Below are 60948 nucleotides of genomic sequence, written 5' to 3' on the forward strand. Positions count from 1 at the left end.
TTGTGCGCGTCGCCATTTTGTGAGATTTTTACTCCGCCTCACGTCGGGGGGAGGGAGATAGCTGACGTATACCTCCGAGGCAAAGTGAGGGACAACGGGCGGAGAGCTGTCACTCAAGAGATTGCGCCAATACATTTTAACCTCCGATAAAATAAAAACTAGCGTGGTCCAAAAAAATTCACCCCCCTCAGTGTTATTGAGATATGACCTAAACATACAGACTAAAATGGTTTTGTGGACCAGGCTGTAAATAGGTTTAATAAGACTTTGAAAACGGCCTGTCTAACAAGTGAGTCAAAGAAAAACTGCTCGGTCTTGGTACCACCCCCCAGTGGCACTTCCGGGTTACTACAGTTGTGGTCACTTCCTTATTGGATGCTGGTAAAAATCGCTGAGGTTGGGGCTTGGTAGCAGCACGGGTCGTTTTCCACTGCAAATAGTACTTCCTGAACGTGGGCGGGGTCGTCATACAAAGGGGCAAAAAGCCGACTCCGGAGCCAAATAGCAAAGCAGAAATTACGAGCAGTTGTTGTTGTACTATTAACTGAACCAACATCCAAAAATATGGATGGAAAATGTTCAAGAAATACCCCCCTTTTAAGTGTTTGCTAAAAGAAGCAGAAGAATATTGCGATGGGCCATTAAAAGGGAGGATTGGTGTCCCGATGTGTGACTCGGCCACTCAGTCAGCTGTAGGGAATCCGGGATGCGTCACGTACATCCCTATGCACATAAATACGAGCGTCATAAAATTGTCTGTTTTGTGCTTGTTTCAGGATACGTGTTTGAAAATGCAAGCCGTGTCTCAGCCTGAATATTTTATTGAAGTAATCACTGAAATGTAATGTAATCGCTCGCACACAACACAACTGGGTGAGTTTAAAGAATATATGGACATTTCAATACGTTTTTTCGGATCTGTGATGCAAATCAAATGAAAGAGAGCCAGAGAAGGCTGCACGCCGCGAGACAAAATACACTCGAAAAGTCCGGAGAGTTTGGGAGTAAATACAACAGAATGAAGCCAGTAGTCTCTGGCCAATCAGTGGCCGGCAGTCGGCCGAGGTCACCTTTTAGCATTGGCTTAGTCTGGCATGACCACTTCCGCCAGCGTCTATTCGCTTGCGTCGAAAAGCAACGCAGCCCTGACGCAGCCCCCTCCTTTTCCGGTTGCTGGCTTTCCCCTATTGTGATCCCCCTCAAATTCGGAAACAATTCGCTCACAGTCAACCCGTGTGCTTATGTGCAGCGCTCTCTCTCACACACACACACACACACACACACACACACAGGGTGTGAGAAGTCACATTACTGTAGACAGAAATAAAGTGTGGCTATACTTCGGGATAATAATATTGGCGGCGGCGGTCCGGGACGCAGCCTAGCTTAGCCTAGCCTAGCTGTCCAACTTCATTGTACAACTACCCCCGGGCAGAAATACCCTCATAAACTCTGGAAAATGAAGCGTGGGGGTTTGAATTGAGCACCGGACCTTATAACCAGCTAGATTAAGATCCGCCGTTCCCTTTCTTTGGTGAGGGACTAAGCAGCGGTGTTTTAGCGACGGGGAAAGATTCCAACGGCTTCCACTATCACCTAGCAACTCTTACGGCTACTTGCTGCAGTTGGTGTAGCGCTCACAACGTCAAAACCCTGTTCTGCCTGTAAACAGACGGACTACGGCTCTGACTACAGCGATAGGAGGTGGTGACATAAGTTCTCGAATGCTAAAAATTCTACTCGACCGCCGTAGCCGTCCTCTCAACCGCCGATGATAATGTTACCAGAGATAACACTACGTGGCTAGTTAACTCCGGTTAAGTTATCCCGTGAGCTCCTCGGGGGCTAAAGTGTATGGTGTCTTGACATGCTGGTTAGAAAGCAACACACTATGTATATTCCTTTTGTCTTTAATAGTTTTTGTGTGGCGTTTGCGGGTTTAGCCATTTCTCTGACAGTCTCTGGACGTGAAGACATTCCATCAAAATAAGTCCCCCCCCGGCACTATTTTGCAGGACACCGCTGCTGCTTCCCGGGGTTAGCCCCGGCCTAGATGATTGTGATTGGTTTAAACAAATACAAACAGGCTAGTCCAGTTTCCCCCGGTTTCCCCACCCGAATAGACGGCTCTAAACAGAGTGCTTCCAGACCATACTACGTGCTGTGTAGTTTGGTCTGGCTTTGCGAGACTAGCATTGGCTTAGCTCGCTTGGAAGCTAGAGCGAGGTGATACCAAAAAAAACAGCCGCTAGCAGGTACCATGATATTGCGGTGGAAATGCCTAAAATGCGAGTTGAGTCGAGCTGATACAATGCAGTGAAAAAAAACCCATAATTCAGTTGAGCGATTTTCCCTGTTGATAGTCAGCAACCACAAGCAGGGAGAAGCAACACCCTACCCAGTTGCTATCAGCCCCACCTTTGCAGCCTGAGGCTCTGGAGCCTAAGAGTTGTCAGGTGGCTCCTTGGTTTGCCTCAGAGCACTGGAACGAGAAGTTACTTGTAATAAAGGTGCTTTGTTGGTGCCTGACTGATTGCAAATGTATACAGTCATTATTCTGTGACGTTAAATGCAGCATTGCTGGCTGTGAAGATCATGGCGGCGCGGTAACGACCCACGCTCCTTGGCACCATTTAATATCCATGGAAAAGAAAGAAAAAAATAATATATCAATGCGATAATGATTCAATCGACCTTATTGACACCACAGCTATGCAAGCCTTGTCAGCACAAAATGCATGACAACATATCGAACTGCATTACAACAAATCAAACATTACGTTTCATTACGACTTCAATTGATTCAGTTTCATTGTGTCACGAGAGCATACTGTCAATAATAGCTTTATAAGCAGCAATTACATGAACTCCCTGAGCAGGCACCAGAGCCAATGAACTGAAACAAAGAAAGAAATCAAGAAGGAGAGAGCAGATACTGGACAAACTTGTATTTCATTGTGTTGCACTCGTATTTTCTGGTGTCCAATGGTAACCTGCAGTAAACCAAGCTGCGTGGTAGAAGCAGCATTATTTTTGCTTAAACCACACAACTGCCAAGAGAACAGAGGTCCAGTTTTCGATCTACCATTCCTTAGCCAGGATGCATTCAGCCAAACCATAGCTCATAAACGATAATGAACTCAAATGTATTACGACATACTCTTGCATAAGTGTTAATGCCTAACAGCAACACGCTTGTTTTTGATCAAGCGACGTTAGGCCTAATTGATTGCATATGTTGTTTGCTCCTTCAAGACAGGAACACGGATGACTTGTTTACATCGCGTCTACACAAAGTTACTTTGCATTTCTGTAGCAAGTTTCAAACAGACGAGCTCCAAACAGAGAAACTTTTAGCAAAAGATCAAAAGAACATGGCGGACATAATAGGGAGGAGCAAGACAGGGAAAAAAGACTTTCTTTCTATCTTTCTTGTCTCGTTTCTCGTCTCCCTTTGCAGCTGAAACCAGTGCTTTACAATTGAGCTACTTCCGCTGCAGAATTTCCTGGTATCACACATGCTTACCCACATATGCAAACACAATCGACCACTGAGCTGTAGTGGAAAGTTTGTTTTGCTGTTGTTACCATGAGAGAGGCATAGAGTAAACAGCACACAGCAGCAGCCTGTTTTCCTAAAACTGAGAGCACTGCTATAGACACAGCAGGGTTACTTTTCCTCACAAAAAAGTAGATTTTTAAAGTGAAACCACACTTCAGATAGTACACGTTTTCTTAAGGGGTTGTACTTCCAGTGGCTGTTTGAAGTGTCCTAAAAATATATATCCATTATGAATACTAACATTTTTTATATTTTCCATCTGTTTTTTTGCGCTTGGTACAGTTAATTGCATAACAACTCCTCGTAACTTCTGCTTTGCTGCCTGGCTCTGCTCGAAAGCAACAGAGAAGAGCCCGCTTCATGCCTCATGTATTTGCACATATGTTCGATGACGTTGCACAGAAACCTGTCTATAATGTTAAGCATTTTCACCATCTACTGTAAGTTTAGCAAGTTAGCAATCTAGCAGGATGTTTATCATGATTAAACACAAAGCACAGCCGAGGCTTATGTATTATTTGCCTGCCAGTCATCTTTCATATATTACACTACTGTACAAATGTATTCTATGGAAGTTAACATCAGCCATGGGCATAACTTTTTATTTCATTTTTCAAATATGCTTTTAAACTGCTGTTTTAAATTCATTTGGAGAGGAAACCAAAATAACATGCTCTACATATCCCCACTAGTGCAGTTGAATAGCATAAAATTATTCACTTTGTAGATTTACGTGTATAAAATTAATAGTCAAGCCACAATTTAACTGTACTTAAGGTGGAGTCAGCGATTCTGGACGATGATTATTGGCAAAATAAGTGAATATCTCCTCACGATCCGCTACCTGACCTAAGTTTGTGCTCACTGACAAAAATAAATCTGGTGTTTATACACAGCCTAGGCTCTGTAAACGGGCATATTGCTATCTAGGGTACGCCACCTTTGTTTACATACCCCAGACAAAGACATAGACAATTAATGAAACCATTCCGCCTTTATCTCTCCCCCCTTTAAACTTATTTTACAACCAATGGCAGCAGTACATAACAACTTGTGCTGCGATGTAGTGTCGGCTCTGTTTGCCATTCAAAACCGACTGTAATGGTACAGTTACGAAACAGTTTGGCTTGGAATTGTGCAATAATAGGCTTAGTAAATGTTTGAGACCCTGCTCTTTGAATTAACTTGATACAACACAATGACTCAGCCACAACCATGTGATGCTTCACCACGGGAACTCCCAACACGACATCTGTGTATCACTTTACAATGCAGTCTGATGACACGGCCCATAAATCTTGGTATAAATCCTAACTGGGAAGGGGTAAATTATCACAATAGTTCAGAAAACAATTGCAACATATTTTTATGGCTGGTGTACTGAGCAGATATTATTTCAGTAGATGTTTTGCTGTTTGTCAAGGGAGGACAGACTATCATCTACAGGGAATGGTTTGTTTAAACAACATTTGCTGTCCACAAACATTCTTTGACAGTGAGTCACGGTGTCCCTATACCACGCCTATCCCGTTTTTTTTATGTCCTCTTTTTACTTAATGCACTGGTGTATCTGTGTCTCATACCAACTCTGCAGAAAAAAACTGCTCTACCCAACTCTGGTATTTAACAGCACTTTTTATTGGCTGTCACATGACATGACATGCAAACAAAGTGGAATGGGAAGAAGAATTTGCATAGCCTTGAAATATTTTACTCAGAAAGTATCAAGCCCTTTCATTTTAAAATATCAATCGTATAATAATTATCTGTTATCTCTTTGTGGTGCTTAAATTATACACATGCTGCATCTGTGCTACATCTGGCTGATGTATTTCTATTGGTGAAAGTTTAATACAAGGCACCGAATCATTTCTTTTGGCGTCCTCATGTGTTTGGCAGTAAAATATTTTACCTGCAAAGTAAAAGCTGTGAGTAAAAAGCAAGAAAGGAGGCTGTTGAATGGGTGGACTGTATAAGGCTAATGGGTTAGAGCAGAGTGTCTTCCTGGGGTGTCGGTAAGAACACACAGTAGATGGTAGGATGCAGTCATGGGCTTTAATAGCAGACTTTGGTGGTTTACAGCACAGCACAGCAATGCACAGGTTAATTAACTTAGGCTTTGTGGGGTTAGGTCTGTATAAGTAACAGAATGTGTGTGTGGGGTGTTTTGGTCAATAACGCACACAAACAGACACTACTCCTCCGCTGAACTCTCTGCCCCTCTGTGCGCATGGAATGTCCAAAAGTAATATAAGCGCGGGCACGGCGAGTGCGGGTGCATGAGGGAAGCGGCCTTTCCAACAAAGCCGCCCCCAAATTTGTGTTGAAATTTGCACCATGGAAAGGCCGACCTAAGGTCCATCCTGGCCGTCAGGATTGCCCTCTCCGTCCGGTAACTCAGGTAGCATCTCCGTCTTCCTAGCAGCTCAGACTCTGGATACACGATCTGGGGGAGGGAATCGGCTGGCCGCCCCATCAAAAGGCTGTTGGGTGTCACAGGATCTGGATCTGCTAGGTCTGCCTTCAGGAGTCGATAATCTTCAGGAAAGCTCTCCAACTGGTCCCTACTTAGAGCTTGATCCCTTGCATCTTGAAAGGTACTGGTTGGAGGAAGACCTGCCGCCCCATTGAGGTTCTCAACCCCTGCCTTTCCCAGTTCCTGCCGGCTGCTGTATTTGGCCCTGTCTGTTTCGGGTGGTAGTGGGGTGATAAACCCACGGAAAGTGGTCTCTGAGGTAAGATCAGTTACAGCGCTGGTAACGTGCTTCTCCACTTCTGCAGTGCAAACTGCTGTCTTGTCAGGGTCTTTCACAAGGCGTCTCTCCATGCTCATGAGGCAGGTCATCACAGCTTCCTTGGGGGCCTGGAGGCATGGCGAGTCTTTCTTGCGTAGTAGTGGTGTGGCGTAACTGAGGTCACCGTTCACCTCCACTCTGGTCGTCTTGGTTTTCAGGAGGTTGGAGGCTTCCTGATCCTCCCTAGATCTTGTTACTTGCTTCTCAAAGCGATAAGGTAAGACATCGAGCTGCCGCAACCTTTCTACATCTCTCTTCAGCTTGAGCTCTGCAGGGGTGAGGGAGAGGAAGAGGCACTGCTGCGGCTGAAGCTGTGTCTGGAGGTATCGTGCTGGTCCCTGTAGCGCCCATCCAAGCCGTGTCTTGATGGCAGTTGGCCCGTCTGGTGGGCCAGAGCGAACAGGTGCAGTTGGAGTGATCAAGTGAGTGTGATCAGCGCCGATGAGGAGTAAGGGCTGCACATGTTCAAAGGGCTGCAGTGGGATATCTTTGAGGTGCTTATACCTTTGCAGGATGGCAGCAGGGTAGGAGTGGTCAGCCAGTTCAAGGTGTTTGGCTGTGAAGGCTGCTGTGATCTCAAAGATCTTCTGAGGATGGGTTGCAGGCGAGATCTGAAAGGAGACTGAGGAACCATTAATGGTTTGGACATCTTGGCGGATCGTTCTCAGGGGTAAACTCTCATCTGTGCCTTGTAAACCAAGCTTGTGGGCAGCAGGAGAGAGAAGGATAGTACGTTGCGATCCATCGTCCAGTACTGCATAAGTGTTGAGGGTCTTACCTTGATAGCGAAGCAAGACTCTGATGACCTTAAGGAGGACTCGCTTGCAATCTGTGGGGTTGTCCAGATAGAAGGATTGAGTAATTGAACTCACCAGGGGGGGCCTTTCACTCGCGCCTTTGGAGTTGACTTCATGGAGGATCTGGAGGTGTTTGCCATTACATATGCTGCATGGCTTCTTCAGGGTACACTGAGCGGCCATGTGTGTACGTCCACAGCGCCAACATCTGTGATTGGTCTTGATCCAGTCGGTAATCTGATCTTTACTGAATGCCTTGAAGGTAGCACACTGGCTGAGATAATGATCGTCCTTTCCACAGTAAGGACAGAAGGTCTTCTGAGTTTGCTTGGACGGGGCTGGCTCAGAAGTCTGTTCCTCTTCAACCTCAGCGGCTCCATGCAGTACGGTAGTTGAACAGATGAATGATTTAACCTCTCTCTTGGGATCCGGTCTCTGCCCTTGTTTAGGTCCCTTGCTGCTGGTATGGCAATCGAAGCTCTGGCACCAAGCCTCATACTGGAGCCACTCTGACAGGTCATGGAGAGTGTACACTGGCCCAGGGCGACGGCCCATATGACGTCGGAACTCTGACCTCATCTCTGCTGGTAACTTACTCAGGAGTCGCTCTGCATGAGACCCGCATCTCAGCTCTGCTTCACCTTCAGGGCCTAGAGTGTTCAGCATGCCCACAAGGGCCCTTATCTGTAAGGCAAATCTCTGAAATGCTTCTGTGTCTCCCCTCTGGACGTCAGGTGAATCCATCACATTGGCAATCTTCTTAAGAGCCAGCTTATGAGGCTGTCCATATCTCTCAGTTAGAGCAGCCATTGTGTCTGAATAGGGGGATGGGGAGTTAAGAAAGGCGTCCGCCACCAGGCGAGCATCTTCAAACTTCAAATGATCCATCAAGATTTGATACTTAAATAACTCGGTGGCGTCGCGAGGCAACAGGTTGTCAAGGGCTATCCTTAAACGAGTGAACTCGCTAGGGTCGTTAGTGACAAAGTTTGGTATTGTTGGCTTGGGACCCCGGTAGATCTGTTCCTGGACTGCTGAGTATGCGTGAGGTGTCATTGGGGCACCTGAGTGAGGTCTCTGCGGAGTGGGGTAAGGTTGCTGAGAAGGCACCTGTGGTGGGTGAGCATGGAAGGATCCAGGTGGCTCTACCTTGGGCTGTTGATACCAAGCATGAGCAGGCTGAGCTGCGTAGGCAGCAGGTTGTGACTGAACAGGAGGCTGGTGCAGGTAGCTATAGAGCATCGCTGTAGGCTGCACCCGAGAGGCATCATAGTACGGCATGTAGGCAGCTTGTGGTAACGCATCTGGTTGGGGCTGACTAGGAGTCACAGAGGCTAATTTATCTTTGACGACTTGCAGCTCGTGTAGCATGCTCCCTAAGAGATCATATAAGCCCTGGTCCTTGGCTGAACCATCCATCTTGGTAGGGGGTAGGCTGGGTGGATGAGGATAAGGCTGGTGACCAGTCAACTGACTCGAGGGGTGAGGATAGCTATAGCTGGGCTGTGGAGGATACTGTGGAAGATACTGCGCCGTCGAAGCTCCAAGGTTGTGACTCATCTGGGGTGGTTGCGTAGTCGCAGGCAAAGACTGAGGAAATGTCAGTGTTGCAGTACTTTGTGCTGGGTTGACAGCGTACGGCTGGTACATACTCACTGGAGGTTGAGGTAACCCGGGCGGGCCAGGTGGCACGTGTGGTAACTGCTGGAGGCTCATTTCCCATGGCCGGTGGTAAGGGAGGGGCTGTGGAGCGGGGATAGGCTGTAGGAGGGGACCATGAGGTCTGGAAGCATGATGTCGCGGATCCATGCTTTGCTTACTTGAAGGTGGAAGTCCCTCCTCGAAGGCTGAAGTCAGTGCATCCATGGGGCCTGACTGGCTTAAGGGGCTGGATGCTCCAGAAGAGCCTGGAGATGCTATCGCTCCATCCTCGGTGCCATGTGCATGCTGTGCTGTGTTAAGGGATAAAGGGGGTTGACTAGTAAATCTCTGGCCTACACTCAAGTCATAGACATAGTCTAGGAGGTGGGCAGGTGGCTGAAGTTGGCGTCGTGGCCTTGGCTGCATGTTGAAAGGCAACGTCTCAATCCAGGAAAATCACAATATCCGGCTCGAAGGACCAATTGTTGAATGGGTGGACTGTATAAGGCTAATGGGTTAGAGCAGAGTGTCTTCCTGGGGTGTCGGTAAGAACACACAGTAGATGGTAGGATGCAGTCATGGGCTTTAATAGCAGACTTTGGTGGTTTACAGCACAGCACAGCAATGCACAGGTTAATTAACTTAGGCTTTGTGGGGTTAGGTCTGTATAAGTAACAGAATGTGTGTGTGGGGTGTTTTGGTCAATAACGCACACAAACAGACACTACTCCTCCGCTGAACTCTCTGCCCCTCTGTGCGCATGGAATGTCCAAAAGTAATATAAGCGCGGGCACGGCGAGTGCGGGTGCATGAGGGAAGCGGCCTTTCCAACAGAGGCCTTCCAGCTTTTTATCATTTCAACATTTTGTTTCTACGTTTTTCCGGAGAGACCAAAAAAAAAAGATTGAAAAAAACGATATCAAGAGGGGTGGAGGAATGGAAATAGGGTGTGTCATCCTCTATATAAAAAGGTTTGTGTTGATGTTCTCCGCACACATCTCCTCTCTTCACTCTCGACCCACACACCAAATTCATCCAGTTCGGTAAGTGGACATTTGTGTCAAACTTCTTTCTATACTGAGGCATTAATACCTTGTCTCATTTTTGCTTTTTTAAATGATATAATGCTTGATCCCTGACATGTAGCAGTTTGTGTAGCCTGACCTGCATGAATTGACACTTGGGTGTGGTTCGTCTATTGTGTATGGCGCTGTGTCTGGATAGGGCTGCTGCCATGTCAACCTCATGTCAATGTTTTCCATCTATGTCAAGTTTATAATGATATCATTTAAATATTAGAATAAATAACTGAATATTATAATGTGAAAATTGGGGATTCAGTAAATTAAGGTGGCCAAAGATTCCCCTCCATAAAAAGAACTTGAGGTATGCAGTAGGGTAGGAGGAATTAAAAAAGAAAATTAGTGGTGGGAGGAATGCAAGACAGAGCAGAGCCAAAGCCGTCAAGAAAACAACAATTAGAGGGGGAGGCAGGGTTCAGATGCCTTGAATTTGTTTTTAATAAAGTGTTGCATGTACCAATGTATTTGCTTCTCTGTCGCCACTGGTTTAAAACCAATGCAAATTAACTAAAAAGAGCAAGACTTGGAGGAAATGAGAATGTTAACTGTTTACATTCCTGATCCTGGCTGTTCATCTACATACTTGCAGTGTTTTAAATAGATGCTCCAAAGCAGAGTCCAATGTATGTGTTACAATGATGCAGCCATGTAAAATTAACAAGTCGATACAAGTGAATAAAGAAACAAACACTGAATAACAGTCAACAATATGTTTTTCTTGTTTCAGCCACCATGTCAAAGTTAATAGCTGCATTGGCCACCATGAAGTCTGTCTTCATGAAGTACGCTGGAGAAGACGGAGACGCTAGCACCATGACCAAGAAAGAACTGTCCAATCTACTCCGTGATGAGTTTCAGCAGGGAAAAGTAAGTTGAAAAGATGGAGTGACATTGCAACACCGAGCTGTAAAGGCCTCTTTGCCTGATTGATGTTTTTTTGTGAAGCCACTTACACATCCTAACTGTGACTGTTTTTGTTTTGTTCTTTTTCTTTCGCTGCAGTCCGCCAAACAGGCTGAAGTGGACAAGTTCTTCGCCGCTCTTGATGCTGACGAAGATGGAAAAGTTAATTACATGGAGTATGGTGTTTTCGTACTAACCCTCTCAGCAATGTTTTGAATTGAGTGCTAAATACTTTGGCCACATATGCCTCACAACTGTCTTACCCTCTTTAATTTGTACTAAATGAAAATAAAACTGGGTGATCGAACTTCCACCAGCACTTCAGTCACATCCATAAATGTGCATGTGTCATTATCATTTGTCCTGAAATTGACCCTTACTGTGTGTGTCACTGATTTTGAATGTCAGAGGTGATTAATAAATAAATGAATGATGTCACATTTTACCAGTGTTTTAAGTGTGTATTCTTAAGAAAACATACTGATTTGCTTTCTACTCCATATTCATGGGAATGAATGCCTTTAAAATCATCTTTAAAAATACATTCAATCTTTAATATAATATGTAGCCTAACTGAAATGGCAGTCTCTTCAGGGACCCATCCCACAATGAAATGTGTCACTGTTTGGATTGGACATATAACAGGACATAGAGAGAGAGGCAAACAGAGTTGTAGCTATCCACATGGTCTTTAACATGCTTTAAACATGATTGGTTTAAAATGAAGTATGTTTAAAATAGGCTACACCTACAAGTCCTTTCAGTTGCTTATTAAATCTCCACGAAACAGACATGACATCTTAAAGTAGGCCTAATCTCCAGGGGCATGTATTTAAGAATGAATTCATTCTACTGTGCGCATGTGTTTTTAAGATGTGTTTGTCAAGATGCGCAGCCTTTCCAAGGCTGCCCCCTTGTGTTTAGCACAACAAGATTCAATGATGTGATGCCATCAAAATAAGAACAGGATAGTGAAACCTACCATTTCCAAAGGTGGATATTCGGAGTTAAAAAATAAAAAAGGCTACGGATTAGGCCTAGCAATATCTTTCCTATTCTATCAGCCTGGAAACAACTCTCTCTCTCTCTCTCTCTCTCTCTCTCTCTCTCTCTCTCTCGCTCTCTCTCTCTCTCTCTCTCTCTCTCTCTCTCAGCATGTATGAAAACTACCATCTACCATCAACTGGTGTACCCAGAACCCATTCACGGTTAGGTTAGGAACCGAACCCAAGCGAAAGAGTCAGTCTGAAATGACCCACATGGAACGCATCCGGGGGGCGGTCCCTCGCCAATCCTCGGCCTCTGTCGGTATTTTCCGGCGATCTCGGTCAGTTAGCTACATGATTAGCCTGCTACCACCAGCTAATGTTTGCAGGGTTATTTACTGTGAGCTGAACTGTGGAGTGGATGATAATAATAGTGTAGAAAAATGGCGGACGTCGAGGGACAAGGAATTTGTTCGCCTGTCCCTCCGTTGCCTCACCCTTCCTCTCGTAACGGCTACGGTAGCGGTAACATCACACCGGGCGGCGGCGATTGCCAAACGGCAACCACGGTTACCTCAGGCCCACGGCTAGTCCGGATAGTGAAGTCCGACTCGGGATATGGTTTCAATGTCCGGGGACAAGTTAGTGAAGGCGGGCAACTCCGGAGCATTAACGGGGAACTGTACGCTCCACTGCAGCACGTCAGTGCTGTCCTACCGGGAGGTGCCGCCGACAGAGCCGGTATCTCGAAGGGGGACAGGATTCTTGAGGTGTAAGTGGCTACTGCTTTAGCTCACTTAAGCCAAAGCATATTATTATTATGAGTAACCTACAGTTTTCATCCCTGAGTGATTGTCATTAAAAACCAAGGCAAGCAGAATAACATTCAATGTCTCTCTTTAATAACTGGAACCAGTGTGTGCATGCACCATCATCATACTGGTCTTCCGTGGGCAGAATAGCCGTTCATCCCAATGAAAAGAGTGTGTGTGTGTGTGTATGTCAGAGGGAAAAGATCCAGGGATCATTAGCAATTCCCGTCACGCTGAAACCTATTCCACTCATCCACAGCGTGCCAAAATATCTCAAGTCACCCCTTTATACTCATTAAGAGCTCTGACTGAGAGAAAAGCGATATATAAATTAAATGTATTATTATTATTATGATTAGCCTATTATTAATATGAGCTTAATAGCTTTGCTTGCATTAGTCACGAAGGTTAAAAAGAGGCCAATCGTGATCATCAGCATCTCTCATCTTGATGCATTAACCAGACTTGTTTTTAATGCATTTGTTGTTACTATCAAGTACTGAGTGAGTGCAATCGGGGTTCGGGTGGCTGTCCTTACTGGCGCCATAAGTATGCATGGAGACGGCTTGTTAGGCTCTGTTACTATGGAGAGGAACGCGCAGCATACAGTTGAGCATCAGTACTGGCGCAACAGTGTGTCTGTTTGTGTGGATTAAAGGTGATGCAGAAAGGGAGGGATACCTCCACTTCAATACTGATTGGCTTTGCTCTCTAAAATCCACTATCTCATAGGCAGGTTTTTGCACACTGCTTCGTTAATGGATAACCCCTGCAGAAACCTGGCAGTTTGTTGAACCCATTAGTTTTATATGCCAGCGATCAGTTATTCTTCGTCAACATCATCTTGATTATTGGCTCTACTGATTGTGTTTATGTCCATGACTCATTTATTTGTCCTCAGTGTAGGCTCCAAGTAACATGAGCTTTACTGGCCTCATTTGGGACGGTCTCATCAACTGTGCAGCGCATACAACAGGCCCAAATTTGACTAGATGCATGTTACATATTCATTGTTGTATTTAGCCTTGCTGTCAAGGCACAGCATATGTACTCAATAAGTATGTCAGTGTGGAGTGCCTGTGTACTAGCTGCTGTACTGGTATAGAGCCTCTGCTATTAGCTATGCAATCAATACTTCTTTTTACAAACATCTCCTGCCTTTGCTGCAGAATAATCTATGACCCTGCATAACTTTTTCCCCCAGCCTCCTGAACAATACCCATTCTCTCTGTGTGCAGGTTATATTATTGAGTCAGATTTAGCTTTATGTTTTAGGTGCATATCTTTTTCTTTTGCATGTGTAAGTAAGTGCTTGGATAAAGTACAATGTTGAAAAAAACCACCCTAAAAACCAAATTCTGAAGGATGCTTGTGAATATCACGTTCCGCTACCTGTCCGTAGTACTGTGTGTGTGTGCACCCAGTAAAGGCAGGTAGCGTATCGTGAGGAGATATTCACTGATTTTGAAAAAAAAATATATAAAAAAGCATTCCCGAAGTCGCTGACTCCACCCAAAAGATATAACACATGGGGAAATGCCCCTTTAAAAGTATTTGTTATGCTCAGAAGTGCTGATAGTGCAAAGGCCGCCACCACATCAGGTAGTTGTTATATGGTCATAAAGCTGCTCCAAGCAAAAGGATTCCAAAGTGCTTCGTCTGTGCTTTGTCGCGTGGCAGATGTGTGTGCTTTCTTTCTTCCACTGCACCTGCAAGATGGTTTTATTTGGGTCTCCCCTATCAGTCTTAGCTTATTTCTTCCTTCTTAATCATCTATCCTCACCAACGCTGGTTTCAGCCTCGCCACGTGCGCCTTGTTTCCGCTTGCCATAGAGTTATTATTGAATGGTATTGGAGCGCCTGTGCCCACACTGAACTTTAGCCGTGCGTAGCCTTGGCCGCCATAACAGATCAGCTGTCAGTCACAAGCTCATTCTGAATACATACACAGACAGACAGACTAGACTGACTAGACACACACACACACACACACACACACATACGCAGTGTGGAAACGGAAGGACAACTAGGCTACAGTAAAAGGGAAAGTTGATGTGAGAATAGCTTTTTTTATCTCTCTGAGCAGCTCAAAGTGTATTTGAACAACATATTCTAACATCAACCTATTTGGAAAAACTCATGTATTAGAAAATCAGAGCCTATCTTTGAAGAACCACTTATAGGTCTAGTCTGTGATTCTGGGAAAGCTTCTCGTCAAAATCAGTGAATATCCTCAATATCACCTACCTATAAACTGGTATTGAAAGGGGCACTGTTTAACATTTTAAGTATTCTTTTAAGTGCATTCTAAAACTTTATAGAAGTTTCTTGATGATGTCATATTACACAGTGCCCCTTTAAACAAAGTTTGGGTATGTAAACAAAAGGGGCCCACACTAGCTAGCAACATGCCTACTTACATAGATAGGCATATAGTATATAAAATGGTTGTAGCATCCAGGCTGACCTCAGTTATTCCAACTACATCCAATTGTCCTGGCCTATGTGCTTCGCCATCTTGTCAGATTTTTACTCTTACCGAAAAAGGGCATTGATATGACGTCAGGGGGAGGTAGATATGCCCATCTAGCTGACGTATACCTCAGAGGCGAAGTGAGGGCCAGCGGGCTGCTAGCTGTCAGTCAAGAGGCTGCACCCCTAATTATTTAAGTACATTTTAACCTCCAATATTTTAAAAACTAGCGTAATCCAAAAAAAATCTTCCCCCTCAGTGATGTCATAGAGATATGGCTTAAATAGAATGTTTTTTTTTTACCAGGCCGTAAATAGGTTTAATTATGCTGTGAAAACGGGCTATTTTGGTATCACATCTTAGTGGCCACTTACTTGGTGAACTGAATTTTTTGTCACTTCCGCATTGGATGCTGGTAGAACTCGCTGTGGTTGGGGCTTGAGCCTAGGTCGTGTTTCGATACTGTATCCTTTTTCAGCGCACACACACAGTTCTACAGGTAGCGGAGCGTGAGGAGATATTTACTGATTTTGACAAAAAGTTATTTTTACAACAAGCATTCTCCAGAACCGCTGACCTTTAATGCCACACAAATAACAATAAAGATTTCCCCCAAGGTATTCATTGTCATTGCATTCAGGTTATGAAAATGAATAGCAAGAGACATTAAGGCAGTTCTTCTGGCTGCTGTTGTTCTTGAAAACACTTAAACCTGCAGTGTAGAATTTTGGGTTTTATTTCCTAGCAGATTTTGTAGAAAGTAATTATAATATCCATAAGTACATTTAATTTAGTGCATAATAGCTGAAAAAAATGTTTAGAATTATTTATTTTTCTCTTAGAAAGGGTCTCATATATGTCCATATTTCTGCATATTTTGGACCAAGGCCTAGTGCCGCCATCTTGAAAGTGTCATAGTTGGAATGTCATCAGGTGCATTGTTTAACATTTTTAATTGTTCTTGTCCTTGAAGGCCACTGTAGCTTCTGTTATTATTCGAAAGGGTTGGGGTTACCCAGGGAGTGTTGCATTCTAGAACTTTGTAGAACTTTCTTGATGATGTCATATTACACACTGCACCCTTTAAAGGTACAGTGTGTAATATGACATCATCAAGAAAGTTCTAGAAAATTCTATAAAGTTCTAGAATGCAACGCTCCCTGGGTAACTACACCCCTTTTGAATATTAACAGAAGCTACAGTGGCCTTCAAGGACAAGAACAATTCTAAATTCTAAACAATGCACCTGATGATATTCCAACTATGACACTTCCAACATGGCGGCGCCAAGGCCTTGGCCCAAGGTATGGAGAAATATGGACATATATGAGACCCTTTCTAAGGAAAAAAATTATAATTCTAAAAAAAAAATTCAGCTATTATGCACTAAATTAAACGTACTTATGGATATTATAATTATTTTCTACAAAGTCTGCTAGGAAATAAAACCCACAATTCTACACACTGCAGTTTTAAGTAGAAGCCAAGCCTACTTTTGCAATCATGTTAATATTTACAATAAGGATTTTCTTTTAATTATTACAATGAAAACCATTTCATTAGCACACAACATAAAGCATGGAATACTATATTTGAAGTCTCGTACTGGTGTGGTTTAAATATTTATTTGCCAAACTTTCCTTAACATTGGAATGAGTCTATAAAAAGAGTCAGAAACAGGCGTGCCAAGAAGAGCTTTTACAAGTGATGCTGTGGCTGCTTTGAGTAAAGTTAACTGTAGCTCTGGTCTCAAGAACGCTGACATGCCTCTGACGCATGCCCGCCAAAGGGGCACACGCCCAGTGTTGCTCATGCTCAGCTGTACTAATGACATACACCTAAGGTCTTATTCCTGAGTGGGGGAGATAGGAGTTTTTTAAGCAACGCATAAACAAAAGCTGCTTCACTTTATTCGCACCAATATTTGTTTTTTCAAAAAGTATTCACAACCTACACCTTTTGGAAATTCTCTAGATTAATTTTCGCTATAGCCCAGAATTTGCAATAGACACAAATGACGTGACAGCACAGTAGTCTTGCTAAAAACTCAACGCTAGTATGTATTGCCATGTTGTATGATAAAACGCTCTGCATAGATAAACAAACACTTTCCTTCACAATGGTGATAAGTAAAAGTTAACTATTTACCCCTTCACAGCCTTAGTTAAAGGAGCTGTAAGCGGAATGGTCAGTTTAGCTAACTTCCTGTCAGTTACTGCAGTTAGCAGTCCCCTCGCTCGTCCCTACGTCACCACATTAATGCACTGCAGTCTTCGAGCAGCAAGTTATCTAGCATCATCTCAGATCCATAAGTGTGATAAAACATGATAAAAACCATCAAAACAGACATTGGGAAGGATTTTTACCTGCTCCGCCATTGTAGGCGCATAAACCGGCGTGCACCGGCAGTGAGACCATGAGTGAGACGGGTGCGGACGGGTGTGGGTTTGTAGCGTTCTCTCTTGTGATTGGATAACATTTTGGGATACTACATACATTTTAATTGCTGATTACATGCAGAGCAGCTGACTAAGAGATTGGCTTTATGAAACACGCACATCGTGTAAGTGATTACTGTATGAATAAAGAATGATTTAACAGTTATATTATAAATAAACTGCTTACTTCACCTTTAACATGGACATATCTCTTCCTCTGTGTTTTTTTCCCCCAGTAATAGTGTAAATGTGGAGGGGGCGACCCACAAGCAGGTGGTGGACCTGATCCGAGCTGGAGAGAGGGAGCTGGTGCTGGCCGTGCTGTCCGTTCCTCCCCAGGAGGCCGACTGCCTGGATCCCGGGGACGACGTCTTAGCCCAGTCCTGCTATGACTACTCTGACAAGCAGGCCGTCCCCATCTCTGTGCCCAGCTACAAACACACCGAGCTCAGCCAGGAAAAATTTGTGGTGGGTGCTGCATGACTTTTAGCAGAGAAATAGGACAAAAGGTTTTTTTTTTTTTTTAAAGGTGCAGTGTGTAATATTTGGATATTTAGTGGCATCCAGTGGTGAAAGTTCTAGAATGCAACCCCATCGCTTTTGAATAATAACAGAACGCTACAGTGGCCTTCAAGGACAAAAAGCTAGTCACTTAAGATGGAATCATCCACCACTGCCTCAAGTCTTTCCACAATATCGAGTGATGAGGTGAAGATGTATTTAGTTATTTTTATTCTATATTACTTCTTCTTCGTCTTCCAACAGGTGCATTTCCCCAGGACACCCACTTTAAAAATGCATATGGCCATTACGTTTGTCCATTATGTGCTCCTGTGGAATTATGGCAGTGCAAAGTGTCAGCCTCCATGGTGGCAACTTAAAGCCACTACGAGTAACTTTGTCCATTGGCGGCCCCTTTGGACAAAAGCGGTAGTATTTTTATGACGCTAGCTGTCGTGAAGCTGTTTTCTAGCTTGTGCCGGGCGTGCAAGATTCAAATAATCAGGAAGCAATATAGTGCATGTCCGTGTGTTGAAAGTGTGAGGGCACCGGACTCTTTTCGGCTCCGTGAGAGTGGTTAGTGACACAGCATCAACTAATGCCAGTGCTACACACACCTGATTGCAATGAGTTGATGCAGTGTCACCGAACTACTCTCACGGAGCTGAAAGACTCCGTGTCCTCACAGAAAGCGAATTAACGAGAGGCGGCAGTTAGTATGGATCACGATGAGGTAATGTGTTTATGTTGTTATAATAATAATGACTATTTCAGATGAATAATGGCCGACTCATCTGATGATGGTGAAGCAAAGTAAACGTTGTGTTAGTACCGCTCATTCATTTAGGAGTAAACACTGCAGTCTAGTTCGCTCCCGTGAGATTGTGTTGCTTGGCAACGCCCTCCCGCTCGTCTACCACTCTCCCTTTTAGCTTTTCATCATTGCATTTTCTTTTTTTTTCTTTGATGGTCCAGCCCCGTTATCAGTCATTATGACGACAAATAACTGTCTCAAACAAAGCTCCCGCTCCCCTTCCCTCACCTGGAGGGATAGGCTTCTCAAATCGCGTTGTTGCGCCACACTGAAATCTGCGACCAATACGGATATGTGACCAAAGAGCCTGCATGTGCGAACCGAAAATCGGACTGGGTGTGCGACCAGACCAAACGCAGTAATAAAAACTATATAAAAACGTCTTTCTTTGCACTGATGGTCTCGTTTGCTGTTAAAGGTAATTTATGATTATCAGAGGAAACATGAGGCTGTTTTTTTTTTTTTTGCATTTTTTATGCTTTATTGATAGTGTAGAGACAGAGTTGAAATGGGGCAGAGAGGGGAGTGACATGCAGAGAACGACCGCGGGCCGGAACCAAACCCGGGTCCGCTGCTGGCCGAGGCCCATGGGGGGGACGCCCTGCCAACTGAGCTAAGGGCGCCCCCTTGAGGCTGTTTAAAAGATATTTAAATGTTACTCGTAGCTGCTTTAAGCACCGCTTTTATGTAGATAAAAAAAGCTCATTCTAAGGAAATAAAATAAAAAACAACTTTTATTTTCAAGCGATTATACATTATTTAAAACACACTTATTATATATATAATATATATAATAATATTATATTCCATTTCTACCAAGTCTGTTCTGAAAAATTCCAATTAATTCTACACACTGCACCTTTAAAAGATATACATTTTCCTCGTCCTCTCTCTCTCTCTCTCTCTCTCTCTCTCTCTCTCTCTCTCTCTCTCTCTTTCCCAGGTATATAATGTGTACATGGCAGGCAGGCAGCTGTGCTCAAAGCGTTTCCGTGAGTTTGTTATCCTACACCAAAACCTGAAGAGGGAGTTTGCTAACTTCACCTTCCCCAAGCTGCCGGGGAAGTGGCCTTTTTCCCTGTCGGAGCAACAGCTGGACGCACGACGCAGAGGCCTGGAAGAATACATGGAGAAAGGTCAGGGAGGATGACGGGCATGTTGTTGGCTCGGTGTAAAACTTTAGTTAAAGGTGGAGACAGCGATTCGAGGGAATAATTGTTGTTCAAAATTTTTTTTGTCAAAATCAGTGGTGTGAATATGTGCTGACGATCCGCTACCTAGCCTTGTACAGTGCACTGAAAAAATATCTGATGGTAATACACAGCCTAGGCTCTGAAAACAAAGGGTAGGTAAACAACGAGATCCACAGTAGCTGTCAAATTGCCCGTTCACAGAGCTTAGGCTGTGAATTAACACTGGATTTTTTTTCCAGCGCACACACAGTACTGATAGGCAGCATCTCGAGGATAAATTCACTGATTTTGACAAAAAAAAGTGTTTTGAATGACAACAAGCATTCACCAAAATCGCTGACTCCAACTTATGATCACGATGTACTTGTAGTAGTTTTTTTATAATCCTCTCTGTTCTTATAATGTAATATGAACAATCCGTTGATATTTTACATACATTTTTTAACCGCAGTTTGCTCTGTGAGGGTGATTGGAGAAAGTGAAATCATGCAGGAGTTCCTGTCTGAATCAGATGAGGTAAATAAAAACCGAAAAAAATTTGTGTGTGTGTGTGTGTGTGTGTGTGTGTGTGTGTGTGTGTGTGTGTGTGTGTGTGTGTGTGTGTGTGTGTGTGTGTGTGTGTGTGTGTGTGTGTGTGTGTGTGTGTGTGTGTGTGTGTGTGTGTGTGTGTGTGTGTGTGTGTGTGTGTGTGTGTGTGTGTGTGTGTGTGTGTCTTTCTGTGGCCTCACAGCTTTTCTCCTCTCCTCATGTCCTAGAACTACAACGGAGTTTCAGATGTGGAGCTGCGAATAGCCATGCCCGACAAAACCACGCTCACTGTCAGAGTTCACAAAAACTCCACTACCGACCAGGTCTACCAGGTAAAATACACACGCAGACCTGAGTGACGTTATTATTACGGCAATCTCTTCTATGTCTCTTTTCCTTCTCTTTTTTATCTTTCAGGCCATGGTTATGAAGCTAGGGATGGACAGTGTAACAGCAAGCTACTTTGCTCTCTTTGAGGTCATCAACCACACCTTCGGTCAGTAAGAACAAATGGGTCTTTGAATTTATGTATAATGCCACTTTGCCACTTTCCCTTCAAGAGACAATCCTATTCAAAATATTCTAAAATGAGTTACCTGCATGTTTCTTGTAGATGTCATTTAAGACTGGTCCTGGCTCTTTTCAGTGCGCCACAAGAGTATGTCAGATTTCTTTTTAAAAACGTAACTAAATGAAATCTTTTCAGAATGAGTTCTTTTCAACCCACACAGCACCATTGAAGGCATTCTCCATTAACCGTGGGCCGTGTAAAGATAAATAAAGAAGGAGCAGCACAGTGGCAGTAAAAAAACAAGTGATTTTGCAATCAGGTCACAAAGTTTCTTTCAGGCAAAGAATAGACCAGAAGTTCGATGGCATTTTTCTTCTTTCAGTGATTGTGAAGGAAGGCATCCATGTTTCAACCAATTGCAGATCAGATCATCATAAACATTTGCATTCCATCCACTCTAAAATATTTATTTCATTGGGTAATAACATATTTGTGTTTACAGTACATGTTGGCAGTAAGTTTTAATTTTCTTGTCCCACTGCATACCAACACGATGAGAACTACATTCAGGGCTTATATGTTTTCACATATATTTGACACTACATTTTCTGTTGAACATGCAGAAAGATACTATTTTTCAAATTTAAAACAAACATTCAGAAATTTTTTTACTTTTATATGAATAATATGGGATGTCACTCTCCTTCCTGTCTTCCCTCTCTCCGTCCTGTCTTTCTCCCTCTTTCTCCTTCAGTGCGTAAGCTTGCCCCCAACGAGTTCCCCCACAAACTGTATGTACAGAACTATACCTCGGCCATCCCAGGGACCTGCCTCACGCTGCGCAAGTGGCTCTTCACTACAGAAGAGGAGATTCTGCTCAATGAAAACCAGGCTGCTGTCGACCACTTCTTTCACCAGGTGTGTGCATATGTTTTTTTGGTATGAGTGTAGTTATGTGTTTTTTGTTGTTGTTTTTTCATCAGTGTTCCCTGTTTGGCTGTGTTATTGCAGGCTCTGGATGATATGAAGAAAGGCTTCATCAAAGCGGAGGAGAAGTCCTACCAGCTGCAGAAGCTGGCTGAGCAGAAGAAGATGTCCATGGTCAGTTTCTCACATAAATGGACATACACCACACATTGAATCTACTACTAGTTTACCAAGTGTACTTATCATAGTGCAGCATGCCTCATAAAGCACTCTTTTTTTTCTTTTTTTTTAACCTTTATATATACAGGTAAATCCCATTGAGTCCGAAGACTCTTTTGCAAGGGAGACCTGTTTTCCTTTCCCACGATACCATTCACACACACATTCATAGACCGATAGCAGGCTACACTCTCTCCCACGTGTTCCGTCTCTCTTTACTGTTTGAAACAACAATGTGGAAAAATGCCATCAGAGATTGTAGATTTGACTTTAGTGTCAGGGACACAAATGAAAAAGAGAGTGTTTCAAAACTCCCTGCTTCAAAACATCAATAACTTCCCATCACTTTGGAGTACTTAAACCTGCCCGAGTCTGTAAATACTCACACCTTTTCTCACCAGTGGAGCTGCAGGGAATGACGTAGTGTCTTTCTGTACTTCAAGATTTAAGATCAAGATCCTATTAGGTCACGTGTACAACAATTACACAGCAGCAGTCATCATATATATTCGTCATCTTAGGCTCCCTGCAATAACAAAGTATAAAGAAGAAAAGAAAAATGCAAAGAGAGGAACACACAAATGAAGAGAGAAATCTAAGATCCCACCCAAACAGAAAAACAACAACACATGAATGTGCAAAACACGATCTTTTTTAATGTAGGCCTACCAATAATGTAAATATATATAGATAAAAAGGAAAATTAAATCACATGTAGATTACTGTAAAATGGAAATATTCATAGGCTACGAAATATGTGTGTAAATTAGGTGTGAAGTATGGTTCTACAGCATAGTCTAAAAATAGTTGAGTAACAAAAGGTACATCTAAACCTCAGTCAGTTGCAGACCTACTTCTTGTAATATGTTGTAGAAAAACTCTATCTTGTCTCCACCTCTTCTCTCTCCCAGTACCTGAGTTTGTTGCGGGATTGCGAGGGCTACAACGAGATCATATTCCCCCACTGTTCCTGCGACTCCAGACGCAAAGGCCACGTCATCACAGCCATCAGCATCCACCACTTTAAGCTGCACGCCTGCACAGAGGAAGGGACACTTGAGGCAAGGCAAAACGCTTCCCTTAGTGTGTGCATCCTTTTTGTATGAACAAGATTGCTGTGTGTAAAAATGGAGCGAGTGTACTAAAATGTACAATGCTGTGTTCCAGAACCAGGTGATCGCATTTGAATGGGGGGAGATGCAGAGATGGGACACGGATGAAGAGGGCATGGCCTTCTGCTTTGAATACGCACGGGGAGAGAAGAAACCACGCTGGGTCAAGATATTTACACCCTATGTGAGTGTCACACATACACATTATTACTGTACACATGTGCTACCGTTCCTTAAAGTATTGTTGAGGAAAATACAGCTGATACAGTTGTACAAAAAAACATGAAGTAATGGAATGTTGGAACTATTACTTGAATGATAACAAAGGAAATTTATTTAAAATTTTCATACGCTCCCTTGTAACATGTCATGTGTTCTGTTTTACAAAATGATGGCATAGATGGCCAGTTTCCTTACAATCTTACTCACCTCCTATAACATTCATGAAAGCCTCTTCATTTGAATTGCTTGCTCTGCAGTGAAATTAAGTGAGAGAATGCATACCACTCTCATGTGGTTTCAGTCAATATATGAGGCTCAGGCTACCTAGAGTAGCCAGTTATCTTAGCATAAAGACTGGACAAGAAAATCAAACTACCAGCTCACCTAACACATTGTGACTCATTTGTTTTAATCCATACAAAACAATTGTTTAAAAAACAATTTACTCTTTCGGTTACACTATTTAATGGCTCTGAGCAGTTGCCAGGCAACCAGCGGAGACTCCAGGAAGTTAGAGTCCTTGGAGTCTATCCCCAGCCAGAAAGTTTAATCCCCAAAATGTTGAACTATGACTTTAAGGGACAGTATGAAAAACCTTTCAACATAATTCTTGTGTTCAGTCAGTGTTCTTTTCTAAACTAAATCAATGTTTCTTTCTTTGCATGGCCGGTGTTCAGTTTAACTACATGCATGAGTGCTTTGAGAGAGTCTTCTGTGAGCTTAAGTGGGGGAAGGAGGTAAGGACCATCTAATAACAAACTCACTCACCTTATTTCAAGCCTTTTATTCTTGTCCTTTATACTCATACCTGCTGTGTGTGTGTCTCTTCAGGTGGAAGAGGAGGCCACAGACAAGGACAATAAGAACTGCAGTAAAGATGGTATGTGTGGCAAGGTAAGGCTTTGCCTGCCTCTGTCCAGTCTATGATACAGTAATAGCCTTGGGAGGGAGGGGGGGGCCGTCAATATGTAAGTTTTTTTTCTGTCTCTGAGTGTGTCTTTGTCTCGTTTGTTGTCTCTGTTTGCAGAATATTTTCCAGCTGCTGAGGCACAGAAGGGATGGAGGCACCTAGGAAGGGAGATCGTTACCTCTTAACTCGACACCGTCGTTGTCTAGACACCGACTGCTGCGCTCAATTTGGGCCCTCATCTAGTCCCAGATCCAGCACCACTCAGCTATTAACTACATGCTCATCAATTACACTCCATCGGCTACAACCTGAGAAGCCTCCCACCACACATGCAACATGCAACCAACGAGCATCTGCAAATGAACAAATCAACAGAGAAAAAAAAACTGAAAAATTCAAAGGCTACAGCTACTTGAACCAGAACTCTTAAATCCAGCGCATCATAATCAAGCATTGAAGCAGGGCTCTGTCGAAATGAAATGAGGCTTCTATAGACTCAAAGTCATGGATCCATGCCAGTCCTCTTCTTGTTGGCAGGAAATTAAAGTGAAACATGACTTGTACATGAGGATGTTTTGAGCCTCCTCTGAAGCAGTCCCTACCAGTAAGACAAAGCCGAAGTCAATAAGGAAATATTGGTGGACAAACAAGGGGAGAAAGTGGAAGTTGTTAGTTCTCACACAAGTGGGAACACCGATTGAACTGAACAGGAAATCACTACTTCTACACAGCTTCTCAGTTGATGGATCAGAGCAGCAGTGTCTTTTTGGCCCAGCTGTTAGGCGTGCAAGCTTGTTTGTGCATGTTAATTAATTAGGGCCAACTAGAGGCGGGCCCTAAGAATGTTAGTCAAATTTGTATTACGTCACATGCATACATTTTCATCTGTTTGCTGCTAAATTTGCGTTTGTGAAAGAAAAGTATTAACATTGTAATGTGGAAACTGAGAGGAGGGAGGGAGGAGATTTGGATGCATAGAGAACACAGGCTGTGAGAATTTCACACATTAGCAGGAAAACGTTCCAACTTTTTAGACTAAAATGCTGCACTTTATTCAACAGTATTGGACAACCTAAGAAGCAGATGGTGGGCCTAATACTGGGAACTAGCCCTGTGCTTAGTTTACATACATGTTTTGACTGACGGAGTACAGTATGCTTTTGTTCTGCAGCATCATCATGTTATGTGCGGTGTACGGAGCCATGCATTAAACCTTTATGTATTTATAGTATTATGTGAACACTCCGTGCTCATTTTTTTAAAGCAGCGTTGATCCCGAGCGCTGATCATGCAGTATGTGTGTTTAGTGTGTGCACTACCCATAAGAGACAGCAGGGGTCCTTCTCTTTCCATCTGCTCTCTGGAAGGCTTCGATTGATTTGTCTATGGGAGCTCCCATAGGATTTATAATGGGGCCTGTAATTCACTACTTTTCTCGTACTGATAAATCACTCATGCACTGCACATTCAGGGAGACTGGGAAGTGTTGGGGGGGCAGCTTGCAACCTTAATCAACATGATAGACAGAAGATAACTGCGCACATTGACTGAAGGGTTTGAAGCTACTGATCCCGTAACTGAGGTCAATGCAATTGCCCACAATGTCCATCTCAATGAACCCAATTAATGTTCTCATTCCTACAATAAAATAATAATAATTTGATAACAAAATTATACAATGATACAATGGTGCGTCTAACAGATTTATTTTAGAGAATCTAGTTCCAGGTTCTAACATTATTAAAACTTCCCACTCCAAATGCTGACATTAAATATGTATAATTGCTCGGGTACAATATTTTTATTTCACCTTATTATTTAAGTCATCAAATCTTAAAAGATGTACTCCATTTATACTCATTTGGGAAGATACTGTATATATCTTACATTATAAAAGTTCTTACTTGAGAGTTGCTAGTTGCTGCTGCTTTTTATTTTATTTTTTTATTTTTTTTCTTACAAGATGAGCCCTGATATAACTGCTGAGTGATATGGTCGATTATCATGTAATAAGAATATAGTCCAAAATCAATGTGCCAATGCAAAATCCCATTACAGCCAATCAAACTCAGAGCAGATAGGATAAGGTCATGTGACTAAAATAGAATGCCAATGAATGTCAGAAAAACATAATGTTGAATTATCGCCCAGCCCTGACTCCTATGTAGCTCGTAAAAAGAATAGCAACAGTATTTTTTTTGCGAGCACATAAAGAGTCGTAGTATGAGAGAGTGCTTGTGATAACGATAGTGCCATTCACGAAAAGGCCACTTTGGTTGATTAATGAGCTTCAACAGACCTTGTGTGGGTGTGTACCGGGGGTTTAATTGAATGTGTTGAGCCTTGAATCGAGAGATTGAATGTGCAATCCAGCATTTCCAGTCTGTTCACTAGTCCGTGTCTAACATGGTCGATTGTCTGATCCGCCAACTTTTTAAGCGTGTGCGCTTTCTCTCTCTCTCTTTCTTTCTGTCTCTCTCTCTCTCTCATCCCGATTATAGTTAAGTGTCACTAACATTTATTTCACTATGTTAAATTTCCGCGTCTCTGTCGGTAAGTTTTTCACCTGAATTGGTTTGGCTTTTTAAAAATAAGTCTAGCTAGGAGGAACAGGACGGAGATTGACAACCTGTATGTGGAAATGTAAAATTGAAGACAAAGTGTTTGGTTACTTCGCTTACTGTAATAAATTGTAACATATTCTTTTAAATAAACTGATTTATTGATGCAAAGTTAATTTTTTTATTGTGTGTGTGTGTGTGTGTGTGTGTGTGTGTGTGTGTGCGCGTGTGCGTGTGTGTGTGCATGGTTGGAACTTGAGATAACAACAGTGGGTAGGAGTAGTTCAGAGTCGACGACTGCCCAAATCGTGAAGCTACATACAAGCCTATCATTGAGCAGAGTGATATTTATTCTCAAGAATACACTTGTTCTACCACTCTTCCTTTGTGTGCCAACAGGCTTACTCACTCTCTCTCTCTCTCTCTCTCTCTCTCTCTCTCTCTCTCTCTCTCTCTCTCTCTCTCTCTCTCTCTCTCTCTCTCTCTCTCTCTCTCTCTCTCTCTCTCTCCTGCATTTCCCTCCCCTACTCTCCGCAGCCCCAATGTCTTTTAATGAGATCTGGGAGACAATTACCCAACAGGCTGTGAAATAGCTGTTTCATATCGACCTGCATGGAGTGCCTTCACCCAGTAATTAATAGGTATATTGACTGTCGGTGGTGGTGTGGGATGTTATCTTGGAACATCTGAATTTTGAAAAGAGAGACCTGTCCTTAGCGATGTCTTGTGAATGGTCTGACTTTAGTTTTGATCAGTTTGATACCAGAACTTGATCACATTGAGGTATAGAAGATGAAGAATATCCCTAACACAAATTTGGTGGGGTTTTTTTTTTGTTGCAGAATTGTTGCTCAAGTTTTATCTTTCATAATGTAACATTGGCGATCCAACATTTCAATACTGTTTTTGTCTCAGGTAGTTCAGCGTGTATATACAAGTGCGGTGTTTGCATATTCTACCTGTACTGATGGGCTTTTTTTTTGTTTCCACCTATACTTTGCAAAGGCATGCAAATCAGAAGGAGTGTGTGTGTTCCCATTCCTCTCCTTTGCGGAGAAAGCTGACTGACTAAAAATAACTGGGTAAACATAATTTGCATTATTGTGTCATCGCATTCATTTGATCTTTCTTTCATTTCCGTAACCCTTTGACATTTTGTTTCAATTAAAATACAGCATATTTTACCCACCACTCGCTCCTTGTATACTCTCTATCTCTTATTTGTACACTGCACGAGCAGCTGTGTGTGTGTGTGTGTGTGTGTGTGTGTGTGTGTGTGTGTGTGTGTGTGTGTGTGTGTGTGTGTGTGTGTGTGTGTGTGTGTGTGTGTGTGTGTGTGTGTGTGTGTGTGTGTGTGTGTGTGTGTGTGTGTGTGTGTGTGTGTGTGTAAGTGTGAGAGAGAGAGAGAGCTTTAGAAGTGTCTGTGATTACTGCATTAGGTCTGCAGCAGGGTCCTCACTTCAACACGTGTGAGTGGGTTTGTGGTTGCACACTGCTCCGTATGTCCTTGGATGTGGGTGTAAAATGTGTGCGACAACTGCAGCCACACATTGCAGTGGCCCCTTTCATACCAGAGACAATCTTTTCTGTAAACCGCTTTGAATGGGTTTTCGCCTCCTCTGAACAAACAGCTATGCATTTGCTGCCAACTGAAGCAGGTGGATGACTGAGTCACCGCAGGAGGGAAGAATCTTGGATGTATTACCTGTGCTGTTTTGCATCTCTCAGCTGTGTTAGGCAGCATCCCCGCAGTCCCACAGACAAAAGGGGGACTCAGTAGGCCGTTGCAAATGCTTTGTGAACTGGACTGAACAAACAAATTGAATGTACAAACTGCACATAATGCATACAATGAAGGAGTTTAAAGCGAAATGAAGAGCATCAGAGCTGGAGGTTTGAGCATAGCAATAGCCAAGACACCAATTAGCTTAATTCAACTATCATGAAGTGTTGTATAATTCATCCATGGTAAGTCATTTTACAAGGGAATGTTTGCCAAGATCCCTCTTGCATAAATTGTCAAAAAGACACCCCTTGCCAAATCAGAAGTGAGGTGCACTCTAATAAATCCTGCTCTACACACAGTAAAGCAGTAGCCGTATCCCAGAGGAGGAAAAGGAGGGGGGATACACTCCTCTCCTCCACAGTCCCCCCCCCTTTCCCTCTCTCATTAATGAGCAATCAGTTAAACAACATTATCGTCTCCTATTTGCGCCCTCAGCAGATTCTTTCCTCCTTCCTGTTTTTCTCAACCACCTAGTACTTTCCGTGCACTCTTCCATTCTGCATGGTGTTGATCTCTATTACTCTGCATAGCCCCCCTCCCCTCCATCACTCTTTCTGTCTCTTTCTTCCCTTTTTGCTCCCCCCTGTATTGCTCTGCTTCACTGCCTCCATCTTCCCGTGACTCTCTGGCTCCTCTCCCCCCTTCTCTTAAGTTCTGTCCTCTGTGTCATCTTCAAACTCAGATCGCAAGGAAGGCAATACAGAGAATAGAACATTTGCTACATGTCTAGACTGCTTATTTCACAATATTCACAGCTCGATCTGGCACAACCTAAGTGTCCTACACATCTGCAAAATGTATGGCACGATTTGCATTCAAAGCCAGGATCATAGAGATTATCATGTTCTGAATACACAAGAGTGTGAGTGTGCAGAGTGGATTACCGAAGGTATGATGTGGACATGTGTGATTGTGCATGTGTCAAAGAGATAACAGGCCTTTTGAAAAGATTACATGACCTGTGAATTCTCTATTTTTCTCTCTCTCCCTCTCTCTCTGACATTATGCAAATCAAAACCTTAGCTGCGTTTCAATAGTTCCACTTCCCCTTGTTCACTTACCCTCGGCCCTTGGTATGACGTAACAGCATACATCGCACGGAGGGAACTTGGAGCTCGGAGGGAGAGTGGGCGGGGGAGGAGCGGGGGATTTAAATGGAACCCACTTGCCCTTGTAGTCACAATGGACCGTCAGTTACCTAGGTAGTTCCGAATGCAAATAATAGAGAATTATAACATTCTACTAAAGTGTATTGCATAAAGCCATTTCCATAGCATGGCAAACATTGAATTTCGAAATGATTTCTCAGATTATCAAGATATTGTTACTTACACTTGTAAATTGTTTGGTCCGACATGTTTTTTAGTTTCTGTTAGTTTCAACCAAAAACATCTGTTTTAAATAAGCCTACTAATTGGCAGCCATGGGCCTTATAGCGGCAAGGTGTAAACTGCAATGCATTCACTGGATGGTAGGCTATAGCCTATGGAAATAGGATAAGCTAATTGAGGCGTTTTGGAATATTTACATATTTGTCCTGTGGGTGACAGCAATGTCCCTATAGGCACACAGTCTGCCGGAAAATGAAAGGAGAAGAAGAAGACGACTAACTGCAATGCACTGTGGGTGATATCCACCTTGGAGTGACCATCGGTGTTCACTCGATCACTCAGCCCTCCGAGGCTCTATCTCACTAAGTTCACTTCAGTTTTCAGACAATTGGAACGACACTTATGATGGTGGCGGGGATTCCCCCGAGGGCAAGTGAACGAGGGCATGTTGAACGAGGATTGAAACGCAGCGAACATCTGTGTACACTGAAAGACAACGATGTTGAACATCAAAATAAACCAAAGCCTCGGAAATGTCTGTAGACACTGTGACTGTGAAGGAGCAATCATATTCAGAAACGAGAGAGAGAGAGAAGTCATGTATTACCCTGTCAAGAATACCAAAGGTAAAAAATAATAATCCCCATGGCAGTATGCTGCATATTCTTCCAAGAGATATTATAGGTTTACTGCAATTTGATACTAATTGAGCATGATTGTGAAATGTGCTTCAGAAATAAATAGCTCACGTACTTGCACGATTATATTATTGATATTCAGGCTGTATTATAAGAGTATTAGCCTGGCATTCCCAGACCTGCCACTAGGCGCTGGCAAATTAAATTTGCGGGTCTGGATTTCCAGGCTATAAGAGTATAGTAATGTGGGAGAAATACTGATCACAATGAATTTGAAAATCCGTGGACGCCCAAAATTATTTCTTTTTTAGGAGAATTGAATATAAAATACAAATTCTAACAACAAAAAGGAAAATGATATCCTGCACAAACATTTTATAATACCTTCAGTATCATAGAATGAGCATTCATTATTTTCAGAGGAGCACAGAAATTCTGGTCTGTTTTGTTAAGAAGAGTTTCCAATAAAAGAATACTATCAGTAATCTAGACAATTTTAATGTACCTCTGAGAGGGAAATCAGTATGAGTGGGAAAGCTCATCTATCATTTTACATGCAGCACATCAATGTCCGGTTTTTCTACTGAGCATCTTCATAGCATCCCTAGATGGCAGCACAAGTAATTTAGAACAAATTTCATGCTTCACAGTTTTCACATCAATTCTAAAAAAAATCCATTGAGAAATTTGACTTTCATGTGACAGTCCCAATAGTTGGAAAATGTTTTTTAAACTCGAGTGTGGCCTTTTAAAGCTACAAAAACATCAAAGCAAAATTCAATAGAATCCAGGACAAAAATCATGTGAGCATGATTAGATATATTCTATCATGAAAAAATATCGAAGTAAAAAAAATGCTCCGTAATGTTTCTGAATCATATTCCACTTGAAATTGCCACAATCCACTCCTGCTTCTTCCAGAATTGCTGTTGTATCTCCTAGTAGTGGTGTCACTAATTAGAAATTGTGCTTACAACAAATCCTTGTCTGCATTACCGCTCCCACATCTCCCCACACTCTCCCTAAAAATTCTCTCTTATTTTTTTGGCTCTGTCAGAGGAAGTCTTTCGACAGTGCTTCTCCAAAGTTGGGGGCGGCCATGAGTATAGCGATGGTGCAGATGACATTGAAAACGCTGAACCCCACCAGGAACAGGCGGTCGATGACGGCTGCCGCAAACTGCCACTGCTCCGCCAAGCTGAGCTGCCTGTCCTGCTCTCGAACGCGCTCCACTAAAAACTGCACCTCCGCCAGGAGAGCCTGCAGCTGGCTGTCTGCTGCAACCGATCGAATCCCACTGCTGCTGTGTCTGTGTACCCATCTCCCTGCTCCAACAACCTCAGTCTCTACTAGGCCGCTGGCTCCAGAGGATGTGGTCGTTGATGGTGGGTCAGGGTCTGGAGACGCTGGAGTTTCCTGCGAGGCTGGAGGGCTAACGAACTTGGAAGATGGCGGCACGTGATGATGGATGGTTGGATCTCCCCCAGCTGCTGCTGCTCCCCCTCCCTCTCCTTCTCCTTCTCCTTCTCCACTTAGTCCACTGTTGGGCCTCCCGTTATTAATTGTACATCTGCTCCTCTGATTAACTGGCTCCAGGTCAGCGGGATTCTGTTGGAAGCCCATGTAAAGCAGATGACCGTTGGGCTGCTGGGGATGTGAAGTGCAGGGGCTTAGATCTCTGTGGCTGGGATTTGGGAGGAGAAGCACCTGAGAGTTGAGAGGCTGGTGGTGGGGCAAGGGGTGGGTGAGCTGAGCTAAGCTGGCCTGCAGGGAGTTGATGCTCTGGGGGAAGGTTGGAGGCGCTGGCCCCTTGGGGACGGTGTTGGTGGTGGGAGAGGAGGACATGGCCTTGCTCTGAAAGTCCACCGGGCCGTCGGAAAGATCCAGCTCATCTCCCTCTCCCGGGCGCTTCATCCGCAGGAACCAAGGAACCCATTGCAGCAGGACCAAGTGCACCTGACATGCAATGACAACCTGACTGATGAGAACATTACAGCACACAGATGGACATTTTCAAACACATCACTGGAGGTTTCTTTACTATCTCCATTGGCCACATATTACTGATCCATCCCACGTACAGTGTACAGTACATCTCACATTCCTTATCATGCAGCATTAAACCTCTAGCTTTAAATCTTGGTTTAACATGACTTTTAATCACTATAGCTTTATCAACTTGGAAACATAGCAAATATTTGACCTGATGCTTGGTATTAAAGATTCTCAAACAAGCCTTTATTTCATCACATCTTCACATTGTTGCAAATCACTTTTCATCTGACTCTGAATCAAAAGTCCTCAGACAGGCTGCAAAACTCAGCCCGAAGGCTTTTAAGGAGAACTGAGAGTTTGGAAAAATATAACATCTGTTGCAGCTTCTCATCACTGGCTCTCTGTTTCGTTTTGGAATTGATAACAAACTTTTTACTTTTAACTTTCAAAGAATTGCGTCACCAGGCACCAGGTATATTACTGATCTGACACGAGCCTTCACATGATCTGACAAACCCGGTACAGTGATCTACTGGCCGTTCTACAGTCAAATACAAAGACCAGGGGTGATAAAGCTTTTAATGTTAACACCCAGCAACATGCAAACAATCTGCCTGAACTGAATCCATGCTCTCTTTTAATTCACCTCTCAAATCCCAATTTTTCTTTTGTTTTGTTTTCCTGTTTTTGTATTTCATTGTACTATTATGTTTTGTTGCAAAGTGTTTTGAAAGGGGTTAGGGATGACTTTAACTACCTAACCCAATTTGATGTAGAAAAGTTTTTTTTTATATATATTCTGTTTATTATTACTTTATTATTCAAACTCACCAAATGTGGCATTTCTCCACTGTTGGGGCTGTGGTGATGAAACTGAAGGACGATGACTGTGGCTACCACTGACATCGCGACAATCACCAAGGTGGTGGCAAAGTACTGACCTGAAAATAGACAAGAGGAGGGAAGCACATTTCACTCATTTGGATGTTGACAAACTAAATGCTTCAACCAATGTCAGTTCCATTGACGAAAAAATTAAACTGACCTATCAGAGGTACAGAATCTGAAGTGGCAGGCATTATCTCTGCGACCATCAGCATGAAGACGGTCAGAGACAGCAGAACCGTGATGCCTGGAGGGCAGAAACAAGGCACCAGGGAGTAGTGGGTTGGAAAGAGGAAAGCACTCCTAGTGTACTCTTTAGTGGAGTGGTATATTTGGTATGTTGCACTTGACTTCTCGCCCTCGGATCATTTGTCTTACTGACACTCCCAGGAAAAAAATAGGTATTTTTGCCTTTTCTCTATCTCTCCACCACACACCACACAGAGGCTCTGCACAGCTGATTAAAAGTTTTCCAGTTACATTGACAGAGACCAATTGGAACATAAAGACCAGAAAAGCGACATAAGCCCATGCTTTTCGCAAGGCTGGATTACAAATAAATGCAGTAAGAACAATATTTACAGCAGGTGCACCCCCTTTTTTCTCCCATTGTATCATATTAAAACCATTCCTGCTGTAACACCATCCCCTCACCCCTGTTCTCCTCCACCCTCCACGTATTATTCCCTTTTACCGAGGCTGATCTTTTCCCCCGAGTTGGCGGGCATCAGAAAGACCAGCAGGGCCATGGATGAGAGGAGCACACAGGGAACGAGGAGGTTGAGAGCGTAAAACAAGGTCCGCCTTCGTAAAGTCACCACAAAAGTAATATCGGGGTAGGGCTCTGCGCAGCAATCATAGAAAACTTCATGACGACCTCCAGGCACCTCTGAGGGAAGCAAGAAAAGACGACATATTTTTTGATTGAGTGAGAGGGAAATGGGATGTACAAGGCTGTGAAATGAGAAGAACATCAAGACAAGTCTGGCACAGGTTATTGAACAGATCTGTTGGAAGGATGGTGTCTCCTAGAAATAGTTTATTACCAAATGATTCAATATAGCCTAAACTGTATCATACTTTAATTGCCTAAAAGCATATAACATAAATGGCAATGCCATTGTATTTTAATTCGATCAGTTTAGTTTTCAGTTCAGAAAGGCTTACTCCAACAACTGCAATCACACATCTGTCTACATAAGTGGAATGAATAATTAGGGCTTTGAAAGCTCAGGTATATGACGGTAACGTGAACACTGTTACTAAGCAACACTGTGTTTGTTATCTCGGGCTTTGACAACCCGTCTTACCCACGAGGTCCCACTCCCCGTTGGGCATGTATCCTGTAACATCTGCCTCCTTCATCTGGAGGTCAAGCAGCCAGCCATCAAATGTCCAGGAGCCAAATTTCAATTCACAGCGCTGGATGTCAAATGGAAACCATCGAACATCCACGCTACATGTGCTCATAAATATTCCTTGCAAAGAAGGAAAAAACACAGAAAAGATCATGTATAGTGAAAAATAAGTAAATGTAAAACTCAAAATACAATCATTACAATATGTAATGGGGACAAAACAAATATTTACTAAGTTTGCATGTGGAAACAACTGCAGAGTGAAATATTTGATTGGAGTAGAAAATTATTTATTTTCCGCAGCCTTAGTTATACTGTATGTTCAGTATACAGAAGAAGTACATTTATTTGTTCAATTAAGTTGATTAATAATACCTTACCTGGAGGAAGATACTCACAGAAGCCGCTAGAGTTAACCAGCACATTGGACTTAAAGGTGGCATCAAACTTATCATGAGCACTGGTGGATAGTGACATAGTGACGATATAGTTTAGAGCTCAGCAGCAGCACTGGATACATATGTGTGAATGTTTATTGGCCCCATACCTGTTATAAAGCAATATGTCAGGAGTCCAGACCTGGTCAGTAGTGAAACGGAGGCTCTTAACTCCAGGATACTCTGATTGGTTCCATTGGAGGTAGTGGTCGTACCACTGCTGGGAGACACAAGCGCAACACCGGTTTTGCATGTGGACAAAAACAATACAAAGATATACACAAATGTAAATGAATAGGACGAATGCTGTCTTTCTGATGTTCCATATTGCACACACGTCTTTTGCATGTCTGTTTTATATCATGTGTGCTACACAGGAAGGGATTTGAGGTTAAAATTGTGATTTTCAGCTTTAGAAGATTGACTTCACCCAATGGATACATGTGTTGGTCAATTCTCATAACAATAGGAAGATATGGTAACAGTGTCCCAAGAGTTAGGGGTTAGGTACTATGCTCAAGAGCGCTTTGGCAGGTGAACTGGACCACTCCAGCTGGACCTAAACTGGTCAACCTTCTAGTTGCCAAGACAAGTCCCCATGGATCGAGCTACAGCCACCTACACCAATCAGTATATCACTATTTATTGTACTCACCATCTGCAGCCAGGCGTTTGTGGTGATGACCTGGTTCTTTTCATCCTTACACAACACAAAGCAAATAAGAGAATCTGTGATTTAATGATTGAAAGAACAGGTTCCTACATTGTCATATATGTGTTTTAAAAACAGTACTGAAAGTTAGTATGTTATCAGTCACTATAATTGTCCCTATTTTCTGTTTTGTAGACATTATATATGTTCTAATGGAATGTACTGTTTAAAGTGTATTTTTTTATCCTGTGACTATCTATTTACTCTCTGCAGACGTAGGCACTCAGTAATGTGCAATCTAGCTTCGACAGTAATGTTACTTTAATACATTCATATGGGTCTTATTAGCATGCACTTCTCTCCATGTGTTACCATCCCTACGCTGTAGCCCAACCAAGAGTCACTGACCGTTGGAAATATGCTAAAATGACTTTAAGTTTGGGGAGATTCAAGAGGAGAAACAAGTATAGGCCTATTGACCAATAACTTTCTTAATGTACGTGAATACTGAATAGAGATAGGCTTGAAAAATGTGAGCATTTGGATACCTTTGCGGTGTGTTTCTTGTTTGGATGTATTATGTGGGTGTGTTCAATTGTGTGAATGCATTTTACTGCCTTTGCGTACCACATCCATGACCTGCAATAGAGTAAAGGAGAACTGAACAGTGAGAGCCCGCGAGTCGTTGGCCACCGGTCTCTCCATGGGGTTGTAGTCCCTCAGCAGCTCCCTGAGCAGAAAACGCTGGTGAGGACCCTGCACCGACACTGGATAAGGGAGGGGGGGTGGGGATGGAAAGAAAAATAGCTGAGTGAGGGAGGACGAGAGCACATATGCAGAAAAAACAGTGTGATGGCGTTTAGGGGTAGCCCATACAAAAAGGTAATGTTTTAAAGATGGACCACAACAACAACAACACACAGTACTAGAATGGATGGCACAGGAGGACCCGGGGTGAAATGTGTGAGAGAAAAGAGAGCGCAGACAGAAAATAAAATCCAGCTCCTCTTAATCAATTACACATCTGATTGATCGCCAGTGGACGGTCTTTTCCGAGGTCGTAAAAATGTCGGCCTCATTTCATCCAGGAAATAGTGAGGCTATTAAAAACAGAAACACCCCAGACAGACAGACAGACAGACACACACACGCACACAAATGCACACACACACACACACAGAGCACTAACGACAATGAGTGTGAGGGGCGCAACTGTCTCTCTCTACCTCATCGTTCCTTTTTTCGATTCAATCTTGATTCATTCTTCATGAAGCAATCACTTTGATGTGGAGGGAGCTGTAATTGATGGCTATAAAAGGCCAGCTGAATGCGTTTCAAAACTACAATACACTTTAAATAGCTGCACCAGGCCTGTTCAGTAGACAAATACTGCATGCAGTGAGAGTGTTTAAAGGTGTAAGGTATATGCTCTTGCAATGTTGACACATCAATATGCTTTGATTAGACAATCCCAGATGGATGGGTTGATCCATCCATCCATCCATCTATCCATCTATCCATCTATCTATCTATCTATCTATCTATCTATCTATCTATCTATCTATCTATCTATCTATCTATCTATCTATCTATCTATCTATCTATCTATCTATCTATCTATCTATCTATCTATCTATCTATCTATCTATCTATCTATCTATCTATCTATCTATCTATCGGCCCATAACAGTGTTGCCGTATCTATAACAATAAAAGAAATGCACAGCTCAGCAATGTAACCTGCAGTAGCCTACAGATGGTTACATTTCATACTGTGGCTTGCTCTTACGCGTCCTCTATCTGGCTGCACACCAACAGACATTCTCGGTGTCTAAGTGAGCTGCTGTGTGAACAGGATGCTCCATGGGGCACAGACACCGCACACACATGCAGAAAACACACAAACACTTGTTCGAGCACAGTCACACTCGAAGCACCAATGAAAAAGTCACTCACCCCGGAGAAGACTCGCAAGTATCAACAGCCAAAGAGCCACAGTCTGCCACATACTGCATTCCTCTGTACGGACAGAGAAAGTGAGGAAGAGAAGAGAAAAAAGGCGAGAAGATGAGAGAGGAGGAGGAGGAGGAGAAGGGGAGAGTGAGATAGAGAAGAAAGGTTGTAGAAAACAAGTGGCGAGAGTGTGATACCGTCAGTGGCAGAGGGGGGAAAAGGGGGGGGGAGGAAGAGAGCACAGGAGAGGGAGAGTGGGTGAGAAACGCAGGGAGGTTAATATTACTGAGGAGGGAGACGCTGTGTGTGTTGGAGTCACTCAGAAACTGAGAGCTGGACATACCCCCTGACCACCACAAGCCCAAACTCCCCCTTCCTTTATGCTTCTCAGATCATCAATTTCTGCAGACTTTCTAATCTGTCGGCACATCAGTCATCCAGTCATTTGAATGTTGTTGTTTTTTGGTCATGCAAGGGGGGGGGGGGGCTAATTGGCTTTGCAAGTTTGTAAAGAGGTATTTTCTTTTGTGTGTAAGTCTAAGGATCCAATGTTTGCATTATATAGCCAATAGCCTAGTTGCAGCAGGTGTTTTTAACTCAAATCTTTGAAAGGAAACAAAAGTTTAAATGTATACAGTATCACAATGCACTACTCTGTTTAAACACACTGAGGACATAAAAGGAAAAATAAAATATTTCTAGATCAGTTGAAACATTATTACACTCTGATTCTGCCATTTTTCCAATTCACACCAGCTGGCAATATTTAAAAGCTGTTTTGCTTTTCATCAAGTTGAATCTGACATCAGTGCATCCGGAGAGTAGCCTAATGCTGACACCTACTGGATATGTTTGAAAAGTCCCAGAATGTGCTCTGCAGAAACCTCTGTCCCACAAAAGATTAACAACAGATTGTTGTTATATTAAAATGTTGCATCCCGTTTGGCCCCATAACAGAGTGAAATTGTTCAAGAAATATTACATACAGGCAGCTAATATTTTTTGTTATAATCTGCATCTATTGTACATCCAGTATTCATCATATTTAATCAGAATCTGGCCTAGCCTATTTGTTGATTTTTATTTTATTTTTTTTCTCAAATTTGAATGTATTTAGGCTATACAGAGAAGAGAACTGTGCTCCGGCTAAATTAAGTGTACTTTTGGCTGAATCACATTGCAATAAGTCTTCGGAAGTTTAAAAGTGCGCGCATATAGCATACCTCTGTAAAGATCATAAAATATGTTGAAGCCAAATATAGTATATAAGTTTGAAGCCTGCGAAGGACACAGCTGAAAAAGCTAAACCGAACGTTGCCTGAGAGGCTGCGCCATCCACGTGCGACGCCGTTGCTGTGCGTCGCTTCTGCGTGCGCCAGTTCTTTGATTGTTTGTATCACCCGTATCACCGCATTAAAATATCGCTTCGCAACACGAGCCCGAGGAGGCGAAGCGCTGCGAGTTAAGGTAACCGATAGCACGATTAATGTTATTTCAATCATTATTATGCCTGTTGTGAGGGATTAGTTTTGGTGTTTTGTCGTGGCAGGCAAATAATTGGCTGTGCTACAGGCGGTATTTGGAAATGGTGCAGTGCCAGTGAGGAGCTAGCTGGGTAGCTAACGTTAGCTGGAGGAGGGACGATGCTCATTTGGCTTGCTGCTAGCTGCACGCTTTGTCCTTCAGTGTGGCTTCACTGTTAACACATTTAGAATGTTAAAACAATAAACTGAGTCTCACTAAACACAATTTCTAAGCTGTAGCCGTCCAAGTTATAGCTTTATGTTTCCCCGAAGAACAAACGTTAGCTTGTTTTTCTTCATTCTGCGTCAAGTTATAGCATAAAGACTTTCATCCGTCCCCTGCCAGTGACTGACCCTACTAAAATAATCTAATAATACTCTTGTTTTGAGTCGCTTAAACCCCGATGGTGAGTGTATTCAAAGCGTCAAATAACCATAGCTTGTACTTGTCTTGGTTTACTGTATGTTATATTTGTATAGTGACTGAGACATCCCTTTTAAACTTGTCTCAAAGCATGGCATACGTTTGTATCGCCCAGATTAAATAAACGATGGTTAAACATGATAAACTATGTAAACTGTTTTTATATATCCTTACGCTGCATGGCTATAGCTTTGGCAATAAGTGTCCTACGTGTCCAGTTTTATTTTGCAATGCAGCTTGGTACATGTGTAGCTGGCATAGATGCGAACAAAGATTTGATTGCATCGAATTGACTCATTAATAATTGTAATGTAATTCTGCTGTAATTTGGTGCAATCAGCTGTAGAGTAAGTGGTGGAAATCCTTCACCCTGATGTTATGTTTGACTTTGATGTGGACGTATCTGTGTGAGTGCACGCCCCCCTGTTGTTTTACATTCCAAGTTAAACATTTTGCATTTTCACAAGGGATTACATCAACGTTGCTAGGTCCATGTGTGGGGAAAAAAAGGGGATTTTAACTTACTATGTTTGGTACAACACGTGTATTTTTGTAATGATGACCTTCACCCTATAGCCTATACTATAGTGTTATTTTATGTTGCTTATTTTCAACCCTGTCACAATCCTTCTACAAGATCGCAACGTTTTTCATGTGATATTTGTTGTATCCCACAACATGTATTACATTACTGAGTCTCCATCGTCCCGTTTTATATTTAATGAGAAAATTTGATCTGAGCATTTGATGATGCTGTCTCCTCTGCCACAATACACTGTCTGTATGACAGCATGCGTCAAGATAGCTTTAATCATGCAAACTGCCAGCCAGCCAGCCACCAAATAACTTTATTTATTCATTTGAACGATACACACGTATTCCCTCCGTTTTTCTTCTTGCACTCAGTGGCCTATACAGGTCACGTGACCACCACAAGAAACCTAACTTTTCCTCAGAAACGAAAGCGAAACTTGTCGTGTACTGTTCTATCCTATATTCACTTTCCTTATACACACTCGAGTCACGCTTTCCTTACCCTTTGCAATAGTGTAGCAACTTTTTTTTTTTTTACAGAACTGCATACATACAGTATTTATAAACGAGCGACGTCGCAGGTGTTTTCATTGTGGACGCTGACTAAAGGAAAGGACCTCGCTCATCCAAAGCGGAACACAGCGCGTTGGGAAAATATTTGTTTGCTCTTTCATAAGATAAACAATTGGATAGCTTCACAATATACACGCGTTTCCGTGCTTACTTCACGTGGTTACGGTTTGATAAATATACAGAAGTTATTCTTTTATAAAGTCTCATTTGAAGTAATTTGATCATTTCGAAGCTCCATCGGCAACAAGATAAACGTCCTACCTTTTTTTCACCACTGCCACGTTCGTTTCAGCTGCTGTAGGTGAGACCCACAGCCCTAGTTAGCCAGCCCATGGGGCCTTTCGTGACCAGCAATTAAGATGTGTTGAGTGGCCTGTGAAAACGTGCACTGAATGTGGAGCGTGTGGCAGGTTACATTTCTGTAGGGCTAAGTCGACAATGGACACAACGGTCTCAGTGATGGGGGAACGGGTGCATTTTAACATCATGGCTCTCTGCATGCATTGACATGACAGCATGTGGTGTGCAAAAAAGACTGGATTCTTCAGTGGTTTAATGGGTTGTCTTGCTCATGCCCAGCTCTTCCCAGCCTCTCAACACAGCTGTTATTTCGGCTGTCAACTGTTGCCTTACATCAGGGTTAAGATGAGTCAGCTCCAGCCTTGTTTGGCTCCTGGGCTGCCGGCACTGTCTGTCAGCCCATATTATTGTGATGAAGCAACACTATGGTGTTCTCTATTAATGTGTCTGCCATGTTCAGGCCTACTCAGCTCTATGTGACCAGTGATGCTGACTGGGCCAGAGGGGATGAAACATGACTCGGTATCAGGTCTCCCCTTGTTGTGGTGGGTCTCACTGATACAGACATTGTTGAGTGTTGTCAGATATGACACTGGAGGCTGAATCAATGTGTGTTGTACTATAGTAGGATATTGCAGTTCTGGACAGTTCAGGATTAACATTTCAGCAATATACGTACGTATTCATTTTTGTTTTTGGTGAAAGGAATTAATTTGATTTATTTTATTTATTTACAGCTCATGACCAAAATCTCATGTTACTACTTTGGAGCACGTATACTAACAAACAATACCGTACGTCATTGTCAAAATACAACAAATGTTACTTAAACAATGGGAGGACATTTTTATTTTGCTAGTAACTTTTGGCCTATCTGACCTCAAAAGCAAAACTAATTTTCAACATAGGTGGGTACTGCAGTTCACATAATACTTTGGCAGGTGATCATTCATTTACATTAACATTCTTACAGCTACCCTTGCAGTACCTTCCCACATGGTTTTCTTTCCACAGCGTGTCTGTGACAGTCAGCCATTTTTACATTTGTGTGTCCTTGCCAATGTCCTTTTTGTCTTCATCAGTGTCTCACTTTCCCTCTCCGCCATGGATCCAGATCCAGCAATAATTTGTAAGGCCAGAAATAAAACAGAAAAGTCACAAGAAGGTCTGAATTATTAATCGCCACCCTTTTACCCTGGTGCTAAGTTTCAGTTTGACTGGGAGAGACAGCATGTCACCCTGCAATATCCTTGTAGAATGACGACGATCTGATATGAAGATACACAACATTGACAGGGTTGGTTTATGTTAGAGGGGAGTCACCTGCATAATTTATAGTCTACTTTAAAATGTAAAGAAAACTCCATTTAGTTTCCTTGGGGCTGGTATACCGTCACTGACATAACAAAGGACATTTCAGCCAGCAGGGACTGAAGTTGTGTTATTGGCTGAAACAGCATTTTTTACTTGCTCTACCAGCTGCTGCTCATTTTCACTGTGTTTATTTTATTGTCATTTATTTCTGTTTATTAATTCTCTCTTGACTTTGTACTTTGTTTGTATTTCAGGTGCTCTCTGTTTGTTAATGTCCTTCACTGACTTTCCACTCGGGTCTGCTTTTTGTGCTTGAGGACGTCCACTCGTACAGAAGCTGCACAGCCAGCTGCACCGGCCCCCTTCACGCTCAACCCCTGCGCTATGAGCAGAGGTAGAGGCGGGCCTTCCAAAGAACACTGCTACAGGCATCCACCACCAGACCTCCAGACGAAAGAGAGTTACTTCAGACCTGGCCAAGCCCCTCTCTACCCTAGGCCTGGCTCGCAGCAGATCCCATATTCAAGTTACCACCACAGCCCTGTTCGTCCCATAGGCTCCATACAGCCCACAGCTCCCCCTCTCATCCCCTCTGCCCCACCCATACCCAACCACAATAAAGCTTTCCCTAAACCAGTGACCCATACTAGCTCATTTAGTCCCAATCACTGTCCAAATCCTGCTCCCAATTCCTTTCATTACCAACAGGTAGAGTTCCTGAGAGGACAGAGCTCCGAGGCGCCACAGTTCAGAGCAAGTCCAAGTCCAAGTGGAGGTGGAGTGGGAGTAGTGCCCAACTGGCAAGCTAGTTCCTCTCCCCAACCCCAGCCAGGCTACAGTAGATATCCAAACCCCAACAGTAGCCCTAGAGGTAGAGGTGGGTATAGCCAGGACCAGAGTTGTGTATATCCACGAGGCACCCCAGGCCCTCGACACCTGAATCAAAACCAGCTACAGGGAAATAACCACAACCAATACTCCAACAGGAAATGGTGCGCACAAACAGATAATTTTTTTGACCATTTTCAGAGTCTGTCCCTTCAAGACAGGCCCAACAGAGGAAACGAAAGGTTTGACAGGCATTCTGCATCTAGCAGCTCGGCTAATTCCAGATTTACTAAAGTTAACATCACTCCCACTCCTGACATCCAGGAGCAGGTTCGCAGGGCTTTGGCTGCGTTGAAGCCAAGTGAGACTATATCTTGCAAATCTTTAGCCAAGAAGCTGCGTCTGCCCAAAAAGATAGTCAACCAGGCTCTGTACTCTTTGGAACACTTAAAGAAAGCCTCCAAGCAGGGACTGCATCCTCCCGAGTGGACTCTTTACATAGAACCTCTCAGAGGCGAGGAAGAGCACAATTCTAAACTACAAAGTCCACATTCCTATCCGTGTGTCAGCTCAGAACACCCTCCAAAACCGGAAGCCAAAGTCGAGCTAAAAACAGAAAGAGCAGAAAACAGGGGAGAAGACGACTCCGACACAGAATCCAGTTCATCTAACTGCTCCTCTCTGGAGTCGTCTGACTCTGAAGAATCTCATTCACGAGCAAGAGGTCAACACCAGGAGAAACAACATCTCCAAACTACTGATCAGGAACTGCAGCTTCCCACAATGGCAGAGCAGAAGGAGCTCATTCTAAAGTACCTCTTGGAGGCCGAGGAGGCAACCGCTCTGGTCGTAGCCAAAAATATTGGTCTGCGGAGTGCCAAGCAGGTCAATCCCACCCTGTACGCCCTGGAGAAGCAAGGGGATGTCATTAAGAATGTGGACGTCAGCCCTCACACCTGGGAGCTCTCCTCCCACCGCAGCGAAAAGATGAAGAGGAGCATCAAAGCCGCACAGAGCATGCCAGCTGAGGGGAATCGGATGGATGTAGAACGCAGTAAAGACGAGAAGGGAGGAGGGTCCGTCTTTCCGCCGTCAACAACGACACCAACAATGCCAGGCCTCGAGTTACTGCCACTTCCAGAGGGTTGGCTCAAGCAGAGTAAAAATGAAGTGGTGCGTTAAAATGTTTGCGAAAATAACACATTACAGCAATCTACTAAAATATATGGAAAAGTCGAGACTGCTCTGAATCCCTGTTTGTTTCCATCATTATGCCTGATTTTTCTTTTAACACTTTTTTTTTTTGCCTCCGTACCCTCCTTCCAGCCTCCTTCTTCTACCCCAGGTCAAGACGAGGAGACCAGTGAAGGACAGTGGGCCACCGACGACATCCCGGAATTCCTCAACGCCATTCGCCGAGAGACGGACGCCGAGAAGCTGGGATCAGACGCCGTGGGCACAGTGGCTGTGTCACTGGCCGCGCCGCCTCCACAGAACCTGTGGGCCAAGCTGCAGGAGGTCAGGCTGAAGAACCCGGTGAGCGGCCTCATGGAGTATGCCCAGTATCTGGGCCACAACTGTGAGTTCCTGCTCCTAGACCAGTCGGGACCCTCCCACGATCCAAGGTTGGTTGGCGTAATTGTAAAAAAAAATTCTGTTGTTTGTGTAAAGTTTTTTAATTGATACAAGAGGCAAATGCATTTTATCTGTGATCATTGTCTTCAAGTTGATATTTTAAAATATGGATGCACCCAGGGCGAATACCGACTAAACTATCTGGATCAGGTACAGGCTGCAGTGAGCTCTTGATTCAATTTTACCTTACATAAGAATGAACCCTTTATTAGTTATTGGGAAAAGGGGCGCCTCAATATCAAAGAAGTAATCGATTTCAGCAGATGAGTTGAGGTTAACGGTATAGAAAAAGCTCAAACGTAACACTTGGAAGTATACTCCACTATCAACTTACAGACTTGGAATTGTTGAAGAGCTATTTGGTGATTAATTATGTGATATGATGCACCATTTTTATTTTATCCTTCATCCACTTGTTTGTTACCTTCTGTAGAGGACCTGGTGCCAAAGCTATCCGTTCAAATTCTGTAATAATAAAAATCTGCATTAATGAAGACACGAGGCCGCCAACTAAGAATGAAATTTAGTTCACTCGTTATGCAGTATCTTCTCAGTTAATAATGTATTGACTGATCACTGTGTCTCATCCGTATACTTTTTCTCTCCCTTTTGTCAGATTCCGAATGCAGGTGATGCTCAACAGTAGGCTGTTTCCTGTCGCAGAAGCCTCCAGTAAGAAGGTTGCGAAAAAGGACGCCGCCGCAGCCACTCTGCGCATTCTCATCGCAGAGATGGAGGGAGGGACGAGCACGGGCGGAGAGGGAAATACTGCCAATATGGACCAAGTGGTGGATCTTCTCCCAGACACCAGTGTAAGTTTAGGATTCAATGCTTAAAAAATTAAAATAAACTCCCATTTAGCCATCTAAAATGTAGTCAGGCACTTAAACATGTGAGCAGAATGCATAAAAGTAATCCCACAGAGCAGACACTGTAAAGGGGTAAGAAGCTGTGATGAATTTCCACCTCTGGTGAAACTAGGGAATAAATGAGTAGCTATCTTAGTCAAAAACTCTGTAACCAAAAAAAAAAATTAATTATATATATATATATATATATGTCTCCTCCTTCTGTCCCAACAGGGGCCAGCTGAGGGCATGGGGGTGATTTGTGGGAGTAGTAGTGTGGAAGGCATGGAGATGGCAGAGGGACCTCGCCAGCCTCTGTCCCGCTCACTGCCTGGTGGGAAGAACCCGGTGTCTGTGCTGATGGAGTACAGCCAGCGCAGCAGTAACCCCATTGAATTCATCATCACTGGTCAGGCCGGCCCACCACATGACCCAAGGTACTGGCTGCTTGGCCCACACCTCTCAATGTCTTCCTTTGATGTTTTCTTCTGTAAGTTCCTTCATGCTCATCAGTGTCTTCCTCAGGGCAGCATGTTGATCAGCTATTTTTGTACTGTAGCCAGCTGACAAAGACACACAATACCGTTTCTGTCCAATTCACTCTTAACAACTTTTTTTTCTTTATAATACAGCCCTTTCAGGCATGCAGCTGTGGAGATACAATACAAACTTGTGTTTTCCTCCACTAACTTTCTAGACATGTTGCATGCGTCGCTGTCTTGATCACTAGCACACCATAGCACTAACTCAACAGTGTGATATTGTGTGTATATAATTCTCTTTATCCATCCGTTCAGGTTCATGTACAGGGTAAAGGTCGGGGAGAGCTTGTTTTCGGAGGCTTCAGCTCCAAGCAAGAAGGCTGCCCGCCAACTGGCAGCAGAGATGGCCGTCAAAGAATTAATAGCTGATGGGAAAATTCAGCTCAACAAGGTGAGAAGTAGAGCATAACTAGTAGTTTAATATGATAAGAAGGAGGTAGGGGATTTGCATATTGCCATAATGAGTGGAAATAATACTTTTCTCTCTACTTCCACTCCTATCTCTCTATCTTTCCAGCCTCAGTTGCCCCTGGGCTCCTCCAGTGATAGTGAAGGCACTGGGACCACGTGTCCCTCGTTGCCCCCTCTGACTGCGGATGAATTGCGAGCGGCACATGAGGCTGGGGTGGGAGATCTCATCAACCACCTGAACAACAACGCAGTGTCTGGCCTCCTGGAGTACGCCAGAGCCCGGGGCTTTGCAGCTGAGATCAGACTGGTGGGCCAGTCTGGGCCTCCACATGAGCCCAAGTATGTGTAAACAGCATGAATGCAGAAACACACACTCACACACACAATTAGCATGTACACACTGGATAAAGACATTCCTCGCTGTCCACGTTACCATGTGCTTGGAAAGAATAATGTATTATTTGTGTCCCTGATTTAAAAAAAAAAAAAAAAAAAAAAAAGCATTTGTAGTACAACATTTAATAATTTAAATTGCTGAAAATGCTAAAGTGTGTAGTTGTGTTTAAAACAACCATAAAATCCTTGGTTATTTATTGAGTGAGTGAGAGATTCCTCTGAAGGCTGTCCTCTTAACCCTCTTAGGTTCACCTACCAGGCCAAGCTGGGTGGACGCTGGTTTCCTCCAGTGTGTGCGTCCAACAAGAAGCAGGGCAAACAGGAAGCAGCAGATGCTGCTCTTCGGGTTCTGATTGGAGAGGCAGAGAGGGCAGCCCGGACTGGGGAGCTCATCCCAGCTGAGGTACAGACTTTTCAATATTTGAAACCTTTTCTTTCATTAAACCTAAATATTTATCAATATCAAAAGAAGCTGCGTTGAGAAACTGAGCTTCAGCTGAATTGGAATGAGCACCTGCATAAGGGCTGAGCAATTTTGGGAATTTATTGTGATTTTTCTGAGTCACAGTCAAAAACAATTTAAGATATCACAGAAGGTTAAGTAATACTTGTTTCCTTTTCCTGTCCCGTATACATCCCTCTCTATCTAGCTTCCAGTGAGTGGCAGCACTTTGCACGACCAGATAGCAATGTTGAGTCACCAGCGCTTCAATGCCCTGACCACACGTATCCAGCACAGCCTTCTGGGACGCAAGATTCTGGCCACCATCGTCATGAGGAGGGGCGAGGGCCTAGGGACTGTTGTCAGCCTGGGAACCGGTATAGCCATTACCTTTTTATAGCATATAGGCATTGCATAAAGCAAAATTATGTGATAATAACAAGGACTATAATGTGTTTCAGCATAAAAAATACATTGCCAATAATTTTTTAAACGGAAATCTGTTCCAAGATATGCACTGTCAGAAAGGTGAAGCAGAACTAGGTCGCTGCAGAGAGGCGTTGCATGGAGGTGTTGGTTGTGTTGTTTGACATTGAATGTGTTTCCCTTGTTTTCCCTTTTTGTCAGGAAATCGCTGTGTTAAAGGGGAGGAGCTGAGTCTAAAAGGAGATACTGTAAATGATTGCCACGCTGAAATCATATCCAGAAGGGGATTTGTTCGGTAGAAAAAAAAAGATCTTGCTCTTTATCAACCTTTCTCTCCCAGTTCTAAAAATACTTGTCCTCCAAGACCAGGTCTGCTGGACATTGTTTAATAAGTCACCATCTCCTTTCCGCTCAGGTTTCTGTACAGTGAGCTGCTCAGGCACTATGATGGCGCAGAGGACAGTATATTTGAGCTAGCGGAGGAGAACAAACTGCGAGTCAAATCTGACATCACCTTTCACCTCTACATCAGGTGGGTGTATCGGATGTTTTCTTTCTCCTCACCTCTCCGCCATGCCATCCTCCTTTAATTCTCTGTCCTGCCCATCACTCGGATACATCATTGTTCGTTTGGTTCAATATGGTCCCACCTTTTTTTTTAAATTCATGTTAAAATGGTCTGTGTTGTCGTATCAATACCTTATGTCTCTTCTTTTCTTTCTCACTTTAGCACGGCACCTTGCGGGGATGGCGCTCTGTTTGACAAGTCGTGCAGCGAGGCAGGGGACGATGTGGATGCCCATCAGCCTCTGTTTGAGAATGCTAAGCAGGGCAAACTCCGCACCAAAGTGGAGAATGGTGAGATATCGGAACCAAACGACAAATGTCCCAATATTTGCGAGTGGGTGCAGCGCTTGAAAGAAAATGATTCTGCTCCTTGGTCTGTAAGCAAGGCCTGCCGCCTTTGTCTGTGTGTTGTTGTTGCTGGTGTCAGGTGAGGGTACCATCCCAGTGGAGTCCAGTGCCATTGTGCCCACCTGGGACGGCATTCAGCATGGTGAGAGGCTGCGGACCATGAGCTGCAGTGATAAGATCCTGCGCTGGAATGTGTTGGGTCTGCAGGGGGCGCTGCTCACCCATTTCATGCATCCCATCTACCTGAAGTCCATCACACTAGGTAATACACACTGTTGCATTGTTTTTGCTCAAAGATCTCCTATTATACTACTTTTCTGGTCTTAATTATTGAGGTCACTGACCAGAAGGTCACTTATCTGAAGCATAGAAGAATGTATGGGGGGGTTTGACAAAACACTCTGTGTTACTGTGTCAAATATCCGTATTTAAAATCAAAAAAGGCTAATGAATGAAATACATGTACACACATTCACTACAATTGATTGATTGATTGATTGACATTTTTATCTCGAACATGTAAAAGAAAAACAGAATTTGTCATACACAAAATAACGATATAAGACAAAATGGAAAGCATAATTGGATACATGCGCGACAAACACTTGATGATTGGAATAACATGTTCGAAAAGGAGTGGGAAGAAGTTCACATTTATTTAATCCCACCCCTTAAATCATCGTTAATAAGCTTTCTTAGTCATAATTATTATTATTATTATTATTATTATTAGAAATATTTTTATTTTGTTATTATTATTTGATATATTTTAGTTTTGAACACACATAATTTTCTACAAATACCATGAATTATATGTTCATATCAAATACTATAATTTCTTGCATATTTCTAAAAAAAAATTATCTGACAAATATTCCTGACTGATTGGCTGAATAATCGAGCTGTCCTTGCTGTTCCTATCCATCAGGCTATTTGTACAGCCACGGGCACCTGACTCGTGCTGTTTGCTGTCGGCTGGCCAGAGACAACGAAGAGTTCAACCAGAGTCTCCCTCCTCCCTTCATTTTAAATCACCCAGAGGTAACCCCACCGCTTTATGGCAATGTCACATGTGGACATCAATCAGGGGTTTTGAGGTCATTCTCAATAAATGCATCAATTAAGCTGCCAACACAACGGTGTCTCCATTGCCCATCTTTTATATTTGGCTCATCCATCAATTAACAAAGTTCAGCTTCTTCCTTGTTTAAGCCTGTGTCTAAATACTTTCCTGGCTTCTATAAACAAATCATTTTAATCTACCATCCTCAACGACATGTTTTACACAATTTATTAGTTTGACATGCTCCGTTTGGATTTTGCTGACTCACATTGGAAGACTCTAATAGACTGATTGGGCAAAATATGCTCACTCTGTCTCTCTCTGTTTCTCTCTGTCTCTCTCTATCTCCCTTTCCCCAACCCCACCTGGTTGGACTGTAGGTGGGCAGGGTGAGTGTGTACGACTCCACACGTCACACAGGCAAGACCAAGGAGTCTAGTGTAAACTGGTGCTTTCCAGACCAGAACTGTGTAGAAGTGCTGGACGGTACCAAAGGCAAACTGGATGGGTATGTAGCCAAGACCAAATCCTATTCCTGTTTCCGCCCCTGATAGCATCAAACATTGTTTATCGATAGCTTTGGATTGTTCGTTTAGTCTATTATTGTCCTCTTAGCAACTAATTATGTAATGAATGTAGTGCTGCTCTCCAGTGTTTTTGTCTGCCTCTAGTAGCTAACAATATGGCTTTATTAACATAGATGTGTTGCCTGAGCACAGATTTCAATTGTCACATTCATAAAGACATTGATCAACCACCATTTCAAAATCACTTTTAAATCAATGTAACTAGTGGTAAAACACCGCATCCTGTAAGAAATATGCAACGTGGCAAACTATGAGTAAACAATTAACAAAAAGTACAAAAACAAAAAAAAGAACATGGCAGCATAAGTGATTATATTAATTTGATTTGAATGAAATCAGCTGAAATTGGTGAGCGGCAGGCAGTTAAAGTGGCTTCGAGGAACTTTGGCGGTTGGCGGCCCTTTTGGGCAAAAGAGGTATTTTTACGACGCCAGCTGTCGTAAAGCTGTTTTCTAGCGCGTGCCGGCCGTGCAAGTGTCAAATGATTAGGACGCAGTATAGTGCATGTCCGTGTTGAAAGTGTGAGGGCACGTAATCTTTTCGGCTCCGTGAGAGTGGTTATTGACACTGCATCAACTAATGCCAGTCAGTGCCACACACACCTGATTGCAATGAGTTGATGCAGTGTCACTAATAGGGATGTAACAATATACCGCAAAACGGTCGTTCGCGACATGAAGAGGCCACAAATGTCAACCTACGTTTTTTCTTGTAATACCCTGTCACGGTATTGAGGCGAGCTTGCATGGTAAATGCGCTCGGTCATTGTGGAGAGTCTGGTGAGCAACTTTGTCATAAACGTAGCACTCATTATAACACTGTGTGGGCCACACCAACATTGAAACCTAACAATAACACGTTGACACAACATCTAATCACTAAAACATGACTTTTAACTTTAAAATGAACAGTCATGTCTCACGTGGGCCGTTGTTTACACTTCGCAGAGCAGCACGTGCAGCTTCACAACATTGAGTCACGCAGCAGCAGCAAAGAAGAAGAGAGACGAAAAGAAAAGGGAGAGATAGAGAAAAAGATAGAAGAGTAGCCTACCAGACTGAAGAGAAAGTTGCTCGCGGGTCAATTATATCATTATGAGTCCAGGCGAACGTGAGGAAATGAGATTTAAAAAAAAAAAAAAAAAAAAAAAAAAAAAAAGCATCCACTGCGACCGTGCGTTAAATCCCCGATAAGGTCTGCAAACTTCTGTGAAAGGCAGATGAAGGAAATAAGTCCAAAGATCCTCAATATGGTCATCACAACTCCACGTGAACTCAGCTATACCGGCATGTTGCACAATACTATAGAATCTATTAGGTCAAACTTGGGTGACGTTGCGAAAGTGTGAGGAAGGGAGGGGGGAGATGAGTGCATTGCAAAAACTTTGATTTTGAGACTGCAATTTTAATTAATAACAAATAAAAATCCTAATTAAATATTCTACTGAGTTCATTGTGCTTGTCATAATGTAGGCCTATTAAAGAGGACCTATAAAACTTTTTCAACTTTTATGACCTATAAACGTTACTATAATGATTTATAGTCATGTTTAACCTCAAGTGTCAAGTTATGACTTACATGTATTTCGACGTAGGCTGTCCTACGTCTGGGGTGGCTGTGCAGAGCGCTAAACACTAGGGCAGCCGGTCGCGATTCACATTTCCGGGATTCGTTACGTGGAGAATCCGGATTTTTCCATGTATGGTAATGCTGCAACGTGCTCAGGCACGCTCCGGTCATGCCCCCACCTGCCTACTCAAATCTGCCCGCGCGCCGCTGAAAGTGTTCCGGAAGGAAGATAACCAATCACAACGGAGTGGGGTTTGCAGGAGGGGGGCGAGGAGGCGGAGAAGCACAAAGCAAAGTGTGGACAGTGAATGCTGAATGCGCCCAGATGAGAGGAAGAGCTTCCCGAAAATCTACATGGTTTTTTGTGCTGTGATTCAGGTTGCTCTGTAGGAGTCATTAATGAGAAATGAAGACCAGAAAAGTAGTATAATAGGAGATCTTTCAGGTAAAACATGGCTTGTAAAAATAGTGTTAAATAAAAATACAGTTGATAAATAAATAAATGGGAAAATTATCCCACTCTAAATAATTTTTATTTTATGCATACTTTTACAGTTGCAGACAAGTGCCTAAATTAAGTTTAGATATAAAATTTCTATTTAAAAATATAGGTGTAATGCTTCTTTAACAAGCAGTAGAGAAGCAGTGTCTTTGTTTTGGTGATGAGTTGTTTAAATATCTCAGAAAACTCTTCATATTAAGATATAAAAATCTGAATTATTCTTGTGTGTATGTTTTATTTAAATCAGGGGTACACCATTTAATTTAAGGCAGTAGAAATTAATTCTGCGCTTAACATCGTATCGTGATATCAATCGCAATATCGTATCGTATCATACTCAAAATTGCATATCGTTACATCCCTAGTGTCCCTAACCACTCTCACGGAGCTGAAAGATTCCTTGCACTGCCCTCACAGAAAGCGAATGAACGAGAGACGGCAGTATGGATCACGATGAGGTAATGTGTTTATGTTGTAAATAATGACTGTTTCAGATGAATAATGGTCATCTGATGATGATGAAGCAGTATAGTAAACTTTGTTTTAATACCGTTCATTCACTTAGCAGTAAACACTGCAGGACTAGTTCACTCCTGTTAAGCTGTTTACGCGTTGCTTGGCAACGCCCTCCTCCTGCTCGTCTTATCTTTTAGCTTTTCTTCCTTGAATTTTCTTTTTTTCTTTGGTTCTGCCCCGTTATCAGCCATTATGACGACAAATAACTGTCTCAAACAAGACTCCCCTTCCCTTACCTGGAGGAGGGATAGGCTACTCAAATCACATTGCTGCGCTACACTGAAATATGCGACCAATATGAATATGTGACCATAGAGCCTGCATGCACAAGCCGAATATCAGACTGGGTGTGCGACCAGACCAAATGCATTAATAAAAACTATATAAAAACAGCTTTCTTTGCACTGATGGTCTCGTTTGCTCTTAAACGTAATTTATGATTATCAGCGGAAAAATCAGGCTGTTGTAAAGATATTTAAAAGTTACTCGTAGCCGCTTTAAGTAAGCTGAATAAGAAATGCTGCATGATCAGAGGAAATATTCATGCCTCGTTAGACACATGCCCCTTTTACACAGAGATTGCGGCATATTGACAGAATGACGTTATGCCAAATAGCAGACCTTGTTTATTTACACAGAACCAAGCAAAGCCAGCATACTGGCGCATCATTGTGCCAATTTACACAGCGTTCCACATCCCTGAATGAAAGAGAGGTGACTGTGACGCAAAAGTAAGCAGCATCAGGTGTAGCGCTGCGGGGGTCAGCTGCTTTTTCTAAACAATAGCAATGCATTGAGAGCAGAAGCGCTGGTGCTGGCAGTTAATGTGTCCTTTACTGTCCCTGTGATGTGGCAATTGAGATTGCCCTCAGCTCGGATTGAAAGGAGCTCACTTTTTCGTCTTCTTCCTGCTTTTTAAAAGATGTGTGTTTGTGTGGTATGTCTGCTACTGGATGTCAGACTGGGTTGGATGTTTTTTTTTCTATGACTGTTCCTAAATAAAGTGGCAATCAACCAAAGATCCTCTCTTAATGTCTTCCCTCCCTTAATGTCTTCCCTCCAGGAACAAAATGAGTGTGTCCAGAGTGTCCAAGTCCAACCTGTTTGGTCTGTTCCGCTCTCTGTGTGAGCGCTTCGGCCGCACTGACCTCATGGCGCTGCCCTCCTACTCCCAGGCCAAGCTGGCCGCCATGTCCCACCAGCTCGCCAAGCAGCTGTTCTTCCGAGCCCTCGGCGTCCACGGTTACGGCACCTGGATCGGCAAGCCGCAGGAAGAGAAGAGCTTTGAGGCGGGCGAGGGAGGCGGGAACAATGGAGCCGGTTTCCTCCTGCCGTACGACAGCAGCAGAAACGGGGCAGCAATAATCAAGCAGGAAGTGGCGTAGAAACGGTGCAGGGAGCGTTATTTAGTGAGTAATATAAAGATGTGAGGAGGGGAAGACAAGCACAAGGTCAGTGGAAGATTAAAAAGGGTCGATGCAAAGGGGGGAAAAAAGGACAATCAAACATTCGGTAGCCAGTGGCCGGAACTGTATAGTCTGATGGAACATGGTTAAAGGCTGCAGAGGAAGAGTGATGGAAAAGGACATAGCACATGAGAGGAAGATGTCGGGGGCTAAGCCTTTAGGATGACCGGGGTCACAGAGAGCTATGGAGAGAGCCAGAGGGGTGTACAGAATAAAATAACGCTACATGAATTAGTTTGAAGGCAGTTAAATCACCATGGTAAAACTGCTGCAAAATGGGTTCTACTAGTTTGCAAAACAGTTACTGTGTTTGTTCTGCTTCTTTTTATGCTTTTTAAAACTGTGGGGTTGGTTTCAAATTGAAATTGTAGTTTCTCTTTTGTCGTTGTGGTGTTTGTCGTTTTCTGACAGAATTATTTGTTCCTCTTTGATATCTAAACTTTCTTTTTGGACCCAATTGATGTGGCATCTTCAGACAACTGTTTGCTGTCTAATTTTGCCAATACAGATAAAGTAGCTTGCAATTGCTGCTAATTTGGAATTCAACCTCAAACAACCTGCCATTGTAGGGCTGTTTGTAATTTTGGTTTAAGTTAATTAAGAGTTGAAGTCCTCTATCATAAAATCCTTTTTTTGATTTTTCTGCTCCCTTTGTTCTACTACATGGAAATACGAGCAGCTGCATTTCTGTCAGCGAGCAGAAACAGTGACACACTCTCAGCAGGAGTCTTGTCTTGGTCCCAACCTACATAGAGCACATGATGCTTTCGCTGTACAAAGGAACATCAATGCCCACTTTTACTCTGCTCAGTGAATAACCTAACATTCACTCTCCAAAGGCTTAAGCTCCTGTACATACACTGAAACCTTTCGACCCTTTTCTGAGCGAAATTTAAACCTGATGTACGCCCTCAGCTGTCCCTTCATCAACATGCTGCCATGGTTCCCATTAGCATAGCATAAGTCAGCGTACCCCTTTTATTAGTCCCCTCATTTCTCTGTGCTTTTGTGCATTATATAGACTTACTGATGCCATGACCTCCAAGAAGTACAATGTTTCTGTTCTTATGTTGGGTGTTTGTGTGTATTTCTCCTGCTTTTCCCCACTTTTGTCAAGAAGTTAATCAGTAGCTGGCCGTGTAAGAAAGTCCTTAAAAGCCTCAACAGTCCTGCCTGGATATTGTTTTTTTTTTTTTTTTTTTTTACATTTCGATATGACAATGCTTTTAGGGTTCTCTTGCATGGCCAGTTCATGAGGACTGATAAGTGAGGAACGTTTTATTATCTTAAGGAGAGCATGTAGTAGATTTGGTTACATGTGAATGGATGGTGCAATATATACATCAGGTATATACAAATACATGAACACACAGATGTACAGTGGGATTCAAAAGCCTGAGTCCAGTTCCAGAAACAAATCGTATATCCAAACATAACAAATGTCTATTGAAATCATTTATTCCTCAATAGTCCTGTGTTTTTCAAAATTATTTTTATATCATGGGCACAATTTATTATCCACGCATTCTCTCAGAGCATATTAGAGATGTACTGTGCATTGTTACAGTTTGTGTCACGCTGAAGTTTCTTTGTTTGATGTCTGGTAGAGGGAAAAGTCAAGCGTGTCACCATTCCATGATACTTCAAACGGTTAGGTGTAACTTTGATGCATGTCCAGAGCCACTGGTTTGCTTTTTAAATTTCAAACGGTTTCAAGCTTGAGGTGACCAAATACATCTTTAGAACAGACTGGCACATCTCTTTGGTCAATTTGCCCTAAAGTTCACGTTTAATTGTTTTACCCTTAAAAAACAAATTGCCAATATTATCTCCTCAGAAGTCGTTTTGGATTTATGCAACACACAATGGACTAGAAAAACCGGCTAATTGTGTTTGTTATATTTCTTTAAATATTACATAATTTTAACTATCTGAAAGAGGAGCTTTAAGAGAAGATCTATTTAGTTTTTGTAGTTGCTATCAATAAAATGTTGAGTTTTTGGTAGTGGACTCAGACGTTTAGACCCCACTGAATGCAACATTTTTCTGATGATATTTCTGTGTGTGAGTGTGTGTGTATAGGTTTAATGTATATATTTTGTAAATCATCGACAATTGCTTTTTCTATAATTTTTTTCCTGATGTTTTAATTAAACTGAAATGGTATATGCTGTTTTTTTTACCAATGGCGATCGGAAAAGTAAAAAAATAAATCCGTAGCAATGTTTCAGTGAAGTGATATGTCTTTTTCTTCCAAACCACTTCCATTTTATTCTGCACATACGTCTTTCTCCATACTAGAACTAACTTCACCTGGGGGCTCGGCTGTCTGAATGATACCAGGGCTTTACTATTTTTTTAAGGGGTTATATATATTTAAAGAAGTAAATAATATTTTGTTAATATATAGGTTAAATCACTCTATTCATACAGCAATCACAACCAGTTTATAACTCATGTCCCAGTCATTCAGCTTTGCAGGAATTGCCAGATAAAATTTTTAATATCCCACTCGTTTTAATCCAATCAAGACGAGAGACAGAGCACTATTAAGAGGCGGGTCTCTGTGCTCGTGAACGATGACTCGCTGCTCTCCGTCGTGGCACTATGAGGAAGACGGCTGCGCGTTCATGTGACGTAGGGACGAGGGAGGTGGTATGCTAATTGCAGTCACTGACAGCAAGTTAGCTAAAAGGACCATGTCACTTAAATGCCCTTTAATGTGTCAGAGAGCTGCTGTTCACTTTAATAGACGGGGCGGTCCTTCTGACTGGAGAGACTTTCTAGGCTGAAGTTTGAGTGAGTAGTAGGCCTATATGTTCATGTTTTTTAGGGAGCACCTTTCTCCAGGGTGCCTACAAAAAGCTGCAGCACCTATGTTACGCGCTCCCACCCTTTTTGCTCTCTCTCTCTGACTGACTGACTGGATGACGGTCGGCTGCTGACCTGCTGCGGTTGCTTGTTGTTTCTTTAGTTAATGGGGGGGCTTCTAGGTGGTGTTATTTTACTTTGATCGTAGTTTTAGAGGGGCCGGGGAATAGTTTAGTTGGCGGAAGACCTGGGCAATACTGTAGTCCAACTGTGGCTGCCCCAGGTTTCCTCCCGTTTACCTTTTTTCTTTTGCAGCCTGCTTGAGTTGAGTTGTGGGATTGGTTTCAATAAATTACATTGTGGTTTAAATGACGATTCTTGGTTTCATTGTGGTTCATGTTTGTGTTTACTGGCCGGCTAACGAGCCTGGTATGGTCGGCCGTAACAACCTATTGCAATGCTCCAAAGGATCAGCAGGTGGAAACGTGTCCTTGTCTCAGGGCCAGAGGCTCAGCATGTATGAGTGTACAGTACGTAAGAGGAGAGCTGCTATGCAAAATCATCCCCAGATCAAGATCTAAATCTGTTAAGCGCTGACATTTAATACACTAGCTCATTATATTATGTGAGCGCCAGACTTTTATTACTTGATCCTACAAGCTTATGGTATTGAAGTCTTTATTTTGAGTATCTTTGTGTTCCTGTACTTCTACCTTTTGTGGAAAGATTTGTTGTTCCAGCATCGACATCTTTAACGGGCGATGATGTTTTTGGATTAGGGTAAGAAGAATTGATATTAGTTACGTAGAGTGAACATTTGTTTCATCTTTCTCACTGCACATATTAAGTACACGTGTAACTAAATTACATCTTACCAAATCGAAAATTGAGACATTAACAGGCCAATAGGGTAGTGTGAGTAAGAAAAAAATAATATATATATACAAAGTGTCAAGCAATGAGCAACTATGAGGATCAAAACTAAAATTTCAGATGTTAGATAAGTCATGTAAATCATGATTCTGACAGTCCACACTGTTTCAGCAATTTCTTAATGTCATGTAATAATACCTTTGAACAGGCCATTTAGAGATGTCGCTTGGTATGATTTCTCGGTGGTAACAAATAGTGAAATTCAGTGTCTAATTCTGAATCTGTTCTGTGCAGCATTGCATCTGTTTCTGTCTCCAGAAGCAATCGTTTCTGTCAAAGGAAAGATTGATGGCAGCAATATTGCCAGCCAATCAGTCTAGTGTCTCATAAATAATTGTATTGTTAATGAAACTGCTGATTAGGAGTGTGTGGAGCAGTAGAATCTCAACAACTTACGTAATAAAATATAATTGTATTATAATTATATACCTCTACACTTAACAATCGGAGCTTAAACAAATCAATAATGTTCCCTTTAAGTGTTTGTCCTGTCCAAATGGTCCGTGTGCAACTGTGAGGGTAATCAAGATCAGAGCCGGCCCAAGCCTTCAGGGGGCCCTAAGCGAAATATGATTGGGGGCCCCTCTCCAATGTTAGCGCTGCTGAAACTATAGATCTTTGTTAAATATCATTCACACACCCAGTGTTTTCCGCTAATGCCTCCACTGTGCGGCTGTGCGAAAATATTAGACAACCGAGATTCAGACCCTCCTAGGGGGGTCCGGGGGTATGCCCCCCCGGGAGATTTTTTTAACCTTTTTAAAGTGAAATGCATGAATCTGGTGCACTTTGAGAGGAAAATTAAGAGGCTAAATCTGAGAAATTTTGTGTGAACAAATAATTTGGAGACACTGGGTCAGATGAATTAGAAGCTATTGAAGAAGGACACATGGATTTTCCATCAAAATATTAATATAAAATAAAATATTATGGGTTGGAATTGGAGCTCTTTTTCTTTTATGGGACATATTTCTCTGTAATATAGTGAATGCATTTAAATGCAGTGTGAGGAACGAAGCAGAAGAACTCTGTTGTCCAGCTACTGTATCTTTTTTTCCACAGACAAGGCTGACATAGGCTATAGACTATACACAGTGCATGGGCAACTGAGGGCAGCCCCATTTCCAATTGCTTTTAAATAAACTCAATACACACTGTGCATGGATGTGAACGTGACATGATCGGATAATTTCGGATTTCCTCCCAGATGAACTGATTCAATTTTTAGGCTATTAATTATCTAGACCAGGGGTTCTCAACCTTCTGCAAGCTGGGCCCCCCCAAAGCTGGGTCATTGCAGTTGGGCCCCCCCACCGACCCTGACACCCCCCCCCCCCCACACACACACACACACACACACACACACACACCACCCTACACAGACAGATAGATAGATAGATAGATAGATAGATAGATAGATAGATAGATAGATAGATAGATAGATAGATAGATAATCTATTTTGTTATTATCACAAGGGCTAGGCCAGTGGCGCACCTTTGAGTTGAACATTGGGTTTAGGGTTGGGGTCCGGAAATTTCTTATATTTTAACGTTAAATTCTGGTGCACTTTAAAAGCTATGAGATTGTATCAATGAGACACTGAGGAAATGTTTTTTTTTAATCTCCTTAGAAGAGAAGAAAATAGTAGCCTAAATAGAACATACACAGAATAAATTCTACAATAGGTATACCTGTTATGAAAAAGCTTCACAAAACAAAGTCTATGATCAATGGGAAACACTGCCGTCTGACAACCCAGTTCAGAGAATGTTTCAACTATTGAGTCTTGGATTTGGAAAGTGGCCAGATTTAGCTCAAAATGCTACCTGCGATTAATGTGCTGTGCAGCCTGAACGCGGAGTTGTGTGTGTCTCAGTGGCGATTCCAGGAAATTTTGACTGGGGGTGGCCAAGGTGGGCCACAGAGCTAGAGTGGGGTGGCCATCGCACCTCTGAATGAATAGCATGTGATATGCTGTACAACCAATTCAAAGATGATTTATAATCCCAAATGCCCAAATCATGTTAGTATCCATTGTAATGTTTGTCAGAAAACTAAACCCCTGAAGGGGGGTCTGGGGGCATCCCCCCCAGAATTTTTTTTTGTGTTTTTAACATGTAATCTAAGCATTCTGGTGCATTCTGGCGAAGATAATAAAGGAAAAAGTCAATATTTATTTCAGTTCAGATGAATAGTAAAATTAGCAAGACAACATAACTTGCTAGCAGCCAGATGCCTAACAACTGGACAGAGGGACGGATGACAACTAGCTTTTGACCAAATATCTTGCTAAAAAAATAAACCTTTATTTATGAAATTCTGCCCTAAGAACATGTTACACTTGCTAACTACAAACTTAAATTTTTT

At 42.8% G+C, this 60948-nt stretch overlaps 3 protein-coding genes and 1 long non-coding RNA gene across 6 annotated transcripts; 3 read left to right on the forward strand and 1 right to left on the reverse strand.

Moving 5' to 3' along the window:
* Positions 1-9684: 9684 nt before the first annotated feature.
* Positions 9685-11225, forward strand: LOC307259381. The gene is made up of 3 exons (XR_013845153.1): positions 9685-9838; positions 10605-10744; positions 10880-11225. It is a non-coding gene; the product is annotated as an uncharacterized lncRNA (long non-coding RNA).
* An 883-nt stretch (positions 11226-12108) lies between these two features.
* Positions 12109-27147, forward strand: snx27b (sorting nexin 27b). Of its 2 annotated transcripts, none has more exons than XM_080038771.1 (13): positions 12109-12538; positions 17726-17957; positions 19748-19940; positions 20449-20513; positions 20753-20857; positions 20943-21021; positions 21791-21954; positions 22048-22137; positions 23094-23243; positions 23350-23478; positions 24194-24253; positions 24348-24410; positions 24544-27147. In XM_080038771.1, exons 1-13 carry the CDS (start codon positions 12210-12212, stop codon positions 24586-24588), a joined length of 1704 nt encoding a protein of 567 aa, XP_079894897.1. In that variant the 5' UTR covers positions 12109-12209; the 3' UTR covers positions 24589-27147. The 2 variants fall into 2 exon arrangements, with proteins under 2 accessions (XP_079894897.1, XP_079894896.1); XM_080038770.1 differs by having other exon boundaries at positions 24348-24396.
* Positions 27148-31305: 4158 nt separating this feature from the next.
* Positions 31306-38092, reverse strand: LOC307260139 (neuronal acetylcholine receptor subunit alpha-7-like). Its single transcript, XM_080040285.1, has 10 exons — positions 38026-38092; positions 36697-36836; positions 36073-36117; positions 35528-35637; positions 35361-35440; positions 34933-35100; positions 34317-34511; positions 33783-33869; positions 33569-33678; positions 31306-32698 (listed from the first exon to the last, which is right to left on the reverse strand). Exons 1-10 carry the CDS (start codon positions 38075-38077, stop codon positions 31796-31798), a joined length of 1890 nt encoding a protein of 629 aa, XP_079896411.1. The 5' UTR covers positions 38078-38092; the 3' UTR covers positions 31306-31795.
* Positions 38093-39384: 1292 nt separating this feature from the next.
* Positions 39385-57063, forward strand: adar (adenosine deaminase RNA specific). Of its 2 annotated transcripts, XM_080039871.1 has the most exons (17): positions 39385-39489; positions 42945-44691; positions 44845-45143; positions 45770-45965; positions 46236-46438; positions 46799-46934; positions 47061-47293; positions 47597-47753; positions 48001-48169; positions 48420-48513; positions 48634-48750; positions 48949-49076; positions 49213-49395; positions 50062-50174; positions 50577-50704; positions 53220-53312; positions 54434-57063. In XM_080039871.1, exons 2-17 carry the CDS (start codon positions 43075-43077, stop codon positions 54753-54755), a joined length of 4188 nt encoding a protein of 1395 aa, XP_079895997.1. In that variant the 5' UTR covers positions 39385-39489; positions 42945-43074; the 3' UTR covers positions 54756-57063. The 2 variants fall into 2 exon arrangements, with proteins under 2 accessions (XP_079895997.1, XP_079895998.1); XM_080039872.1 differs by lacking the exon at positions 53220-53312.
* The last annotated feature ends 3885 nt before the right edge of the window (positions 57064-60948 follow it).

This window comes from Ammodytes marinus, assembly GCF_949987685.1.
Source record: "Ammodytes marinus genome assembly, chromosome: 13".
Lineage (NCBI taxonomy): Eukaryota > Metazoa > Chordata > Actinopteri > Uranoscopiformes > Ammodytidae > Ammodytes > Ammodytes marinus.

Excerpts from the sequence above, each read along its gene's own strand:
- snx27b (XM_080038770.1), top strand. The coding sequence starts at position 12,210 with ATGGCGGACGTCGAGGGACAAGGAATTTGTTCGCCTGTCCCTCCGTTG. Across the intron at positions 17,958-19,747 it reads TCAGCCAGGAAAAATTTGTG|GTATATAATGTGTACATGGC; the intron begins GTGGGTGCTGCA and ends TCTCTTTCCCAG. Across the intron at positions 24,254-24,347 it reads AGCTTAAGTGGGGGAAGGAG|GTGGAAGAGGAGGCCACAGA; the intron begins GTAAGGACCATC and ends GTGTCTCTTCAG.
- LOC307260139 (XM_080040285.1), bottom strand. The coding sequence starts at position 38,077 with ATGTGGCAGACTGTGGCTCTTTGGCTGTTGATACTTGCGAGTCTTCTC. Across the intron at positions 35,441-35,527 it reads GACATATTGCTTTATAACAG|TGCTCATGATAAGTTTGATG; the intron begins GTATGGGGCCAA and ends ACTATCCACCAG. Across the intron at positions 35,101-35,360 it reads CTGTGAGTATCTTCCTCCAG|GAATATTTATGAGCACATGT; the intron begins GTAAGGTATTAT and ends CTTCTTTGCAAG.
- adar (XM_080039871.1), top strand. The coding sequence starts at position 43,075 with ATGAGCAGAGGTAGAGGCGGGCCTTCCAAAGAACACTGCTACAGGCAT. Across the intron at positions 45,966-46,235 it reads ATCTTCTCCCAGACACCAGT|GGGCCAGCTGAGGGCATGGG; the intron begins GTAAGTTTAGGA and ends CTGTCCCAACAG. Across the intron at positions 49,077-49,212 it reads CCGCACCAAAGTGGAGAATG|GTGAGGGTACCATCCCAGTG; the intron begins GTGAGATATCGG and ends TGCTGGTGTCAG.